Source organism: Dreissena polymorpha, chromosome 13 (assembly GCF_020536995.1).
Source record: "Dreissena polymorpha isolate Duluth1 chromosome 13, UMN_Dpol_1.0, whole genome shotgun sequence".
NCBI lineage: Eukaryota > Metazoa > Mollusca > Bivalvia > Myida > Dreissenidae > Dreissena > Dreissena polymorpha.
In genome coordinates, this window is record NC_068367.1 from 71,022,153 (window position 1) to 71,094,241 (window position 72,089).

The window sequence follows — 72,089 nt, forward strand, 5'->3', positions numbered from 1 at the left end:
CAGGTTGTCATGTATCTTTTAAACCTCTACTGATGTTCAATTTCAAACATGTTGTCGCGGTGTATTAAACTGAACGTTTCGTCCTAAATGGAAGTAAAAGGAGTGGCGACATGAGCAAGCCCAAGGAGAGAAAGGTAAAAGAAAAACATTCATTTATAACAAAATCAATATAGCATCTATGGGCCGTGCTTTGTGAAAAGGGGGTTTAATGCTTGTGGATAAAGTGTCGTCCCAGATTAGCCTGTGAAGTCCGCACAGGGTAATCAGGGACGACACTTTCCGCTTTTATGATATTTTATCGTTTAAAGAAAGTCTCTTCTTAGCAAAAATGCAGTTGAGGCGGAAAGTGACGTCCCTGATTAGCCTGCATTTAAACGCCTTTTCACAGAGCGCGGCCCATATGAATGCTCACATGTGATCGTACATATAACACTTATTACCTCAAGGTCATCCTTCAAGGTCAAAGGTCAAATATAGACATAGTGTGACATAAACACATCTTGTTGATTTTGAGATAATTAGCAAAGTACGATAATTATATACAATGGTATTAAAGGGATCTTTTCACGCTTTGGTAAATTGACAAAATTGAAAAAAGTTGTTTCAGATTCGCAAATTTTCGTTTTAGTTATGATATTTGTGAGGAAACAGTAATACTGAACATTTACCATGGTCTAATATAGCCATTATATGCATCTTTTGACGATTTTAAAACCTAAAAATTATAAAGCGTTGCAACGCGAAACGATTGAATAATTTGGAGAGTTCTGTTTTTGTCGTTAAATTTTGTGAAACTACGAAGATTGTTTATATAAGGTATAAAATACGTCAAGTAAGTGTACTCGGCGGAATAGCTCAGTAGGCTAAAGCGTTTTTACTTCAGGACTCTGGCAGGACTCCAGGGGTCACTGGTTCGCAACCTGGTCCGGGCAATGTTCTTTTCCTTTTTTTAATTTTATTCTTGATTTTTTACTGGAGCTTTTACGATCCAATGGTTACATTTATCGATATAAAGCATTTAATGAATAAGTTAAAAAATGCCAAAATCTGTGAAAAGGCACCTTTAACGAACATGCAATCACACTTGAGTATAGTACACTGCTTTGCGTATTGCTTTCCACTTAAAGCAATATTTGATTACTTAGATGGTCAATGCCACTGAACTGTTGAACTGATTTCTTCATTTTGATACACTGTATCATAATATTAACATCAGAAATGGATTCAGCATACCTAAAACCCCTAGAAAAGACACCATTCAAGCTATACTATTTGATAAATGTAGATGCGGAAAATTGACCTTTGCGTCTGGCGGCCATTTTGGATTTATACAAATTAGGCAAGATTCCCAAATTTGCTAAGGTGGCAAACCCTCTTAAATTAAAGATATACCTTTATATGTTGCATCCTAGAAATATTGCCTCATTGTACTCTTCATTTCTAGGTTCTCAAAAATCCGATTAGACTAACCCAGCAGTTCCTTGTGTGCTTGACGAACACTGTATTAAAGGGTTCTGATCCCTGTGTACCTTACATGGCATTGAAGCCTTAAATGTTAACATGGAACCTGGCAACTTCATTATGTCTTTTCGTTCATAGACTTCATGTCTTCACTACAAAGGTGTGTGGCGTTTAATGGAGTCGTTAAATTTCACGCATGTCATACAGCAACGATTTACTTTATCGTTCAAGTGTTTCTTTCTGAAAGAATCATAAGAATAGTCAGTAACATTTGAAACATTCGACAAAATGGAGGCCATTTAGATAACGCATTATGGAGGCGTTTTTGGGTCTTGATTAATAAAGTCATACAATTCTTCAGAAATATTTGCTAAACATAACTGGATCTTTCTTGATAAAGCCACTAACTTAATTGTTTTAGATTATGAAATTCGGTTCCATCTAACTCTGCATTCTTGAGGTGAACCTAGATTGGGTGTGGATTGTAAATAATGAAGAATAATCTAACGTCATGTTTGTTAATCCCATTTAGTTATCAGCAGATTTCGATTTTACCCAACTGTTTCTTTCCGATAACTTTCTGAACACGTTTATTTAAACAATATTATGCTAAAATAATAAAATTCTAACTGTTGACATTTTAATGTATTACTGCGTGTGTTTCAAATTATACTCGCATATATAAAGGCAAATTCCTGTTTCCGCCTGTGGTATTGAAAATATACATTTGTATTGTATATACTTTTATAATCGATATGATTCAGGACACATGTTTCACAGCATTCGAGTCGATCCTTATATTCTTTTTTAGCTTATAGGTAATTCGAACTCTAGAATCGTATGCATCAACTGTGACTCTTAAAACCTCAAATCATCTTTTCTACATTAATGCAACTTTGGCTGCGTAACCCACTTTCTTTAAGACATTAAGAAAGTTTTGATGGACAACAAGACAATAATTTGTTGGATCTTTATTTTCTTTCTAATTTATGAATGCCATGTTTTCATCATCAGCTAAGCAAGCCATGTTACAGGTTTGGACTGCAAATCCAGATTGCGTATTTTTCTCTATAACGTGTACATGCCTGTGAAACAATTAATAATAAATTTGATTATAATTCTCCATGACAAGACTATGATTTGCATTCAACTCTCGTGCTCCTCGATAAACAGTCAAGGCCACAATTTCAGGTCAAAAGTCATGTAATTTCCTATCCGCTCTGCAACTTCATCATGAATATGATATTCGAAATGAGTCGCATACAACTCATATGCTCCTCTGTTGAAGCTTTTGTGCTGAAATCTGCGTGTAGGTTGCCTATATAATCTTGTTTTAGATTGGACATTGATTTAAATTTAAATACATTAATTTCTAAAAACGATAAAAATCCAGTTTAATGGTATGTCCACGTTTCTTGTTGTTAACTTATTTGTAAGGTTTAATGTTGCAGATATATTTTTATACTATTACATATGTTAACCATCAAATATGTCTTCACATTCATAAAATTAGGTTCTTTTGCGTTTAATATAACTTTGAATAAGCATTTATTTGTATTTTTACACTTGAAATTCCATAAATTAAATGATAGCGATGTGTCTTTTAAATAAGCGTACTAAAAGGAAGACGGCGGCGTTAGTGACAACTGGTTAATATTTAAGCGTGTTTACTTGGGTAAAAAAATGACTAAATGATGTTACAACAAACATACTTCCTAAATTTACACTGACACAGAGAAATCGCAGACGACAAATTAGACACTGCCACACGAAATTTAAAACGCCGGCGAAATTCAAAATATGTAAAGTTCAATAAAAAATACAAGAAATTGTTGACCGTTAAATCTAAACCCCAAAATAGACTGTGTCGGCTGAATGCCTCGTGACAATCAGATTCGAGTAATATGGTTTAAATTATATTGTAGCTTCTATCGAAATCAAAGTGCAACTTGTTTTCGGATAATAATATATTAAGGTCACATACACAAAATGCTCATCGATATACGCCAAGATAAGTCGAGCGCGCATGTCTAAAAACAACTCTCTTTTATATGTGTGATTTATTTGAATAATATATATATATATATATATATAAATCGCGGTGTTTATGCAAGACTCTGGTTTAAGAATACCTCGCCAAAAAACACTAGTTTTTGTAACGCCGAAGCGCCCCTTTTTTGACTTAGTTTATTCTCTGGTCTATACTTTTTGATTGTACATATCTTTATACACGTAGTTGAAAATTGCAACTTTAACACTCTAAATGACCGAGTGACCTATGCAACTGCACCATATTATGGCTACGTGAGCTTAAAAGATGTTTACCTGTGTACTTAAAGTCTATCAGACGCATACTGTAAAACATTCAGAGCCTTGAATATTTGAGAACATCACGCGCACATCGAAGGCAATCACATGTGTGAAAAAATCAGCATCCTACATTCAAATCATAAACATTAGCTTAATACGCGCGCACTGAAAACTGTCGGAAAATGCAGAAACAATTAACACAGAATCTGAAAATTGCATGAAATAAACTATAGGAATAATATTGCACGATGTGAACATATTTACTTAAGCAGTACTCATTTTAGAAAGTTTTGCGTAAACGTAAACATAATTTAAAGACCTGATATTGTTCAACTTAATATATAACTTTTCAGTGTCGGTGTTGATTCTAGGATTGACAATCTACAAAGAAAAACATGGCAGACAGAGACACGGCTGCGAACCAACTGGAGGAGTTTAAACGGACTCAATGGGTGAGTGTTGCTGCAATTGACATTAAGGCTCAATTGGTCGTTGTCTGCTCAGGTACTAATTATAAGTATCCCGGTACTTTTAAATACACTACAATTAGCCGGGGCGCGGAAAGTAAGCTTAAAGGCACCCGGCCTTACTCCGGGGTACTTTAAAGTATATATTCCGCACCCCGGGTATTTAAAGGGGCCTTTTCACTTTTTGGTTAATTAAGAACACTTTAGAAAAGTTTCAGATTTGCAAATTTTCGTTTTAGTTATGGTATTTGTGAGGAAACAGTAATATCCTCTATTCCTATAACTTCGTGCAGCCCTATAAGATCGTGTACACTTTTATGACGTAAACTTCTAAGCAACATTCGAACGCACGTGCCCGTAAACTGTTCAGTTTTTAACGCGAGAATTTCCACAGCCGATAAGTTATTAATCATGATGAAAAAACAATAAATATGATATAATGTTCGTTTTTCTGACCTCGTTCCAAAGAAATAGCCTAAAAAGATGTTTAAAATCTGCACATTTCCTTCACCAGACGGCTATGTTTGTCAATGTTTTGATCGTAAAATGTTGTAAGAGTAGTTTCCCTTGGAGGCCCGTCTCGAATTTGTGTTGTGCACTCTGAACTTTGCATTACAATACGGTTAAAGTATGCTGTTTGCGGAAAACTTTACCCCCAAATGATGACACGAGACCATACGTTAAGATCGTGACCGGCCTATTGCGATAAAGATTCTCGCTGCGTCAATTTGAGATTTTGTCACAAAACAACTGCCATTAGAAGGGGTGACAGCCTTTTATGCCCCCATTGTGAATAGAATTTTATTAAGCTATTTTCCGTTAGTAAATACACTTTATCTAGACCTCTGAATACAGTTATCACAGTTCATATTTCGTTTTTATGAAGACCAGTTTTGTTTCATCCATTATTTTCAATACATTTTATTCACGAAATTCATCTAAAAAAACACATATTTAATACAAATAAACACATATTCACAAAAAACATATGTCGGTTATTATAAACACATCCCAGGGCCTCGCTGTGACGTCAACAAAATCGGTGCACGATCTTATAGGGTAATTCTGTGTGACGCAGACTACGATATACATGAATGTTTAAAGGTACGTAACTCCATTATTATTGTCTGTCAACCAACATATTTCACTCGTTATTTGTTAAACAAAAGATAAATCATAAAGTAAATATCAAGTTTAGTTATTGTCTAATGATTTTTCATGAAATATATGACTTTGAAGTTTAAGGTGCACGAACTTATAGGTTTAGAGGCTACTGAACATTTCCCGTGCTCTAAAATATCCATTATATGCATCTTTTGACGATTTAAACACCTGAAAATTATTTTAGCGTTGCAACGCGAAACGATAGAATAATTTGGAGAGTTTTGTTGTTGTCGTTATATTTTGGGATACAACGAAGATTGCTTATATAAAGTATAAAATACATCACTTATTGTATTAGCACGGATGGCCGAGTGGTCTAAGCGATAGACTTTTACTCCATGGGTCGGTGGTTCGAGCCAAGTTCAGGGTTACTTTTTTTTCAAATTTTATTCCTGTTTTAACTGGAGCTGTTTAAATCCATGTTTACAATTATCAATTTAAAGCATCTAATGACAAACTTCAATACATGCCAAAATTTGTGAAAAGGCCCCTTTAAAGTAGTACCAAAGCCAATAATGGCTTATCGAGCGCAACTGACTTATTGAGAGCGTGAATAATTGAAGACAAACTTGGCAATTTTCGTTCGCCAGTGGCACAAACAAATGATGCTTAATATTGAAACTTGGCAATTGTGTGTATATGATTATGCGTTTTACTTAAAATGTTATTTTTATCGAAACCAATTCCGAACCCATTATTCGTTAGGTTTTAAATATATTGTTTGAATATGCTAACAACATTAAGAAATAACATACATGTGTTTTTAGTTCTGTATTAGTTTGGTTTATGTCAGAAGGTGTTCCGCTTGTGTAACTCATCGTTGCCTTTAATATCATACACAATTTTGCAGACTGAATGTTGTGCATGCTTTTTTTGTTCTTAAAAATAAGTGAATCATTTTAAAAATATTGTATGTTCAGTTGTGTTTGACACACCCATCTTCTTATTAAGTCATAATGGATTGTGATTGAAACCACTTTCTGTCACCGCTTTGGAATATACGATGTTACTGTTAAAACATAATATTTTGTTTAAAAACGTTAACACTACAAATACCCATATTTTAAAGCTACACATACTTGAATTTAAATGTTTTAGGAATGATATGGACTATTTGCACTATCATGCGGAATAATCTGCACATGTAAATTTTACAATATCACAATTTTACAATATCAACGTAGGTGGTAAATACAAATGTTACTAGAAAGCTATTTTAACACATATTTTTTTGACAGACAGATAGTTTATTCAGACTTATACAGCAGTACATCGTCTTTAACTCAAATATATTTTAGAACAACTCGTGCCCAAAACCTTGATGATACTGTTTTTGCTTTTTCATGACAAGCGAACAATACAGTCGCGTGAGCGTCATTAATCTTATGATTGTTCGACTGGAAATGTGCGATGACTTATATAAACAATCCACAAAGCACAATTGAAAATGCAAAAATGACTGTTCATTTTTCTGTTTTCTTTCACAAAAAATACGTTTGGAAACAACAATTATAAACATGTGACAACGTGAGGGCTAATATTGAGGCAGATATTCTCAAACGATGCACGAAGTTGTCCTAGACAGGTATAAGTTGGAACAACAAAAGATGAACGAAAGCTGAAGCATTTAATTCTGTGAGATGCAAATGCAAAAACATTTTAGCCGCGTTCTGAGAAAACTGGGCTTAATGCATGTGCGTAAAGTGCCGTCCAAGATAAGCCTGTGCAGTCCGCACAGGCTAATTAGGGACGACACTTTCCGCTTTTATAGTATTTTTAGTTTCAAGGAAGTCCCTCCTTACCAAAAATAAAGTTTAGGCGGAAAGTGTCGTCCCTGATTAGCCTGTGCGGATTGCACAGGCTTATCTGTGATGACACATTACGCTCATGCTTTAAGCCCAGTTTTATCAGAACAAGGCTCATTTAGTTAAGCGTATGCACACATACAATATGGTTTTTTTTAATGAAATGTTTATGTTTATCATGTTTTTGTAAGCTCATGTGCAGACTTGGTAAGGACCAGTAATAGTTTGCAATCATTAACGGGAAATTAAAAATGATCCCATTTAGCCCATGAGTGGTCGATCATTAGTGACTGATTATTAAAGATTCTTAATATTTCCCGCTTATCATTTTAAGGTGCACCATTTACATAAATTCATCATTGATAACCAATATACTAGAGTTATAATTTGAATAAATGCAGTCTTATGAAACCATTTTTGAGTACGGTACTTTTTCTGTTACTCCGGTTATAGTAAAATGGATTTGTCAACAAATATATAGCACATAAGAGAACCAGTTTCAGGGATAAATGCACGTTCTTAGTATGAAAATAACCACACAGTAACAGTTTGAATCGACATTGAATTACGTATAACTTTATTTCCTAATTTTCAATTAACGTCATTTCTTTAAAAAGGGCTAACGACCTCTAGCCATATATGGTTGACATTGACAAACATGGGTATGACTATAAATACTAGAATTCCTATATATCTTCAGAGCCCAGACACATTGACGACCGGTATCGGCTCCCCGGTGGGTGACAAAAACGCCTCAATGACTGTGGGACCTCGTGGGACCCTTTTGATGCAGGATTTCGTATACACTGATGAGATGGCACATTTCAATAGGGAGAGGATCCCAGAGAGGGTGGTGCATGCGAAAGGGGGAGGTAATCAGGATTATTAATTTATTGTGCCGAATTATCCTAAGGGTGTGACTGTCATATTTTGAAAGTTGGACACTTAATATGGTTTTATGAAGACCCGAGCTATAAAAGACAAATCCCGTTATTGCAATGTATCAAATGTGTTCACTCGTTTTTTTTCAGTTCACCTGAGCACACAAAGCACATGGCGAGCTTTAAGGATACCATGAGTTCCTTAGCATAGATTTATGGAAATAAACTCAATTTTTCAAGAATTTTCCTGCTAACATAAAGTGTTTTTGAGTAAATTTATGCCATGGACTCAGTTCAACCGGTTCATGCATTAATGACAAAGGCGTTACTGATTAAAGGTGTGTTCTTATTTTTGCACGGCTGTTTATATCTTATAATTTTTGTCCTTTATTTTTTTCTGCACAAACGTAAACCCTTAATCAACTAGACTTTACTATACCATAGTATGTATGTCTATTTAACATGTTAAGAAGGTCGCTGGATAATTTGTCGTCATAAAGCTGCATACACGAATTTCATCTGCTACAACTGCTTGGAACAAATCTAGAATGATAAAAATGCAAGATTATAATTGGACTACTGGCAACACTTCTTACACACTAAGTTGATAACACTCACGCAAGTGCTTTATGGTTTATCCAACAGGTGACATACTAGTGTATGCCTACTGCATAACATGACAATGGATATCTGTAATTTCTGTTGACAGTTCGATTAAACAAGAGTATTACTTTTCAATGATGACACATAGTTATTCATGTAACATTTGTAACGTTTAAAGAATTCTTTGTTGCCAAATAGTTATATATTGCATTCTATTTTCATCACTTGTGCCTATTAAATTCCTATGTAACAGTATATTTACGCAATGCTAACACATTGATAACATAATATTATGTTGTTGTGATCATTACAGTTGTTCAACCATGCCATATGTGGTTTCATTTCAGGTGCTCATGGATACTTTGAGTGCACACACGATGTCACCAGGTACACAAAACTCAAGCCTTTTGAGTTTGTTGGCAAGAAGACGCCGTTGTTTGTTCGATTTTCGACTGTTGGTGAGTTGAGCAAAAACCTTGAAATATACGTGTAAGTGTAACAGATATACACCAATTGTGAACGGATATGTACGGAATCCGGAAAGTGCCATCTATATTCTCGCCCTTCTTTCATCAAGGGCGACACTAGACACGCGGCGACGCAAGATATTTTACGCGACAGTCGCGGCGACGCGCGATATATTTAACACGATATGTCGACTTTTGGGCTACCTACACAAGGTACGTCGCGACTGTCGCGCAAATATCGTGCGTCGCCGCGACTTTCGCGCAAAATATCGTGTATCGCTTCGTGTGTCGTGTCTCGCGTTTAAAGGGCGACGCACGAAACACGAAGCGACGCACGATATTTTATTATTCAAATATCGCCCTTATTATTTCAGACCGCGACACACGACACACGAAGTGATACTGGATATTTTGCGCGACAGTCGCGGCGACGTACGATATTTGTACTGTTCAAATATCGTTGTAATAATGTCGACTGTCGCGTTTTCAAACAATCAGGTGAGACAAAAAGGCATGTGCGTCATGTCGTATATATATCTTTTGATATAATATTATTTTATAATAATGTTTAAGTCTGATCAGCAATTAAAATGTATATGATTGATGTAGCAAGCTATTCGCTTCTTATACTTCAAGCGCGGGCTTCCGGTTAACATGGCGGACTTTTTTTTCTCTCTTACAAATAAATAAAATTAATAAATATTTCGAAGAAATCGTAAGACATAGCAATTTTTCTGCAATTAAAGTATTTGATGGAGTATATTGGATGCCCTTAGGAAGTGATGAACGTTAATCCGCAGTATATATTGACTAAAAATCGGTTTTCTTCACTGTGCAATACAACAATGGATAACGAAGAGAGATCGGAAACGGAATTTTCGCAGCGCAATCAGAATGCATGGGGAAATGGTACTTTCGAGACTGTCCGGAACAGCAAACGACAACGTGTGGTCACCGGAGACGAATCAAATTTCAAAAATTTGTGTGTTGATGATAAACTGTCACTACTACTTTCGAAAATGTCAACAAACGAATCGAACATGGTCGACATCGGGCGTAAAATCGACAGTGTGCTACAACTCGGCTGCAAAGTAAGTGAAATTGAAAAAACGCTAGAATATCAGGACAGTAGAATAACCTTACTTGAGTACAAGTCCGCAGATGCTGAAGCAAGATCCCGTAGAAACAATCTCATTTTCGGCGGGTTCCCCGAACTCATGGGTGAAGAGTGTTGCGATACAATCAAGACATTTCTACGTGACACTATGCGGATCCGCGATCACATTGTTATTGATAGGGCCCATAGACTCGGAATGTTCAAACGGAACCAACAGCGACGCATAATAGTCCGATTTCGTGATTATACCGACACTGAACAGATTCTGTCCAATGCAACACAACTGAAAAACACTCATTTTAGTGTCAACCGTGATTATCCACAAGAAATATCCAATGCACGCAAATCCCTGTGGCCCGAATATAAAACACTAAAAAGCCAGAACCCAGAAAGTAAAGTACGAATCGTCTATCCAGCCAAACTCATGATTGGGAACAGAGTTATCCGTGATTATTTCCCAAATTGGAACACTGTTATGAAAGGAAGCCGTCTAAATACTACAACTATACCTCAAAATCCACCCACACAAAATTTCAACAATACTACCGGATCAGTACCACGAGTTCCGCGTGCAAATATGAGTGACGCGACACAGATGGGCTGCACAGGGGGTGCTCCGAATCACGACAATGAACAAACGTGCCGACCTTCCCTCGTCAGCGTCACAGAGCAAAACTATTCCGGTGGTCCAATAAGCAGTGACCACTCGCGATTTCCAGATACGGTGATGTCCCCAAGACCTCCCATTGAGCCAGTTCGACGGAGCAGCCCGAGCCCTCGCCGCCTACGCAGAGGACGATCACACAGTCGATCGCGTGTCCCAATAGGCCGACGGGCTAACGCACCATCTCCACAGGATCGGACCCGCATTAAGGCAACTAATCAATCACCCGCACTGGCGCTTAGTCAGTTTACCAGGCCATGGGACGAGCGCGATCCAACCACGGCCGGAAATGACCGCACACCCAACTAGGAAAATGTGAGGAACGCTACTCCGGACATAATAGCAGATTGTGCCAGTAAGCTAAAAATCGCTTCCCTTAATGTTCGGGGCCTTAAACACAGACTCAAATTTCCAGAATTTATAGACTTTATTTATAGTTATGATATAATTTGTATTACTGAGACACACTTGGATAACACTGATATTATAGATGTTCCTAACTATACATTTATAGCCAAAAACAGAACTCAAACCTACCTGAGGAAATCTGGTGGAATAGGTGTTTTCGTAAAAAATGACATTCTACATGGGACAGAAACTAAAAAATCTAATAGTGAATATGTTTTATGGCTTAAAGGGATCTTTTCACGCTTTGGTAAATTGACAAAATTGAAAAAAGTTGTCTCAGATTCGTAATTTTTCGTTTTAGTTATGATATTTGTGAGGAAACAGTAATACTGAACATTAACCATGCTCTAATATAGCCATTATATGCAATTTTGACGATTTTAAAACCTAAAAATTATAAAGCGTTGCAACGCGAAACGATTGAATAATTTGGAGAGTTCTGTTTTTGTCGTTAAATTTTGTGCAACTACGAAGATTGCTTATATAAGGTATAAAATACGTCATAAATGTGTAGTCGGCGGAATAGCTCAGTAGGCAAGAGCGTTTTTACTTCAGGACTCTGGCAGGACTCCAGGGGTCACTGGTTCGAAACCTGCTCCGGGCAATGTTCTTTTCCTTTTTTTAATTTTTTTCTTGATTTTTTACTGGAGCTTTTACGATCCAATGTTTACATTTATCAATATAAAGCATTTAATGAATAAGTTAAAAAAAATGCCAAAATCTGTGAAAAGGCCCCTTTAAGATTTCCAAAATTTTAACTAACACAGACGATGACATTATGTTAGGTGTGCTTTATGTTCCACCAGAAAAAATCTAAATTCCTCAATGATGATGATTTTCTACAATTAGACCACGAAATAAGCATTACGTGTAGCGAATTTAAACACACAATTCTTTTAGGAGACATGAATGCCAGAACAGCCACCCTCCCCGATTTTACATGTATTGATGATTTCTGTGCAGATATACAGGGTATCGATCCCGACACCCTAAGTACACTTAACAAGTCCCATATCTTAACCAAATGTAATGTACCCCTGTCCAGAAAATCTGAGGATAAAAAAACCAATAGTAACGGATTATTAGCACTGGTCGATATTTGTCGTAATAACAATCTGTTTATCCTAAACGGTCGAATGGGCACGGATAAAGACACTGGTCAATTTACTTACCGGAATAGCTCAGTTATCGACTATGTCATTGCCACTGCTGAATGTTTTGTGTTTTTAACCGAGTTCGGGATAATCGAGACGGATTCGCTGTTTTCCGATGGTCACGCTATAATTAAATTTACCGTATCGAGCAATATTAAAGTAACACCGCCACACAAGCGGAGATTGCATAAAGATAACACAAGCGCAAAATGGAAACAAAATTTATCGAGCAGTTTTATTAATAATATTAACGAAGAGAATATTGACCACATTAAATATCTGTGTGATGTTTGCCCTTGTGCACCATCATCGATTGATAAAATAACTAACACTATTACCGTAATGTTCCAAAATGCCGCTGCCGAAACTTTCCCCAAACAATGTTCATACAATCATGCATTTAAAAGGCCATGGTTTGGTATTAAATGTAAACAAGCACAAACTTGCTATTATGAAGCCTAAAACATATATAAATGTGAGCGGTCGTTATCAAATAAGACTTTGTTACAAAATGCTAGTAAGAATTACAAGAGAACTATGAATTATTTTAATAACCAATACAAATTTAAAAATGCACAAACATTACGTACAATGCATTCGAAGAGCCCCAAAGAATATTGGAAATATATACATAGAATTGGCGCTAAAAAATCTAAGAAATCACCGAGTTTGGATTCGCTCTATAATCATTTTAAAAACATAAATTGTAATGATAGCACCGAAAACAATGAGTTAAACTTAGATAAAAGTGAACCGGTACCGTACAACACGCTGGAATTAAACAGGCCTTTTACCGAGACCGAAATTGAAGCGATTATTCAACGCCTTAAAAATTCAAAAGCAGCTGGGCCTAGTGATAACATACTAAATGAATATATAAAAAATAGTTAAATACTAAACACATGTTTCTTGCTATTTATGTAAAGTTGTTCAACATGATACTTGATACTGGTCATATGCCTAATACCTGGCTTGAAGGCACAATTTATGCTATCTACAAAAATAAAGGTGACCGCAGCGACCCTAATAACTATAGGCCCATAACATTATTAAGTTGTTTTGGAAAACTCTTCATGTCAATTTTAAATGAGAGACTTAACACATTTTAGGAATCGAATGAAATTTTAAACGAAAATCAGGCAGGTTTTAGAAAAAATCACTCTTGTTTGGACCACATATTTGTTCTTCAATCTTTAATTAAAACACTGCGCAAAAATAAAAAGAAGTTGTACTATGCCTTTATAGATTTCTCTCAGGCTTTCGACAAAGTGTGGAGAAATGGACTCTGGTTAAAGCTGCTATCAAGCTCCGTTACAGGAAAAATATTTAATGTTATTTAAAACATGTACCAAAATATCAAATCTTGTGTTTCCCTAGACCATAGCTCGTCTCCGTTCTTCCCATGCGAAAACGGCGTTCGGCAAGGTGAAAATCTTTCACCGATCCTTTTTTCTATATTTTTAAATGACCTTGAGAGCCATATTATTATACGCGAAAGTAAAAGTGTTGAAATACCTGATCCATCTAGTGCTTATCTCTGGCTGAAGCTACTTGTTTTGTTATACGCCGACGACACTATAATTCTGTCAGACGATGAAAAAGATTTTCAAAGAAGTTTAAATGCATTTGATGAATACTGCACGCAATGGAAACTCAATGCAAACACTAATAAAACAAAAATAATCATATTTGGGGCTAGAAACATCGCGCCCTATAAATTTTACATTGGCAGAAATGAAATCGAAATTGTTAAGCAATACAAATACCTTGGTGTCATATTTTCGGCTAACGGTTCATTTCTAAGCGCACGCCAACAAAATATCGAACAAGCTAAAAAGCAATGCATTTACTTTATATCCGTGCAAATAATTCAGATCTGCCACTAGATTTAACATTAAAACTTTTTGATCATACTATTGTACCAATACTGACATATGGCTGTGAAATATGGGGTTACGAAAATTTAGACATTATAGAACGAGTACATAGAGAATTCCTAAGAAAAATTACTATGTCACGTAAAAGTACTCCGTCATATATGCTATACGGTGAACTTGGTAGATATCCGCTATATGTCACTATTTACAGTAAAATGATAGGCTTTTGGAGTAGAACTCTTTTAGGAAATGACAATAAATATTCTAAAAAAATGTATATTAACCTTATCAACAACAACTCGCGTAACTTTAAATGGATATCTAAAATTAAACAAATATTGGATACGACAGGCAAATCGATCGTGTGGCATGAACAAAACTCGCCCAGTATGAAATCACTATCATTACAAGTTAAACGTGTACTCATTGATCAATACATTCAGCAGTGGCATGCAGACTTGTACCAATCGAACAAAGGAAAATTTTATCATTCATTTAAAAACAATTTTGAATTTGAGAATTACCTTAAGCTTCTTCCCAAATCTAAGTATGTACCTATATTAAAGCTACGCACCGCTATTCATCATTTCCCAATCGAAACTGGCAGATGAAACGGCACACCCGAACTAAATAGACTGTGCACTTTATGTAATGAAGGCTATATCGGCAATGAAGAACATTACATTTTAAACTGCACCCACTTTACTACCGCTAGAATCGATATAAATATGTTCTCAAAACCTGATCCTACTGTTAATAAACTCAAATATATAATGACCACAGAAAATGTTGATTACCTACATAGATTTAGTAAATTCGCTAACACCCTTTTAAGAAATATCAAATAATTCACCCTTTATCCTAGTTGTGTGTGTCCAAACAATATAAAATTGAAGTGTAAATTGTATTGTGAATTGTTTTGTGAATTGTATTGTGAATTGTATTGTGAATTGTGTTGTAAATTTTATAGATGTTTGTAATACTTCCCATCATTTATACGAGTAAGAAAATACAACGCTATTTTGTTCCTTGCATTATCCCACTAACCATTGTTTTTCTGTTTGTTTTTTGCTGTTGTAATTTTCTGCCTATTTGTTTTTGTCTCTTGTACCTGTATTTTGACGGTACGCCGTTAACCGCGAAGCACATGTGCATTGAAATATTGTATAACTTCACATATATTGTTCCTCTTACTGCATACTTGTATGCCTTAGATGTAAACAAAGTTGTGTTCTGTTCTGTTCCGTTCTGTTCAAGCTGGCCATAAATAAATATTTTAATATTACATAAATATTTTATATATACGTATATTTGATGAATATTCGCTTGGAATAACGATTTTGAATATAACGCTGAGTTCCCAAGGTTGAGTTATGAGCTGTTCGATTCTACGGTTCAACGTGCATTTCGTGCGTTTTGTTTAAATCATATTACACATGCTTAAAAGTAACAGTGTGAACTTTATCTGAATATAATTATATAACAGTCATTTATATTATATCTAGAACCCTGTTAAGCAATATGAAACAAACGTTTTGCGCCCTTCAAACGCGTTTTTGTAAGCCAATATAAAAATTATAAAATTGTTGTTTGCACTGTCTGCAGTTTGTTATGCCGATAATTTATTTGATAAAGCATTATAAAAGGTATTTAAAAGGCAAAACAATACCAGCAACGAAAAAACCTTCTAATTGATGTATCAATAGGCTGGACATTAATGTTGCTCGTAAATAATTTGGATAACCTATAAATGATGATTACATATGTACTGAAAAGAAATCTTATGCTTTCATATTGATGTCTTACTTGAAAGGGGCTATTTCACAGATTTTGGCATGTTTTGAAGTTTGTCATTAAATGCTTTATATTGATAAATGTAAACACTGGGTCTAAAAATCTCCAGTAAAAAACAATTATACAATTAAAGAATTAAAAAAAAGTAAGCCTCAACGGGGCTCGAACCACTGACCCCTGGAGCCATGGAGCAAAATTTTACCGCTCTATCCACTAGACCATCCGCTCTTATACCATTTCTAATGTATTTATAACGTCATATATGTAATCCTCGTAGTATCAAAAAATACAGCGACAACAACAGAATTTTCCAAATTATTCAATCGTTTCGCGTTGCAACGCTTTATAATTTTCAGGTTTTTAAATCGTCAAAAGATGCACATAATGAATATTTTAGAGCAAGGTAAATGTTCAGTATTACTATGTCATCACAAATATCATTACTTCAAGAAAAATTTGCGAATCTGAAACAATTTTTTTCAAAATTTTGTCAATTTACCAAAGCTTGAAAAGTCCCCTTTAAATTAAACGTTATCTACAAATCTGCAATCCTATAGGAAGTGATACAGATTATAATGATATATTATCTTAAAATTGATAGAATTTTTACTCAATTGTTCAAATTTCTGAATAGTTTTAAACATATATCCTTGTCAATATATATCAAAATTATTATGAAAATTAATTAATTTTTACTCGGTATACTTATGCTAGAATAATCTTTTATAAGTGTGTCGAAGGCAGCAATATTGATAATAAATGGTCAATAATTACTGTAACGCCGTTTAAAAAACGCGACAGTCGACAGGCGATATTATTACAGCGATATTTGAAAAGTACAAATATCGTGCGTCGCCGCGACTGTCGCGCAAAATATCGAGTATCGCTTCGTGTGTCTAGTTTCGCGGTCTGAAATTAGACCGCGATACACAAAATTCGGATAATATTGGCGATATTTGAACAATAAAATATCAAGCGTCGCCGCGACTGTCGCGCAAAATATCGTGCGTCGCTTCGTGTTTCGTGCGTCGCCCTTTGAACTCGAGATACGACACACGAAGCGATACACGATATTTTTCGCGACAGTCGCGGCGACGCACGATATTTTTCGCGACAGTGTCGGCAACGCACGATAGTTTGCGCGACAGTCGCGGCGACGCATGATATATTTAACACGATATATCGCCTTTTGGGCTACTTACATAATGGCGATATATCTTGTAAAATATATCGTGCGTCGCCGCGACTGTCGCGCAAAATATTGTGCGTCGCCGCGACTGTCGCACAAAATATCGTGCGTCGCCGCGACTGTTGCGCAAAATATCGTGTATCGCTTCGTGTGTCTTGTGTCGCCCTTGATGAAATAATGGCGAGCTAATAGATGGCACTATCCGGATTCCGAAGATATGTGTATTGATCATTTGAGATCAGCAGTTATTGTTGAATTCATGCGATAGCTATTCACTGAATTAATATCTTTGAATGACAAGTGTTTAATGATGGAATTTTATGAAACTATGATCATTACAATTACAATTATCATGCTAGTTGTTATAACTGTAACCATTATTATTATCATTTGCTATTTTCAATATAATTAAATTAATAATCTTACAATATGGTAACAATTCGGATAATTTTTAATTTTGAGGGCTTTAATGGACTACTACATTTACTGATTTTAAGATAACACAGCCATTCGTTATGTTAATACCGCTGTTGCCCACCATTGTTCTTCCAATACTTTTGTGTTCAGGATATGGTAGTTCTATTACAAAGTCTATGAGAGCACCACGCACTCAATAGGCCATGCGCGCCTGCTTATGTAAATACCAGTCATAGAAACACAGGATCAATAACACATGGTGTCATGGTAACAGGAGGCGAGTCAGGCTCCGCAGACACGGCACGCGACCCTCGAGGGTTCGCTGTGAAGATGTATACGGAGGATGGGAATTGGGACCTCGTCGGCAATAATACACCCATTTTCTTCATCCGAGACCCACTCTTGGTAAATTTCATGTTGTCCCTATAGTTGAGATACGGTTTCTGTGTTTTCCGGTCTGGATTTCGTCTACACGCTTGATAACTCTAAGTTTTCGGACACTTTAAAGTCTTAAATTTCTCCAATTTCTTTAAGTTCGGGTATAAGGACAGGATCGTCTCTGTTAACCAAATCCCCTGCGTATACACGTTACGTGTTTAAAGCTTTTTCGTCTTAATCTTTTCAACCATCAACACTGTTGTTGTTTCATTCATTTCAGTTCCCGAGCTTCATTCACACACAGAAAAGGAACCCGCAGACTCATCTAAAGGTCAGTGTGAACATCTCTGGTACATCTCTTGCATCTCTTAGTTAAGAGAAGCTGAAATCTAGTGAATCACAGACCCATCTTATTAAACCTAAACAGGCTGACTGGCGCCGTCGGTAGTGCACTTTTACAGTATTTGATCGTTGGTTTGATTTTCGGCCCGAGCACAATACCTGCCTGGAACTTTTTAATAGGATTACTACTACCGCCATGCTCCACCTGCCCCCGGTCGCCTAGGGTCATTGTCAATTACAGGAATAAACATACATGCACCAATGACTGTTAAACCAGCTTATCCATGAAAGATGGGGGTATGTTAATTGACCGCCGTTGCATGACTAAAATATTGTTGAGAACGGCAAAGAAATCCGTATAAATGCACGAATACAAACAAAGCAATAAGAAATATTACCGGGTATATACAATGTTTACACGGATTTATCCCGTTTTAGGTATGTGCCAATGAAATGGGTGTGACTTCAATATACAATGATTGCTGGCATTCCTCAACAAAGCAGTGCGAAAGTGTAAATCACCTCTTTGGCAAAGCTCTATAGTTGTTTTTTAAGATTTTCATTTCGTATCTATCTTTTTTTCAATTCAGGATCCGGACATGTTTTGGGACTTTATCAGTCTGCGACCGGAAACGACCCACCAAGTGTCAATCCTGTTCTCGGACCGTGGCACGCCAGACGGATTTCGCCACATGAACGGCTACGGAAGCCACACGTTCAAGCTCGTCAACAAGAACAATCAACCCGTGTATTGCAAGTTCCACTGGAAAGTGAGGCATTATTTGTTTTGAATTTAGCCCGTAAATTGAGGGGATGGGGTGGGGTGGAGTGGGAGAGATTAGGGATGGGGCGAGGGTGATAGTGTCAATTGAAAGTGTAAAACAATTTAGAACTTAAGCATTGAAATGCGAGTGTCATTAGAATGTGTGTCGTTCTGTTTGCTAACTTTTTTGTTTACATTCCTTGGGGATGTGCTATGTGTAAGAGCCAAATATAGGCAAAATATTTTGCATGGGAAAATCTAAGAATTCTGTGGAAAAATATTGTTTTCGAGTCTACATATTTTTCTTAACCGATTGGCTTCATGTATTTTGTATTTTGACTACCGGACCATATTTTTAAAAAGCATTTGTTTATCATATACACACACTATCGGTAATTTCTAAATCTATATTTATTGATACACATAATTGGTATAAATGTATAAGTATTTTAGAATGAATTTTATGAGTCAATAGACACCATGCCATGTTATAAAAAATGTGTACAAAAGTCATATATATTCGTAAGGGGCTTACTTAATGGGCCCTGGGTTGAATATGTCAGAGCCAAATATAAGAGAGAAAATCAACGTCAAAAGGGAAACAATTTAATTTTAGAAATATTTTAAGTATGCCACTGATATATCCTTTCAAATACAAGTTGGTGGCGAGGGGGGGGGGGGGCATATGCTTAACAAATACAATAGATGAGTTATTAAAATATTGTCGTCGACCAATATAGTTGCTTGACGGAAAGACCTAAACAGAGAGATAACAACAATTGTTACAAACAAAGCAAATCATGTGACATTTTGAAATATGAATGTAATAAATGTTAACTTAATGGACACACTTATAATTAAACAATACAAGTTTACATCAAAATGCACAATATTTTAACTCATTTTTCGGAATACAAGTCGACATCGTTTAATGGAATATCGCCCACTAGATGATCTTTGCAAATGCAAGCGTTTATCATTTAATTTGCAATCCCTTACAGTTTAGCACGATTATTAAGTGCATCCAGCATCGGAACAAATAATGACTTTGATAGGACAAATATTGCATCGGGTTGCATGTGTGAATGCATACTTAACGGAAGACATGATTCCCACCAACAGTACATGTTAATTATATAAAAAGGGAGATAATAAATTGAACTGTACTACAAATAGACCTTTGGTACTTGCATTTACCGGTAAGCTACTAACATGCCAAGCCTCGTTCTTTTTGCACAATGTTAATATAATTAACAATTACAGACAGACCAGGGCATACGGAACCTGTCTGCTGAGAAGGCTGCACAGCTGGCCGGAAGTGAACCCGACTATGCGATACGTGACCTATACAACGCCATTGCCGAGGGCAACTACCCCTCGTGGAGTCTCAAGATCCAGGTCATGACCTTTGAGGAGGCAGAGAAGTTCCGCTGGAACCCATTCGACCTTACAAAGGCAAGTAAATAATATCCTTATTTATAACCCCATACGTGGGTTTAGCAATTTAAGCTAATCATTAAGAAGCGCAGTAATGAAAAAATCATTTTCATTCAAAATAACAAAAAGATCTCAATAGACAAAGAACAAGTCATTTTCTTAAATTAATTTTGATAATTAAAGTTTGTGTGGAAAAAGAGACAACATTTGAATGTTCTCTATAAGTTTGAACATTTGTATTTGTCGTACGCATTTACATTTCAAAAATTGAAATACAATTTTCAACAATAAAGTGGTCACGGTGTTTTTTTGGTGTTGCAGTGTTCATGATTATCATGATAATGATATGTTTTCTTGTTATTCTTACATTATAATACTCATTCAAAACAATATACTAAGTATCTCATTTACCACTGAAGAATTACCATATGAACTATTTACGGTATTTATAGGTTTGGCCACATGTTGAGTTTCCGCTTATTCCTGTTGGCCGTATGGTGCTGAACCGCAACCCGAAGAACTACTTTGCCGAAGTGGAGCAGGTTGCCTTTAGCCCAGCTCACATGATCCCCGGGGTAGAGACAAGCCCCGACAAGATGCTGCAGGTAAGACCAGGTCCCACCTGATTCCTGGGGTAGAACCTAGCCCTGATAAGATGTTACAGGTAAGACTAGGTCACACCTGATTCATGTGGTAGAAGCTAGCCCTGATAAGATGTTACAGGTAAGACTAAGTCACACCTGATTCCTGGGGTAGAAGCTAGCCCTGATAAGATGTTACAGGTAAGACTAGGTAACACCTGATTCCTGTGGTAGAAGCTATCCCTGATAAGATGTTACAGGTTATACCAGGTTCCACCTGATTCCTGTGGTAGAAGCTAGCCCTGATAAGATGTTACAGGTAAGACTAGGTCACACCTGATTCCTGTGGTAGAAGCTAGCCCTGATAAGATGTTACAGGTAATACCAGGTTCCACCTGATTCCTGTGGTAGAAGCTAGCCCTGATAAAATGTTACAGGTAAGACTCGGTCACACCTGATTCCTGGGGTAGAGGTAAGCCATGACAAGATGTTACTGGTAAGACTAGGTCACACCTGATTCCTGTGGTAGAAGCTAGCCCTGATAAGATGTAACAGGTAAGACTAGGTCACACCTGATTCCTGGGGTAGAATCTAGCCCTGATAAGATGTTTCAGGTAAGACTAGGTCACACCTGATTCCTGGGGTAGAAGCTAGCCCTGATAAGATGTTACAGGTAAGACCAAGTCACACCTGATTCCTGTGGTAGAAGCTAGCCCTGATAAGATGTTACATGTAAGACTAGGTCACACCTGATTCCTGGGGTAGAAGCTAGCCCTGATATGATGTTACAGGTAAGACTAGGTCACACCTGATTCCTGTGGTAGAAGCTAGCCTTGATAAGATGTTACAGGTAATACCAGGTTCCACCTGATTCCTGTGGTAGAAGCTAGCCCTGATAAGATGTTACAGGTAAGACTAGGTCACACCTGATTCCTGGGGTAGAAGCTAGCCCTGATAAGATGTTACAGGTAATACCAGGTTCCACCTGATTCCTGTGGTAGAAGCTAGCCCTGATAAGATGTTACAGGTAAGACTAGATCACACCTGATTCCTGGGGTAGAGGTAAGCCATGACATGATGTTACAGGTAAGACTAGGTCACACCTGATTCCTGTGGTAGAAGCTAGCCCTGATAAGATGTTACAGGTAAGACTAGGTCACACCTGATTCCTGGGGTAGAAGCTAGCCCTGATAAGATGTTACAGGTAAGACTAGGTCACACCTGATTCCTGGGGTAGAAGCTAGCCCTGATAAGATGTTACAGGTAAGACTTGGTCACACCTGATTCCTGGGGTAGAAGCTAGCCCTGATAAGATGTTACAGGTAAGACTAGGTCACACCTGATTCCTGTGGTAGAAGCTAGCCCTGATAAGATGTTACAGGTAATACCAGAGTCCACCTGATTCCTGTGGTAGAAGCTAGCCCTGATAAAATGTTACAGGTATGACCGGGTCACACCTGATTCCTGTGGTAGACGCTAGCCCTGATAAGATGTTACAGGTAATACCAGGTTCCACCTGATTCCTGTGGTAGAAGCTAGCCCTGATAAGATGTTACAGGTAAGACTAGGTCACACCTGATTCCTGGGGTAGAGGTAAACCATGACAAGATGTTACAGGTTAGACTAGGTCACACCTGATTCCTGTGGTAGAAGCTAGCCATGATAAGATGTTACAGGTAAGACTAGGTCACACCTGATTCCTGTGGTAGAAGCAAGCCCTGATAAGATGTTACAGGTAATACCAGGTTCCACCTGATTCCTGTGGTAGAAGCTAGCCCTGATAAGATGTTACAGGTAAGACTAGGTCACACCTGATTCCTGGGGTAGAGGTAAGCAATGACAAGATGTTACAGGTAAGACTAGTTCACACCTGATTCCTGTGGTAGAAGCTAGCCCTGATAAGATGTTATTGATAAGACTAGGTCACACCTGATTCCTGGGGTAGAGGTAAGCCATGACAAGATGCTGCAGGTATGACTAGGTCCCACCTGATTCCTGTGGAAGACGCTAGCCCTGACGAGATGTTGCAGGTAAGACTAGGTCCCACTTGATTCCTGGGGTACAGGCAAGCCCTGACAAAATGTTGCAAGTAATACCAGGTCCCACCTGATTCCTGGGGTAGAAGCTTGCCCTGACAAGATGCCGCATGTTATACCAGGTCCTACCTGATATCTTTTGTTGGAGGAAAGCCCTGACAAGATGTTTCAAGTAATACCTGGTCCCACCTGATATCTGGGTTAGAGGCAAGCCCTGACAAGATGCCGCAGGTAAGTCCAGGGATCAGAGTGTCTTCATCTCCCTCCATACCGGGGTTGGAGGCCAGCACTGCCATGATGTTGAAGATAAATCAACGGCCAAGAGTGCCATTTGCCCCGCCAACTTGATCCCAGGGCCCAGGTTGCCTTCAGTTCTGCCCACTCGATGCCTTGGGTGGGAGCCAGTCGTTACAGTATGCCACAGGTGACACAAGGGCATACACTTGATCCCCGGAGGGAGGCTAACGTTTACAAAAAATGCAAGCGAGGATGTCTTCAGAACCGCCCACATGATCCTCGGATTGAAGACAGGCGTCTGTAAGATGCTATTGGTAAGTCATCGACCAAGAGTGCCTATGTCCATGCCATCTTGATCCATAGACGGCCAGCCCATGCAAGATGCTGCAGGTATTTATACGGCAACCAGTACCTTCCGCCCGTCTCATTTGATCCCCGGGGTGCAGGATCCAGTTTTTACAAAAAGCTTTGCGAATGCTGGCCAGGGTATGTCTAGTAATGGTTTTTGCATAGCATATTCAGTTCCATATAACCCTTGTTCTAAACTCGAAACGTTTCTGAGGTGTCGATATTCTACATGTGTTAACAGTGAGGCAGAACAGCAATCTTTAAGAAAACATATTTATACAATGATGGGAATGGAGGGCGGGTGGCATTAATTTTGATTCAGATCGCATTGACCAATAAAGATGAAACCAAATTTGAATAAGTCAAGCTTGCATGAGTCCCTTTTTCGACTTATATATCGGGCCAGTCTATTCAATGTCAATGCCTGTGAAAAAAAAAAACATAGACAAAATGCGCTTGCTCAGAAACTGAAATTTGGTTGCAGAAATTGATCTGAAATTGTGTATGCGCCAGTAGTAAGCTAACACTTAGATCTCCATGGAAATTGCATTTTTGAAAAGTCAGTTAGAAGATAGGGCTATTGATAGAAATAGAAAAAAGGATTCTTCAAGGTGTTTAGTTTGGAAGGGGCACTGTGCTGAAAATATGTGTGTATAGCTTACATGCATATCTAGCTCGGGATTCCAATTTGGACCAGTCAAGTACGGTGAATGAATCTGATACTTAGAATTGAAACTCAGTTTAAAACAATTTTAACCTGTTATGTTTACTGCTTTTCAGGGTCGTCTGTTTTCGTACACGGGAACTCATCACCATCGCCTGGGTACTAACTACCTGCAGATTCCTGTCAACTGTCCGTACGCTCGAGTGAGGAACTACCAGCGAGATGGAGAAATGTGTGTCACCGATAACCAAGGTATGTGCACTTGTCTGTGTTACGGTTGGTACAAACCCACCGGTAGACTTAAAAAGACTTCGTCTCGAGATGACATAATTATGAGATTGAATATAATATGTACAAGATGCTGCAAATAAAACTTATAAATTTAGCGGATCAAATGAAGCAATAAGAAATGCTACGTTAGACTATAAATACTATAATATTGAATCACATACAAAGCATAACTATTTTACGAAGTTTTCATTCTTATCAAATACTGACACAAAAAAGTGTCACATCATGTAATTATATCATGCATTTATCAATCTTATTGTAATATTGCCCATCTGTACTCTCAATTAATTTTAAAAAGCATCGTCATTTTAGGAGGAGCACCCAACTACTTCCCAAACAGTTTCAGTGGACCAAGTGACGACAAGAAATGGTTGGAGAATATGGATAAGTATTCAAACGGGCAGGTCGGTCGCTATAATACCGCAGACGATGACAACTTCACGCAAGTGGGCACATTCTTTAACAAGGTCAGCATACTAGCTGATTGTCTGACATTTATAGACATGCTATGTATGCCCTATATATCACTGTGACGATTATTCTTTGCTTTTTTGGAAAATTTGGAAAATTTTTAACTTTAAAACAAGATAACTTTTGGCACATCTAAACAGCAACATTTGCAACTCAATATTTATTGTAAACGATGGGAATCAGATTTTCCTGAAAGCTTCACACACTGTCGAGTATCAATGAGGCTATAAAGCTTGTTAACAGGAGGAACAAATATCTTTGGAGGTAAAATTTAAAAACAAATGTGAAAGATTAAGTAATCGAGCCGTGATTATCCTGTATTAAGAGTATTAGAACGAATTCAAAATGAAATTGAGACCTACAGTTTTATCAATTTTCTTAATAAAAGATAAATATGAGTAATGAAAGGTCGAATATATATACACGCTACAACAACTTTGCGTATTTGTTTCTGTCAATTTGATAAATCTTGGAATTTTACATCAGAGTGAAAGGGTACACCACTTTTAACTTTCTTAAATAAAGTCTGCCTACTTTTACCGGCCTTCTCTTCTCCAGACCCTCTCCCCAGCCGACCGCGACAACCTAACCGCCAACATTGCCGGTCACCTAGTCCGTGCACAGGACTTCATTCAAAAACGAGCAATCGCCAATTTTGCGCGCGCCGACCCGGTTTACGGACAAATGATTCAGGAGAAAATGGACAAGATGAAGGCAAATACTCAGGTATCTAGATACTTATGTTCGTTTGTTTGTGTTCTCATCGTTCTAAATGTGATTCATGCAGCTGTAGATGTTTAGTGCTATTTGGTAGTAGGGATCTTCCAAATGGTAAAGTCTGTGGCAAGAAATAATGATACTTAAGAAATAAAAGATCACACAACTTTCTGTATTATTTATTTCATTTTAAGTTATATATTTTTCCAATTATCCAAAAATTTGTGTTTCAGTTATAAATTAAAAATACTCAATTGTTTCCCTTTAGTTGTATTGATATTCAATATTTATGTCTTGTGTCCCTAGCTCAAAGTTCAGAGTTACTCTTAGGAACAAAATGTTAAAGATGATTTGATAGAGCTTGTGCAGACGGGAACCTCATATTTCAGCATGCAGTTTTAAATAACTACACATATTTTGAAAATAATTGGAAATAAAGTGTCGTGCGTGTCCAATGCTCATAAGACATAGGTTAATATCTCACTATTATTCCAAAGCATCAAAGGTCCGATAAAAGCATATGGAAGCTAAATGCAATGAATTAGAACATTGAACATTTGTCACCCTGATGAGACGACATATTGCTCGCAAGACTTGTATCCCTGTTTCAAACGTCAAGGTCACACTTAAATATAAACAAATGGGCCTAAATGGATACCGCTTGATCAGACTGTCACTCATCATTTATCTGGTAATTTTAACATAGCAAGCCTCACATTTTCACCCAGTGCAAAAAATGTACATACAATACCGTACCAGCGGCTCGATGGTCAATGTAAGATTGTATTTTTGTTGATCTTCCGAGCCGATTGTTTGATGTAGCAGTAACTATGGTCATTTACATGTGCGTGTGCGCAGGCATGTGTGCAATCTTGTGCGAACAGTAACTGTGTATAGTATCATGCGATTTGAGGTGACTTGCAACTTATGATCACCATTCTATGACTACGCGTCTCCTTCCTTCAAAGATCAATGTGACACAAAAACATGAACATTTGTATCTGTTCAGACCTACATTTCAGATGGCCATCTACAGCGTATCCAAGATGATGCTTAACCCATCCATGGAAGGTATGAAGGCTCAGGTAAATTAACACTGTGTCTTGTCTGATATACATTACCTTATGGGTCATCGGAACGCAGGTAAAGTTAGTAAAGCCAAAAAAATAAAAACAACTTTAAAAAAAATAATTTTCTAAAGTGTAAAAATTAAGAAATGTTATAGTATATATTTCTGTTTTCTTTTCATAGAAATGTTTACTTTTTCAGTTAAACATGAGCAAATATGTTTACAAAATGTATACATGTGACATGATTTAATGTAAAACTCGAGTGCATTTAATACAGAGGTAAACAGATTGTTCATGTTGGCTAATAAGTTTTATTCTTCAAAAATTCGTATTTTAAAGATATTTTTCTGATATGAGCACTACATGCTCATGGCAAGCTTGTGTGATCGCCCTTTTTCGTTCGGCAACGTGAGTCGTCCATCATGGGTCGTCAACATTTGCCTTGTTAACAGTATAATTACAACTTCTGTCACTTCAAGATTATACTCTTCATCGTACTTTCTCAGTAAATTTGCTTTCACAGTTAATGATATCTCTGACGAGTTTGATCACGGCCCGTTCACAAAAATGTCCGCCAGCTGGCGGAGCAGTGTTTCTTTTGATATATATGACGATAGTTAAGCCTTCTAAACAATGTTTTATTCACATTTTATGCCAAAACATCATGCAATTTACTCAGGCCATTTGTTCTCATCATTTCTTGGCCAAATGTAAAAAAGATTACGGTCCGTTGAAAAAAATATGGCCAAAAAACCGGCGGGTAGTGTTCTATAAACGGCTAGGCATTAGTTAAACCATCTTTAAACCTAAAAAAAACATTGTTTTTGCTCAAACTTCATAGATCTTGATTTCTCAGCCGAGTGCACAAATAATGATAGTCCGTAAAAAAAACACCGTCGCCAGTTTTAATATTGTGGCTAAAGTTAAACATTGTGTGCTCTCTGGAAGTCACATTGTTTTGCCCAATCTTTATGAAACTTGCTCGGTATATTTAGTTTGATGATATATCACACATGTTTTTTAAATGGCTATAGCGAAATCTGGTTAACACTCTAGAAGTCTTATTTACTGCTTAATTTTCATGAACTTTTATCAGAACATCTTTCTAACGATATCTCGGCAGAGTTCAAAAATGGTTCCAGTCGCTTGAAAAATATGGCCAACAAAGGGTGTTGCACTTTCCCTTATATGGCTTAAGTGGAATCTTGTTAACATTTCACATTATACATTTTTAAAAGATCGTCATTAAACATGCTGAATTCATGTGTTCTCATCATATGTCGGTTGTTCAAAAATAAGTCTAGACGCATCTCTTAAGCTGCCGAGTACAGTTTGGTTCTTCGAGGTTACAGTTTAGTTCTTCGAGGTTACGGGTTAGTTCTTCGAGGTTACAGTTTAGTTCTTCGAGGTTACAGGTTAGTTCTTTGAGGTTACAGGTTAGCTTTTCGAGGTTACAGTTTAGTTCTTCGATGTTACATGTTAGTTCTTCGAGGTTACAGTTGAGTTCTTCGAAGTTACAGGTTTGTTCTTCGAGGTTACAGTTTAGTTCGTCGAGGTTCCAGGTTAGTTCTTCGAGGTAACAGTTTAGTTCCTCGAGTTTACAGGTTAGTTCTTCGAGGTTACAGGTTAGTTCTTCCAGGTCTCAGAAGAGCGACCGCATTCGTCGCCTGGTTGCTAGTATTGTGGCACGGTTGACATTAAGAGCATTAAACTCTATGTGAGGCAAACTTGATGTGCATTTGTTTATAAGGAAATACCTACATTTCAGATTGCCAATCTCAATGCATCGAAGAATACGCTTTACCCATCTATTGAAGATATGAAGGCTGCCCAGATGGCTCAGGTAAAAACACCTGTTCTCCGGTAGAATTTGAATTTCTGATGTATACGTGTTACATGAGATATGTAAAAGGACTGGTTCAAGAGAAGTACCCGTACACTTGCTTCAACCCATATTTGTATAAAATATGGCGTAAAAGCTCTTATACATTCAATGCAGGAGATAATAATAAATACAGATTACTAAGCAACTGTGCCTGATATTGAATAAGTTTAAGTCTCCAAATTCTTGCTTTTATTCACATATTTTTTTAATTATGCTGATATTGAGCATTTGTGATCGCCTTTTGTCCTTTGTTCGTCGTGCTTAGTCCCTGTCATAATGTCATGTCATAATGTTGGTCATTATAATTATGTGTTAATGATTAATCAACCCACAATAATAAATATGAGCACTTGTCCTCCTCTGACTTATCCTTGAGGGGACCCTTGAAAATTAGATCTACGTGATCTTTGAAGTGAAGCCATGCCTCTGGAAGGTTACTCGAGCCCCAGTCCATTTTGGGTTCTGGAATTCCCGATAAATCCATCGTGCACAATGATTGCAGTAAATCCAAGAATGTTGAAAATATTTCTATGTTCAAATTCTATCTGACGTTCACAGTAGTATCTGACACCATTTCATAATGTCATGTCATAATGTTGGTCATTATAATTATGTGTTAATCAATCATAAGAACTCCATAAGTTTGTATATAATTTTATTGCGTGTTACTGGGTCGATGGCTTCATGTGAAGTGAAGCAAACATACATTATTACACTCAGTATCAAATATTTCAAGGGAAGTAAATACTACATGGTAGATATATAACATCAGCAAATGGATCAAGAGTTAATCATCTTAATATCATGACAGTCCCTTTTGCGTAATTAACATTTGCCATTTGAACAATCGAGAGGCCACGTGTATCGCCAAGGCATCATAATAATCATATTGGCCAAGGTTTGAAAATAAATAACATGGGGTCAAAAACTAGATACATCGGTCAAATTAGATATAATCTTGTGAACATTCCACATACTACAATTATTAACAAATCTTCAGGAAATTTGTTGGGATAACTTGTCACAATGATATTTCAGAATTGTTAGAAACTGGGTCATGTATGGTTAAAGGCTGGATCACTGGTCAAATTAAATGATACAATTTGTTAAGTCACATTTGAATGTGCAATCTTCATGAAACTTGCTCGGACTATTTATTCTTATGATTTCTCCGCCAAGCGAGATATGTTTTTTGTCGATTGAAAAAGGGTTATTATCTGTATGTGGCTATAATAAAACAATTTGAACACTCTAGAAGCCACACACCGTTTATGGCTGAAACTTGCTCAAATCATGTAAACACTGTGTTCTAATGCTCTGCTAAGATCGGAAATAATTGTGTATTGTTTAAAACACATGGCACACACATGTTGATGCAGTTTATAAATCTATTGTGAAACTATATTTACATGACCGCTTAGAACACTTTAATTCCCTGTGGCATTAGATGAGCGCCTTATGCGGACTGCAGAGGCTCAATCGATGCGCATGCACTAAGCCTGTTTTCCCATTTTTATTTTTCAATCCATTATTAAGTCAGTTATAGTGAACTTATAGTACAGTGGTGGGGGCTGTTCACATGCAACTTTGACCAACATCATATTATTTCTGTATGCATATTATGATACATTTATACTGCTGATACAAAAGACGTTCATAATTTATTTAATTGAAATTTTATTAACTGAGATATGATTTGAATTAGGTGTTTATGAAATTAATTTATAAAATTTAATTTTAAATTTAAATCGCAAAACCTTCTGGGAAATACAAGCTTTTACTTCCCAATGGTCCATAAATACTTAAAACATTATATACCGATATTTTATGTCTATTTCACACATGTAATTGACGGATGAGTGGATTTATATCAATATACATTTGTATGCATTTTCAGTTGGCAGCAGTATAATTTTCTGTTAAGTAATTAAGTGACGATCAATACTATTGTACAGTTTAACTTAATTTTCAAAACTATTTTGAAGTGTGATTTATTTTTTCAGGGTACAAGAATGCCCAGCGGTAACACGGATGTGAAGAGACTTTAAACTGATTCTGATAGAGACTGTTTGCATGAAAGGCATTATAATCGAATGGGTGGAACATGTATGATGAACATTGAGTAGTTTGGTATGGATGTTAAAAGTAATAGTTTAGTATCATAGCAACAACATAAAATTACACATTAATAAATGTATGTTCAGCTATGAAACTATAATGTAATGCAATAAATAATGTTTATATGCGTCACAGTGTAATGCATAAGTATTTAAATACTGGGTTAGTCTTTATGTTAATATAATGTACTTGCATGCTGAACACGTGTTCAGTTTTCTAAATAGCCATTATAACGACAAAAAATACAATTAAAATCGTAACACATGATACGACAAATACATTATATACAACGCATATGTGTGTAAGGTTAACAATAATATAAACATGATTTAGTGTTCATAAGTATTACTGAGGTATGCAGTTTATCGTCAGTTCGTAGTTCCATTTAAATATAATTACCAAATTTTGTCAAAGTTCTCATATAATGTTAAGTTATTTATTATTTTGTGCTAAAATGTGAACAAGAATGAAATAGCTATAAGAGGTCAAGTGAATTTAAACACTTTTATGTATGTCAGAGCGGCAGTTGACGTGGATTTATTTGACAAGGGGGCATTCATAAAGACTCATAATTGTAAGTGAAATTGGGTCGATTTAAACACAACTAATTATTATAATTGATATTTTATTGAACATTTATCATAATGATCATAAATCAAACGTTGAATTATTATGCGATGCAATATGAATAACTCGCATTAGTAAGAGGTACCAAGAAGAAGTATACCGGTACATTATTATTAAGCTGAATCAAATAAAATTGAAGCATACACATTTTTACTTGACATTTGCTTAAACAATACTATCATGAACATTATTTTATCAATGGAATGTGAAGCAACTTTATTCGGTCTATGTTTTATCCCTTTTTCCGCCAAATACACGATCAAGAAATGTAGCGTACACTAAACGCTAAAGACATTATAATAAGCCCATGACTGAATTATTCGCAATAGTTTTACGGTCTGCAGGAATGAACAAACGTATCGTTTACATGTTCATACTTGGTTATTTCACATCTATTGTAAGTCAGACATATTATTATAATTACTTTTTAACGGGGAGCGGTCAACAAAAGATTAATCAAATAAATGTTATCAATAAAAGTGTGTGGCAAACACAGGCAGCGGCATAAAATCCTGCCAGATGAGCCCTAAATTATATTTGAGAACTGCTCTGATGTTGTACATACTAAGTATATATAGTGAAACTAAACGTGCTTTGGTTGTGCCTAGAACATTCTCATTTCGTCAGTTCAATCAATCATCAAGCGCATCATCGTCGTTGTCATAATTCAATATCGTTATCAAAATTACCATCATCGTTATTATAAACATCATCAAAGTCACCATCATTGTTATCTTCATCGTCAACATCAAAAATAACTTTAATTTGTGTATACTTTTTTTTAAGTTGGTGACAGTGTTTTACTTCTTGTGTTACTACTCCTTTACTTGCAAATAGATGTGAATTCTTTGTATCTTCAACCATGTATGTACTGACAATACTAAAATACTAGTGGCAAAGCCGAGAGAGTAGATTGTTTACAGATAAATAGGCTCGTATGATTACCGATATATGTATGTTTCTTGTATGTGTTATTGTAATGCATAAATATAAAATATGGATGATATATCTGTACGTTTGTTTGTATTCAACGGATTAGCCTACAGCAACAAATTACGTGTTTACATAGTATATTATGATTACAAATGGATACACACATTTTGTTTTGTAAAGAGGTAATAATATTGTTTTACTGACGACATACGGTGGTAAAATAAAATGTTTACCAAGCGAAATACCTGTATTATTTCAATTGCGAACAAGCATGTGTTACTTTCACTATATTATACATTGGTTATCATTTCAAAGAAAATTGGTTAAACCCATTATGTTTTATGTTAAATCAGTAAACATATCAGTGCTATAATCAACAGCCTTAGTCACCTTTGAATTCCTGAGTCTGAAGACAAACAACGAAAATACACACAATTTTTTATAGTCTCTTAAAGCTCACAAGATGTAAAAAGTATTGTGTTTCATAAAGAAACTTCATTTAATTGTTTAGCTAAAAGTACATGGTAATTGAACAACCTTTTCCTATAAATTCAGAAACACCTATATCAAATAACACGCGTGATGATGAATTTCATCAAAATGTAAACTTTTATTAAATTTCGAATAATTTACACCAAACAGCATAATATTCTCAATCTTACCTGACAAGACATATGGCGTCACATCGATTATTCACACATTGTGGATGCACGAAGCTTTTGCCATCTTGAATTGTTTTGGCGAAATTCCTATATAGTGTCCTTAAAACTACACGAGCTTAAATGCGCGATCAATCAATCTTTGACAAAAAACTATCATTTTTTTTTTTGCAGCGCAGTAAACAAGATAATTTGTGCATTTGAATTAAAGTCTACACAAAATTAATTTGGCATTTATTTTTATTAATAAGAATAGTACCGCCTAAAGCCCGCCACTCAAAAAGTTATTAATGTTTTGTTTTGCTGAATTATACTGACTACAATGATAATTATGCTTAAATGTGTTAGTAGTTACTCACCAAAAGATAATAATTGTACTTGGGGTGTTTTGATAAATAAATTATTCGCCTATATACCTAAAGCAGACTCACTTAATAGAAAATTCTCGTATTAAACAAGATTAGACGATTAATCGTATTAAACTGGATTAGACGAGTTCTTGTATTAAACTAAAACTAATTCGATAATGTCTGCATTTCTTATTGCTTTGTGATATGCACAAGTGTTTACATAATTTGCATATTATCGAACACATTGAAAACAAGTAATTTTGAATGTCAGCGACCCATCTGTGAACGCCTCCTTGGTGCCGATTTCCTTCGGTTAACGCTTTTCCCGGTTTCTGGCATTTGGATTGGTAACGATTGGAATTATTCCAGAGATTTTTTAAAAAAGAAACTAGAAACTGCTTTGTTTGATGGTATCGCGAGAAAAAAACACGAAAATAGGCAAAAGGTATTCGAATAAATGACTATGGCGTATAATTGACATCTCGCCACATGTCAAATTCTTATCTAAATACCGATCGACCAATCAGCGATCGAGAAATCGGGTGCAACGGTTGCTATCGAGCTGTCCGCCATATACTAGACTAGCCAATGTCTAGGTTCTCATTGTTCAACGAGTTTCGTGTATTTTCTTCGAAAAAAAAGTTAACGAAGTATGGTTAAACGGGGTCAATGGTCATAATGAACTCGGACGTCAGTATCAAGAAAAATAAATTGAAGGCATTCAATGTATACCATTTCCAAAATCGAAACGCGGTATTGACAAGTGCGAGTGGAAGCTTCAAAACGCAGAATAAGCGAACTCCCCGCAATAGAACCTTACCGTAATTTATTACAGGAATTGACCAAATTATTTGGCTAGCTAGCACTTTTCATTATAAAGATTGATAAGTTCATATTTGCAAAATTAAATATGAATAATATCACGTTTATATTAAAAATAATGATGACTTTCGGTTCCAGCTGTGCGTAACTTAACTAAATAGCCGTTACAATTCTCTATTTTGTAACAGAAACAAGTCAAAACATTTTTAAGGTAATATTTATAAAAAATATACATGAAGACCATCGAAGAAGTGTTATTTATTACTTATATAACCAATACACATTGTAATTTAGGGACATCGGTACCAGCGCGAAACGTCTTATTCTAGCAGTGAAAATATGTAGCTTAATCCAGGGACCTATTCAAACAAAACGGATGCGAAACTTCAATGATCCGGAGAACAAGCTAACGCGTTGTCACGCAAAACAGAAACGAGACTTGCGACCCAACGAGACTTCGCGCGGCGAGGCAAAATTTCACAGCCGCCATTTTGACAGACCGAGACCGTGACAAAGCGATTCAGTCAGATTACGATTGCCAACAAAGGAGTATTCATTCCAAAGGTTTGTTGAATTTGAGACATCTTAATGTTTTATGTTTCATTGACAATGCTTTGTATAAACTAATAAAAACAACGGTGGGTAGTTACAAAAACTTAATAAAAACGTTGTGAGACAAACTGTGATAAACATTTTGACCGCAAAAGACATCTGCTGGCTCCAGTCATTATTTCTAAAATATGAAGCCATTGAAATGAGTCTTGAAATAAACTTGGTAAAACAAGCTCCACGTTTAATTTATAATTTTGACGTTTGTCAAAATTTTACACTTACCGTCTATGTGTTTATTTACTTTTTTATGTTTTGCTTTTGAAAACAATGCTTGTTTGATATATCAGATATGATGAAATGTCAATACACTTGTTTAAACTTCCATAATCCGATTAACGTATGTCATGTATTTTTTAAAGGCTTGGTCAAATCAAGCTCTACACTTTTCATGTAGGTCTTCTTACACACGTAATATTTCAGTGCTTTGCGTGGTGACAATTTTATCTACATGATTTGCAATTATATAATTTTGTATTAGCTCAAAGACAATACAATATTTGTCATTTTTTTTATTTTGTAACCAAACGATTTCATCAACATATATCACAGCTTTTTTCGAAAGGCTCGATCAATACAAGCCCTATATTAATCATGTAGGTATCTTTGTAAACGTTACATTTCAATCCATTGTGTACGCGCTTATTTAATTTGCATTATTTGCAAATTCATAATTTTGTATAAGCTCGAAAACAATACAATTTTTAGTCCTTTTTTATATTTTGTAATCACTAACAATTTGATCAACATATGTCGCAGCATTTGTCGAAAGGCTCAGTCAATACTAGCCGTATATTAATCATGTTGGTATCTTTACATCCGTTACATATCAATCCATTGTGTGGTGCAAATTTAATTTGCATTATTTGCATAATCATAATTTTGTATAAGCTCAGAACAATACAAATTTAGTCCTTTTTCTATTTTGTAACCACTATCAATTTGAACAACATATGTCGCTGCATTTTTCAAAAGGCTCAGTCAATACTAGCCCTATATTAATCATGTTGGTATCATTACAAACTTACATTTCAATCCATTGTGTGGTTCAAATTTAATTTGCATTATTTGCAAAATCATAATTTTGTATTAGCTCAAAAACGATACAATTTTAGTCATTTTTGTATTTTGAAACCACTGTCAATTTGATCAGCATATGTCACAGTTTTTTTTCGAATGGCTCCGTCAATACTAGCCCTATATTAATCATGTTGTTATTTTTTCAAATGTTACACTTCAATGCATTGTGCGGTACACATTTAATTTGCATGTAATGCACAGGCATTATTTTTTATTAGCTCAAAGATAATACAATTTTAGTCATTTTGTATTGTTTAACCACTATCAGCTGAACAAAGAGGGGCAATTTTACCCCTTGTTTGCATATGTCAGTGGTCTTTTTAGCTCACCTGAGCACAACGTGCTCATGGTGAGCTTTTGTGATCGCCTTTGTCCGTCGTCCGTCGTACGTTGTCCGTCGTCCGTTGTGCGACGTCAACATTTGCCTTGTTTACTCTCTAGAGGCCACATTAATTGTCCAATCTTCATGAAATTTGGTCAGAAGATTGGTTTCAATGATATTTTGGATGAGTTCGAAAATGGTTACGTTTGCTGAAAAAAAATGGCTGCCAAGGGGCGGGGCATTTGTCCTTATATGGCTATATATGGCCCTAGCAAACTCTTGTTAACACTCTAGAGGCCACATTTATTGTCCGATCCTCAAAAAACTTGGTCAGAAGATTCATCTTAATAATATCTTGGACTAGTTTGAAAATGAAGTCTGTTGGTGCAAAAACATGGCCGTCAGGGGGCGGGGCATTTTTCCTTATATGGCTATGTCAAAACCTTGTTTACACTCTAGAGGCCACATTTATTTTCCGATCTTCAGGAAACTTGCTCTGAACATTTGTCCCACTGATATCTTGGATGAGTTCAGAAATGGTAACCTATGCTTGAAAAACATGAAAAACATGGCTGCCAAGTGGCGGGGCATTTTTCCTTATATGGCTATATATGGCTCTAGAGGCCACATTTATTGTCCAATCTTCATGAAACTGGGTAAGAAGCTTCGTCCCAATAATATCTTGGACGAGTTCGAAAATGATGCCGGTTGGTTGAAAAACATGGCTGCCAGGGGGCGGGGCATTTTTCCATATATGGCTTTATTAAAACCTTGTTAACACTCTAGAGGCCACATTTATTGTTCAATCTTGATGAAATATGGTCAGAAGATTTGTCTTAATGATATCTTGGATGAGTTCGAAAATGGTTACGTTTGCTTGAAGAACATGACCGCCAAGGCCATCATGAAACTTGGTCAGAAGATTTGTCCCAATGATATCTTGGATGAGTTCGAAAATTGTTTTGATTGCTTTGAAAACATGACCAACAGGGGCAGAGCATTTTTCCTTATACATGTTTGGCTATATATGGCTATAGTAAAACCTTGTTAACACTCTAGAGGCCACATTTATTGACCAATCTTCATGAAATTTGGTCAGAAGATTGGTCTCAATGATATCTTGGATGAGTTCTAAAATAATTATGTTTGCTTGAAAAAAATGGCTTCCAAGGAGCGGGGCATCTTTCCTTATATGGCTATAGTAAAATCTTGTTAACACTCTAGAGGCCACATTTACTATCCGATCTTCATGAAACTTGGTCAGAAGATTCATCCCGATAATTTCTTGGAAGAGTCCAAAAATGATGCCGGTTGGTTGAAAAACATGGTTGCCAGGGGCATGTCATTTTTGCTTATATGGCTATAGTAAAACCTTGTTAACACTCTAGAGGCCACATTTATTATCAGATCTTCGTGAAACTTGGTCAGAAGATTTGTCCCAATAATATCTTGTTATCTCAGGTGAGCGACTTTGGGCCTTTCAGGCCCTCTTGTGTTACATCATATTACATAAAGAGCAATTATTCTTACCGCTATGTCAAACAGAAGGAAATTAAGTTGGAAAAATACTTGTTAAATAAGACCTTAACTACAATTTAATTGGAGAAAAAAGATTGTTAGTGATTGAACTCAAGATTGTCATAATAATGATTAGGAACACACGTACTGCCCACCCCACCGAATGACACCTGTCATAATAATGATTAGGAACACATGTACTGCCCACCCCACCGAATGACACCTGTCATAATACATGTATGTAGCAAGTTTATTTAAAATATTACCACTTGGGCATGATTTAATATTTAACAAAAAAGGTGTTAAAGACTGCATGTACTTAAAAAGGTTATATACCAAAATAGTACAATGTGGTTTTAGATAAAACGATTGTTATTTTTTAACATTGTGTGCTATATAAGTCTAAACGTATCATACCCTTGTTACCCTCGGGTTGTAGCAAGCATTTACACCAAAGCCATAGTTTAAGAAAACTTTGTAAAGCACTTATAAACAATGTTGAATAACAAATATAACACCTGTGGATCTTATGATTTAAGAAAAGTAATTTTAACAAGAGCTTGTCACAGTAGTGCCAAATCCCCACCGAAATGTGTTTGCTTGTATGGCAACAATGATTTTTAGGGGGTAGAATATATTTGTAAAACATGGCACCTGTGTCAACTATTTATATTTGAAGGATCGATTAGTTATATAGTGTTGGAGTTATGCTGTAGAGAATAAAATATATGGAAATGAAAGAAAGGGATGTAATTAAACAAGAGGGCCAAGATGGCCCTAGTTCGCTCACCCGAGAGGAGTCGGTTAATTCAATCTTTATCAAATGTCAAACTTGACCAAGATTTTGTCCAGACAAACATCCTGGTCAAGTTTCATCATTATTTCATCTGCGAGTCATGATCAATGTACCTATGAAGTTTCATGATCCTAGGCGTAAGCATTCTTGAGTTGTCATCCGGAAACAATTTCACTAAGTTGAGTCACCGTGACCTTGACAGCCATTGTGTGAATACGTGTTTTGGCACTGTGGCCTAGACCTTTGACCTTGTGACCTGATAATCAATAGGGGTCATTTGCGAGTCATGATCAATATACCTATGAAGTTTCATGAACCTAGGCATAAGCGTTCTTGAGTTATCATCCAGAAACCATTTTACTATTTCAGGTCACCGTGACCTTGACCTTTGACCTAGTGACCTGATAATCTTTAGGGGTCATCTGCGAGTCATGATCGTTGTACCTATGAAGTTTCATGATCCTAGGCATAAGCGTTCTTGAGTTATCATCCGGAAACCATTTACCAATTCAGGTCACCGTGAACTTGACCTTTGACCTAGTGACCTGAAAATTTATAGAGGTCATCTTCGAGTCATGATCAATGTTCCTATGAATTTCATGATCCTAGGCATAAGCGTTCTCGAGTTATCATCTGGAAACCATTTTACTATTTCGGGTCACCTCGACCATGACCTTTTACCTAGTGACCAGAAAATCAATAGGGGTCATCTACGAGTCATGATCAATGTACCTATGAAGTTTCATGATCCTATGCCTAAGCGTTCTTGAGTTATCATCCGGAAACCATTTTACTATTTCGGGTCATCGTGACCTTGACCTTTGACCTAGTGACCTGAAAATCAATATGGGTTATCTGCGAGTCATGATCAATGTATCTATGAAGTTTTATGATCCTAGGCCTAAGCGTTCTTGAGTTATCACCCGGAAACCATTTCAATGCTTTGGGTCACCGTGACCTTGACCTTTGACGTAGTGACCTGAAAATCAATAGGGGTCATCTGCAAGTCATGATCAATGTATCTATGAAGTTTCATGATCCTAGGCATAAGTGTTCTTGAGTTATCATCCGGAAACCATTTTACTATTTCGGGTCATCGTGACCTTGACCTTTGACCTAGTGACCTGAAAATCAATAGGGGTCATCTGCGAGTCATGATTTATGTACCTTTGAAGTTTCATGATCCTTGGCATAAGCGCTCTTGAGTTATCATCCGAAAACCATCTGGTGGACGGACGGACCGACATGAGCAAAACAATATACCCCCTCTTCTTCGAAAGGGGTGGGGGGCATAATGAGAAAACTGCCCCCCTCCCAGCAGCCATGTTATTTAACTGACCGGAACCATGTTTGCACTCAACTCTCGTATCAAGGAAACAAATGTTCTGAGCAAATTTCATGAAAATTGGGCAAACAATGTGACTTCTAATGTGTTCACATGTTATCACTATATACATATAGAGAAAAATGCCCCGCTTACTGGCGGCCATGCTTTTTCACCGATCCCGACCATTTTCAAACTCGTCCGAGATATCAATAAAACCAATGTTTTGACCAATTTTCATGATGATTTGGCAAAAATTGTGACTTCTAGAGTGTTTACAAGGTTTCTCTATAGCCAAATAGGAAAAACTGCCACTATATACATATAGAGAGAAATGCCCCGCCCACTGGCGGCCAAGTTTTTTCACCGATCTCTACCATTTTCAAACTCTTCTGGGACATCAATCGAACCAATGTTTTGACCAACTTTCATGATGATTGGGCAAAAATTGTGACTTCTAGAAATTATATATACTTTGAAATTAAATAAAGAAAGAAACATGTAATTGAAAAACTAAGGTAGATAGAGTTATAGTTCTTATTGACTGCACTTCTCCTACTTGCCATATATTTATATTTTAAAAATTTACTTTGAAACTATATAGAGGGAGACAATTCAAAAGCTAAGGTAGATAGTTATGGTTCTTGGTCACTGCACCTCTCATAGTTGCCATCTGTTTATATTCTAAGTTTTAAGTAAATCCATTGAATAAATTTGGAGTTATGCTCTGGACAAAGTTTCGGACGGAAGGACGGACAAACAGAGACTATTGCTATTTGCCCTCCCAAACTTTTTTGAGTGGGGAAAAAAATAATAAAAGGAGATCATTAAAAAAAAACGGCCAAAAGAGTTATGGTTCAAGTTCACTGCCCTTCTCCTACTTGCTATCTATTTATATTTCAAGTTTCAAGATAATCCCTTCAGTAGATTTAGAGTTATGCTCCGGGCAAAAAATTACTTTGAAATTAATTACAGGGAGATAATTCAAAAACTAAGGTAGATAGAGTTATGGTTCTTAGTCACTGCACTTCTCCAACTTGCCATCTGTTATATTTCAAGTTAATCCTTTCAGTAGATTAAGAGTTATGCTCCAGACAAAAATATACTTTGAAATTATGTAAAGGGAGATAATGCAAAAACTAATAGATAGAGTAATGGTTCTTAGTCACTGCACTTCTCCTATTTGCCATCTGTTTATATTCTTAGTTTAAAGTAAATCCATTAAATTGATTTGGAATCAGGCTCTGGACAAAGTTTCGGATGGAAGGACGGACAGACGGACAGACGGACGGACGGAGACTATTACTATATCCTCTCCGAATTTTTTTCAGCGGGGTTAATAATAGTGTGTAATACAAATGATAACACTTCAGAATGTCTAAGTTGAAAGCGGGCATAACTTTTGATGAATGATTTTAAAATATGTACACAAAACATTCAGACCAAATGGAACAACGTCGCAGGTTTGAATTCTGTACGTTGAAATGCATGGTGTGTGTTTTTGGACAAATTGGGTTTTCGGGAATGGTGCCGGATCTTTTTAGATTGGGAAAATTCACTGAGTGTTGACTGAAATTGGGAAATAAGTGTTGTTGTTTTACTAAAAATTGAGAATACATGTGTTTTCAGTATTATATTTACTTAGGTTGAACTTATATGGATGGGAGATGAACACAATTAATTTTTGAGATTTTTTTGTGTGGAAACCTTCCCTTGCAAATGTGTAGCTCCCATATGTGATAAATATATACTTTTTTTTCATTCGGTATGGGGCCGATAACATGACCCAATTTTGAATGAAAAAAAAACACACACTGTAAAGTCCATGTGGAACAAAAAGGGCATTTTTGCATTTTGTTGTGTACAAAATGAAAATAACTCTAAACTGTTGGGATAAGATTCATAGACACTCCAAACCAGGTTGTTATGGTAATACATAAATTATGCAAGTTTTTTAACAATCAGATAAAAAAATGAGATGAAAACGGTCCCAAGTGTCACAAGGTATAACAAATGGACATTAGACAATGTCATAGAGGTCCTCTTTGCAATTACCAATAGCTCACCAAGCACTTTGTTCACAGTGGACATACCCTTGTCAAAAAAGTGATCAAAATACGATTATAACCCAGTTTAAAACCCTGTTAAACCCTGCGGTATTGGCACCGGGCTAAAAGCGAGTTTTTTAGACACGCTTTTAGCTTACCGACTTGGTTTTTTAGCTTACCGACTTGGTTTTTTAGCTTACCAACTTGTTTTTTTCTAAGTTTAATCTTGGTTTAACTCGCGTAAAACCAACTTATTGGGTTTTTTAATCATCTTAAGTGGGTTTAAAGTTAGTTTTCTTAAACTGTGTTAATCACTGCCGTATTGGCACAGTGCTAAAAGCAAGTTTTTCAGACACTCTTTTAGCTTACCGACTGGGTTTTTCAGCTTACCGACTTGTTTTTTTCTATGTTTAATCTTGGTTTAACTCGATTAAAACCAACATAGTGGGGTTTTTAACCAACTTTAGTGGGTTTAAAGTGAACATTATTTTCTACAAGTTGGTTTTTTGAGGGTTTTTTAACATGCTTAGACCAACTCCTGTCGGAAGAGTTGGTTTTAAGTGGTTAAAAAGTGTGTTTTTATGTGAGCTAAAAGCGGGCTTTCCTCGTTTTTTTAGTGGGAGAAAAGTGGGCTAAAAGCAAGCCTTTTTAATTTTTGCACAGTAAAAACATGCTTTAAACTCGCTTTAAACATAGTCTAAACAGTATTGTATCTGTGAAAAAATATTAGCATATGTTTAGTCACTGAAAGCGTAATTTTCATTCAATGAACATTATATAATCAAACAGAACAGTAACAAACGAATTAAAAATTTACTGTCTGAATGCGAAAATTCATATATTCATTTTACAGCATGAAAGACATGGCAATTATACATCATTCATATTACAGAACAAAGTACACAATTGCACATATATATTTCTTGAGTTAACAGGTTATTAATAAAAATTGATGCCATACTTAATAAAAAGATTAATACCAACAACAAAAAATTGACATAAAAACACAAAAAAGTGCATTGTCCCATTTCAAATTAGCGTTATATTGAACATATTAAACAAAACATTAAGTAATAATTAAAGCAAAATAAATTAGTTGAAGCATCAAAAGGTGAATAAATGTCAAACAAAAAAAATAGTATTATTACATAACATCCTAGCATTATACATTAAATATCTTTGTACATCGCCAGCGCGCCTCAATGCACCCCATACATCTTCTCCTCCACTTCCACTAGAGGCAAATGGAATTTGTTAATAAAAGCATCTGATAATATTAAATCCACAAACTATGTTTTTCAACATAACAAAAAAATGATATGATGAGAAAGACACAAATCAACATAAACGTTCAAGTACAACGACCACATTTATTCATAGTTTGTTAGATTTAAATTAACATATGTAATGGAATGATGTCTACACTTTTTTAGTAATCTTTTGATTGACAGATTATTGCCAGTACAAAAAGTAGATAAACATTTAATTCAAAGCTAATTAGCATCATAAATATACAATGCTATTTTTTAAATTGGGTACATCAAAATATAACTTTTTAAAGTCAGAGGCAAAGAGATTCTTACTAGTCCTCTCTACAATATTTACCAATGATCGCATTCCGCTCTGTACAAGGAAGCTATGGTCCCGGCGTTCCAGTTGTTGTTGGGGGAGCATGTGGCCAGTTGCTCAGGTGTAAACATGAGGGCCGTGCAGCAGGTAATGCCCTCAGCAGCCATGTCTCGTAGAGGAATGGATCACAGCTGTTTAAGGTTACTGAACAGCAGGCTAGCGGACAGAAGAACCTGGAATTCAAAGTATGGAGGGACTTTGACCGCATAAGGTGGTGGGACCTGTATAGCAGCAATTGGCAGGACCTTGGCCACTTGGGGAACCTGGATGGCAGCAAGTGGCTTAACCTGATCTTGGAGGCTGGAAGGACCTGGAAAGCAGTGTGTGGAAAGACCAGGAAAGCAGGCGCTGAAGGGACACTGACTCTGCTTGTGTCTTTCTGTTCTCGAGGATCTCTTAATGCCGGTTGATCTGCAAAAGATAAACACTAAAACACTTTCAAAAGGGCAAGGCATTCCTCAAACTTGTTAATTTGAATGTAATCTTTTCGTTCCACCTTTATGTGAAAATATTGCTGTTAAATGCTCTTTGTTAAAATAAGTAAGGTTGCTTGTTGTTTTGTTTGTTTATTTTTTGCAAGTTTAATCCCGTGATCACATGTGACTTAACTTTTTTTATAAATAATTAACAGATTTAGTGTTTGACAGAAAATACAGTTTAAAAATGTACCAAGATGATTGGTCTCATATGGCGGTGTCTGTGGGCTGGTCGGAAGTGACGCCTTTTCTGTTTCACATGAGAAGCAGCTGGTGCAGAGTAGTCGTTTGGTGGGTTATTGGCGCCATCTGAGTCGAGCATTCAATCAACAGGTTTAAACTTTCCTTTGTTAAATAACATAAACTTGATCATGTGTAATTCACATCTAAACAAAGACAAGTGAATAAGATAAAAAATGTTTACTAAATTTACGCAAGTTGTATCTTGTTCAATCATTATTGTTATGGTCTTTGCTTCCTTGAAATATTTTCAAGCAACTTTATTATTATTTAGAACAAAGACATGTACTTACTTGAAAGTTCACCCTGCAATCTGTCATTATGGTTTCTGATCAGGGCCCAACGGTCACTTGCAATTTATATAAAATAATATAAATGGCGAAAAACAAACATTTAAATTAGATCTGAAGCAGGACAGGCTGTGGGAAACATGGTTTAGAGCAAGGTCTTCAATCACCAGCAATTTTTCGCATGATTTTTAACATGTTATATATGTACATGTACAGTACAAGGCAATTAATTTATATTGCATATTTTTCCTGCTTCTTTAAATGAACGTTGACGGTACTGTAACTTAGTGTATATGAGATACCAAAGGTAAGAAAGAAAAGATCGTAATTTTGAATGAAGATACGCTTACCGCTTTTCCTTGAAATTTTGCCGTAACGAAATCACCAATAACGTATTAGTACACTTCATTTATCGAAGAAAGAATGGCCCTCAGTCGTACCACCGAATAGGCGCGATTTCCCCTTTAATAATTGGCAAAATAGGAAAGAGTACATTACAATTATTGTTTGTAAACAGATGAAATCAAGCAGTACGACGAATTTGGCGCGTTGAAAATCGACCAATCAAAATAACGTTTCGGCATATCGTAAACTTACGTTGATAACGGAACTTTACTAGTGTCTTTTCCTATTACTTTTTACAATTTACGAACTTAACCGAGCGTCCCAATTACTCGGCGTTATTTAACGAGTAACTACGATTGCGATTCATTTTAATGTATTTCTTTTCGATGTTTTTAAAATATTCATTTTTGTTATATACTTGACGACGTAAACATATTTTTGTTGTTTTTAAGAAAAAAAAACGTTTCACATGAGTCAAATGAATTTCCCTATGAGTCTCCAGCCGAGCGACCATCTGATTAACTATTGGATTGCGAATGTAGTCGGAAAAACACGATTTACTGACTACTCTTTTTGTCAAGATGGCGGATATTCGGGAAACGAATAATGTTATTTGCGTTAATGATAAATAACAATCAAATAAGCGACGAATATAATAATCTTGGCGTAGATTAATACAATGTGTGTGTCGATGAACGATTAAGAATACGTTTTAGAGACGAGCAGCATGTGAATTATAAATTTACACAGTGAACATTTGTCGATGGAACAAATCGTTTTTAAATGGATGACCAGCCGAGTTGCTGATACAAACATGCTATCGGGTTTTCGTTTAAAAACGAAAAGACAAACATGGTTGGATTTATACGTGAGTGGATCTGTGTATAATCAGATTCATTCGAATATTTTTGCTTTATCATGTTTGTCACCCGTCATTAATGGCACGAATGTGAGATGGACTAAAAGTTTTAGTTGGACTTAGATGTTAAGAACTTCAATATCACTTCATCAAGAATAGCTAAAGAAACTTCAGCGTACAGTTTATATAGTATTGACAGACCTGTACGCTGAAGCCAACCCCGTATCGAAAGTCAACCAGAGTCATAACATATTTATGTCACGCTATAAATCAAAGAAAGCTCATTTTCTTGTATACATTTCTACATATATTGGTGAATGAATATAAATAACTGCATCGGGGATTATTTTAAGGCTCAAATGTTTCAAATGAATCTTACAATATATGAAAATAACTCTCATCAGTCTGAAATTCACAATTTTGACGCCATTGTCGCTTTGTCACGTGACGATTTTTCATTTGGATACTTTCGGATCGACCTTGAAATTTTTTGCTGAAATTGTAAACATTACTTTCGTTTTCTGAAATATATTATTTGTGATAAACAACTTACGTCTGGTGGCTTATAAGACTGATTTCAGTGTGAATCAGGTAGTTTTAAATAATATTTACTTTGAGTTTGTATTTACACTACAATTTGTTTAGAAAACAAGCCAGAAAAATCTAAAATACTGGGAAATGTCATTTTAAATTTCAAAACACTTGAGCACATGGTATTTTACTAAAAAAAAGAAATGACGTCATATGACCGTGAAATCTCGGGAGATTCGCATTTCAAGTAAGTCTGTCACATCGCTGTTTTTCCTCGATATGTAAAAGCAAAATAGATAAATTTTAAATGTTTAAGATTGTATTTTGTGAAAAAATATATCAGTAAAATGTGAAAAATGTCAATCTTTCCGATCAAGTGGTTGATTTGGGCACATAACTGCATTTAAAAGCTGTTTTGGACCGGTCTTTGTTAACTGTCAACATTTCGGGAATTTCTGGTTGACTTTCCTAATGCGGTTGGTCCATAACTATAAAGTCGCGCCAGTCAAAAATCATAAAAAGCGACATTTAAAGTTATGGTAGCCAGAACTACATCAAGCTTATGTTTTATAGCTTGTATTATTTTCCCCATGATTGCCAATTCAGCGTTTAAAAAAACCTCCAATCCATCTGATAATATAAGGCAAGACCCCCCCCCCTTCCAACAAAAAAAAACCCAACATAAATCCAAAGTATAGATTCTAGATTGTACTAAGAATTTATTTAATATTGTATTATTGGTGCAAATTTAAACACAAACACTTTAATATCAGCTCATAATTATACTTGCACCAGTTCTAAATAGGAAGGCATTTATGTATCCACAATTATTTTTTTTTTACTTATTTTGGATTTGCATTTAAAACACTGAGTGTTTATAATAAATAAAACTAGTTTCAGTGAGAAAATAATGATTAATTAATTAATGGAAACTAAAATACAACTTTCTTGATAATAATGTGATGGTATAAAAACAAGGGCATGGTGTTGGCCCTAGTAGATGTAGCACTTATCGGGATTAATGATATTATGCAAAGGTTATCTAAGGACATAATCTACTTCAGATGTACCCACTGATAAGGCTCATTACAATACCCAAATAGCCATAATACACAGCACTGGTAACTTCTTTTATTATGAATATTTTAATATTACATACTGAATGGTGTTATCAGATAATAATAAAATAATAAATATTATTCTAATTGCCTTTTAAAATGTCTGTTAATATTTTGTGTAGTAGACAATAATTTATTTGGGTTAAATATTAGTGAAAGAAAGTTCACACTCTTATTTGTTTGATGTTGAGGAAATATAATAGATACTGGCAAGCCCACATAATATTATTATTGTTTATAGTATCAAAAGGTGATTTAAATCGTTTAAGGATATATTTATTTATAAAATAACATTGTTGTTGATAAAATGACCTTTCTCGTTTAAAATTGACTGTTATTATAAAGGGCTATTAACATAAAAAATACCCAGTTGAAGAATAATTGTTTCATTTTTTAATTACATTAATGAACGAAAGACCAAAATTATAAAAAAAAGTGTGTTAAAGTGAGTCTTTTAGCCTCATTGCAACTCTCAAATTATTTTTAACAAAACCAACTTAAACTCGCTTATACCCACTTCTGTTTAAAAAAAAAGACCAATTTCTGTTGAGAAAGACCCGCTTCTGAATCAAAAAGACACACTTAAACACACATTAACCAAATCATTACTAAAAAGACTCACTTTTCAAACACAAATAACCAACTCCTGTCAGGGAAAAACTCGCTTAAACACACATCTTAAAATAAACAACTTTAAACTCAGTTAAACGCACATAAAACTCGCTTTAACTAACAAAAGCCCACTTCCACTCAGAAAACCCCAGAATAAACACAGTTTTATGTTGGTTTAAGTGGGTTTTGGTATGAAAGTGGGTTATTTTTTTACAAGGATACAACCCAGCAACAACAAAAACTAAACCAGAAAAACACACACAATTTAAAAGCAGAAACAATATTTCTTTACTTTTAAACATTTATAGAAAAAGTTTCAATTTGTGCTGCCAAACAATACACCTTTTGTATTTTCATAAGAATTAAAAAAAAATCAAACAATTTTAAACAATTTTATGATTTGATAAAAAACGTTCTCTTTGCTTTTAATTATTTTTTTTTACTTTTTTACCATTTATGATCCGTTTATACTTTTTTAACTTTTTCCATTTTTAACTTTTTTGTGTGTGTACACACCACACTAAAATACATTATAAATATGTTTTTTAACAAAATGCACGTACAAGGAGGGTTGTCACTTTAGTGTTTTCACTCTCCCATAGCTTAAGCAATTTACAATATAGGAATGTTTGTTAACATATCAATACCTCTTATTCTGCTATAAGCATTATTTTGTTAACAAGAAACTGCTTTGAAAAATGGTATTAACACATATAAAAAATTGAAGCAAGCAACTTGGGTATGCTGGATAGAAGAGTTTAAAACAAATGATATATTGTATTTCCAACTAGAAAGTCTTTTGTCAGCCGTTTCTGTCTTAATTTTTATTTTGTGCCATCATACAATGCTGAATTACGCAAGCACATCATCGGTTGCCATTAGATGTGAAGTAAACACACCATTGAACAGAGAGGTACAATTAGCTTCATTATTTAGTTTTTCACAAATCTTGGTAAATCGCAGAATCTGACATTGCAAGTCAACAAAAATCTGCAAACAGACAACATGGTGTTATCTTGATTAAGAACTATATGAGCCTTGTTATGATAACACTGGGCTCAAGCTTGTGACTTATGAACAAAATCTGGTCTAAGCGGAAAGTGTTTCCCTGGAGTGCAGTCTGCACAGGCTAATCTGGGATGACACTTTACGCACTTGCACTAAGCCCAGTTTTCACAGAACAAGAACCAAATGATCAGTTTACTGCCAAAGAGAATACTGTGTTAAACTGAACATGAATAATTAAGCGCAGAATCTGACTTTCCAAATTAAATCTGAATTAAAAGAAAAAGGTGTATTAAACCTTGAATCAGAACCAAATGATCCTGGTTATGAGAACACTGGGCTTAATGCTTTTGACTTGTGAACAAAATCTGGTTTAAGCGGAAAGTGTTTCCCTGAGTGCAGTCCGCACAAACTAATCTGGAAAGACACTTTAAGCACTTGCATCAAGCCCAGTTTTCACAAACAAGAACCCAATGATCAGTTTACTGCCACTGAGAACATTGTGACAAACTTAATGTTAAAAACCAATCCTAGAATCTGACATTCCAAGTTTAAAAAAATCTGCATGAAGACAACAAGATGTTTTAAACCTTGATTCAGAACCAAGTGATCCTATTTATGAGAAAACTGGACTTATTGCTTGTGACTTATGAACAAAATCTGGTCTAAGCGGAAAGTGTTTCACTGGAGTGCAGTATGCACAGGCTAATTTGGGATGACACTTAACGCACTTGCATTAAACCCAGTTTTCCCAGAACAAGATCCGAATGATCAGTTTACTGCCACTGAGCACACTGTGTCAAATTAAATGTTTAGAATAAATGTTTGACAAGAAGTACGCTAGACATAAGAAATGCTATGTGAGAACTGCATCATGGAAAATTGTTAATGTTTTCCATGTTCTAATTACAACCCACTTACTGCACATCTTTGCGCATTAATTTACTGTTTTATTTGATATGTAACACAAATACTTTTCCATCAGTCATTATGAAACGTTTGTGCACAGAAAAAAATTAAACAATATGATGTACTGCATTTGCATAAATAAAAAATACTCTTGTTAATAAGAAAAGTCCAAACATTTCTGTGACAACCCTCTCACTTTATATGATCAACTATAAAAATCTAAATTCTTAAATGGTTTTATGAAAAAAAGCATTCAGGTTTTATATTTGTTCTTTTTTTCCCCAACATTATGTTTTGCTATTGTTTTTTGTAAATTTAACTGTGGTATGTACTTTATTTATTTTTTATGTAAAAAAAATCATATGCACAGCTTTAGACGTTAGAACACCTACACATTTTGTTTATTTAGAAAAAAAATTAGGAATCATATCTATTTTCTATAAAAAAAAGATATATTTTATATTTTGCAGTAATTTTGTTTTCCAAAAAAGCATGAAAGCAAACCACTGGTAAACAATGGCTTTTGGTGTGAACAAATTCTGGCTGCTGACAGCTAATGGCAAGTTACTGTTAAAACTCATGTGTAACATTATGACTGATTTTTGTCAGGGAGTTATGTAGACTAGCTGGCACCAGGTGACTGCTAAACTAAGGTGACCTCTACGCTAGGTTTGACTGTATCTCATTTTTTTAATTGAACATGTGATTACATATCTGACAGCTAGGACTATAGTTAGACTAACATGTCTTATGAAAACAACATTTGTTTGCATACCAGTGTGCAGTGGTTGTTGTTGTTCTTGGCTGAGCGTGTTGTATCTACTGTGCTGACCAAGGTTAGGTCAGTGACGAGCTCGATGGTGAAGGAGCCTGAATTCTTTATAAACGAAAAATAATTTTGTATATGAACATGATAAAAAAAGGAAATTGTGTGAACAATAAACATAAAGTATGATTTGTTAATACAGGGTTAATGCAATAATGCAAAATAAGACGAAGTGCATGCACAAACAATCTAGAATGGTTCAAAACTGAACATAAAATATAGATGAATTGTTAATGTGAATTACTTCTGTTCATCCTATACACATCTGCAAACAAAAAGATTATTAAATGTTTAACCAGCAGGCCCTCATACCAGGGAACTTTAATACCAGTGGTATATATTCTTTTTAGATGTGTCACTTAATTTCCCATGAATTGCAATCACTGGATGCGTTTACGTCCTGGTTGTGCTATGATATTTTGACTTGCAAACTTATTACAGCGGAATTGATCGTTCAAAAATTAAACTGTCCATATCAGATCATGAAACAGACGCAAAATATATATGGCTATACTGTGAATTCTACCTTGCTTGCTCTTGTTATATTAATCAATGATAATCAAATATGAACACTGTTGATTTATTTCAGTGCAGAGCTTGTTTTACTGTTATTCTTAAAAAGTATAGGCATTACATTGTGAACAAGAAACCGTCGGAGACGGGTGATGCTCCCCAAAGTTTTTTTTGTCACAATATTGGACTATATATTCAGATAAAAGGAAACGTCTTGAGGGGCATAATTTGGACAAAATAATACGATAGATGGTTTAGCAACTTAAAAAATTCAAATGGGCCATAACTCTCTAAACAAGAAACCGTCGGAGACGGGTGATGCTCCCCAAAGTTTTTTTTGTCACAATATTGCACTATATATTCAGATAAAAGGAAACGTTATGAGGGGCATAAATTTGGACAAAATATTACGATGGATGGTTAAGGAACTTAAAAATTTCAAAGGGCCATATATACTCTCTAAACAAGAAACCGTCTGAGACGGGTGATGCTCCCCAAAGGTTTTTTTTGTCACAATATTGCACTATATATTCAGATAAAAGGAAACGTCTTTAGGGCACAGTAGTTGGGTGGATAAGATATATTTTATAGAAAAAATGGAAAATTTCAAAGGACCATAAATCTGTGAAAAATCATCCGACCAGATTCCGCTGATAATATGCACATCTTCTCTTGGAAGAGAAGCTTTCCATAAAGTTTCATTGAATTCCGGTCATTAGTTGCTGAGAAATAGCCCGGACAAAAATTGTGCACGGACAGACACACGGACGGACAGACGAAGCGGCGACTATATGCTCCCCTCAAAATAAATTTTCGGGGAGCATAATAAATAATCTTCCCAGAACCCACAAATAACATGCGCATCTCCTCAAGGTAGTTAAGCTTCCCATAAAGCTTCATTGAATTCCAGTCAGTAGTTTGGGAAAATAGCCTGGACAAGAATTGCACTATATGTACAGTTTATAGAAAATTTCAAAGAGCCATAACTCTGTGAAAAATTATCCGACCAGAACCGGCTGATAATATGCACATCTCCTGTTGGTAGTGAAGCTTCCCATAAAGTTTCATTGAATTCTCGTAATAAGTTGCTGAGAAATAGCTAGGAAAAGAATTGCACTATATGTACAATGGAAAATTTCAAAGGGCCATTACTCTGTGAAAAATCTGACGATAACCGACTGATTATATAAACATCTCCTCTTGGTAGTGAAGCTTCTCATAAAGTTTAATTGAATTCCAGTCATTAGTTGCTGAGAGATTGCCCGTACAAGAATTGCACTATATGTACAGTTAATGGAAAATTTCAAAGGGCCATAAGTCTGTGAAAAATCATCGGACCATAACTGGCTGATTATATGCACATCTCTTTTTGGTAGTGAAGCTTCTCATAAAGTTTCATTGAATTCCGGTCATTAGTTGCTGAGAAATAGCCCGGACAAGAATTGCACTATATGTACAGTTAATGGAAAATTTCAAAGGGTAATAACTCTGTGAAAAAAATCATCTGACTAGAACCCGCTGATAATTTGCACATGTCCTCTTGGTAGTAAAGCTTCCCATAAAGTTTCATTGAATTGCGGTCATAAGTTGCTGAGAAATAGCCCGGACAAGAATTGCACTATATGTACAGTTACTAAAAAATTCAAAGGGTCATAACTCTGTGAATAAAATCATCTGACTAAATCCGCTGATAATTTGCACATGTCCTCTTGGTAGTGAAGCTTCCCATAAAGTTTCATTGAATTTCGGTCATTAGTTGCTGAAAAATAGCCCGAACAAGAATTGCACGTTATGTACAGTTATTGGAAAATTTCAAAGGGTCATAACTCTGTGCAAAATCATACGACCAGAACCGGCTAATAATATGCACATCTCCTCTTAGTAGTGAAGCTTCCCATAAAGATTAATTGAATTCCGGTCATTAATTGTTGAGAAATAGCCCGGACAAAAATTGTGCACGGATGGACACACGCAGGGACAGACGAAGCGGCGACTACTCAGTATATGCTCCCCACAAAAATTTTGGGGCAGCATAAAAAAGTGATGATTTTCTTTCAATGCCTAAATTTAAGCACTTGACTTAAAATTACTACTGACATTAAAACTTTCTCATTTTTCCCGACAGAATGTGAAGTTACTTTCACCACTGGTCACTCTAAGCAAAATAAGGGCAAACAATTGAACATAATTACATAGAAATGGGAAGATGGGGCTTAATGCATGTGAATGAAATGTTGTTCCAGATTAACTTGTGCACTGTGGCATAACCCTTTATTAGTTGCAATAATTCAACTCACAGCTTTATAGCCCAATGGGCTGCTGAGAGTTGCAATGCGCTCTCTCTTGTCCATGGGGGCAAAATGTTATCAACAATGCAAGGGTTAAGGAACACTGAAACTGCAAGAACTTATTAAAGTTTACCTGTCTAAACCACAAACTCATCCAAATGGTACCATTAAAGCAAGAAATAATTGTTTTTTATTGACTTAGTTTTTCTTTCGTACGCTGTATCCGCCATATTGGAAAATTGACCCAATATTGGTTAGGTCGCAGTACACCAATATTTTGCACGTCGGGTTATTTGTTGGAGCCTATTAGGGTCGATAACGATGTGGTATTCGATACAGAATACACTGATTAAAATTAAACATAAACATGTCAGCGAGAAAAGTGTGTTGAAACATCGTCGTGTTTTTATAGGGGGCATGCAAAGGACAACATCCGTAGGTTGTCATTCAGGTAAATTAAACATGTTTCTGAAGTTTATTCATTATTTTCCTCAATTTGTCTCGAACGACGTCTGTTTAGTTATGCGCACGAAATCTGTGCGCGGATTTGCTCTTGTCTTTATGAACGAGTGAATATGGACTCCCAGAGCCGCCATAGCAAAAATTATCAAAGGCTCTGGGAGTCCGTTTATATGGACTAAACATTTTATGCACATACATTAAGCCACATTCTCCCAGAGTGAGGTTCACATGTATGTTACAAAATAGATTTCAATAAATTGATTAAGAATTTAAGCACTAAATACAGTTTGTAAAGTACCAATGTAGCGCCGCTCGTGTAGCTGTCAACCTTTTGCAGCGTATATGCTTCTGAAATTGAGAGGCTGTCTTCATCCATATAGGTAAAGGTGCTAGTATTGTGGCGCACTGAAGGTAAAAGATCATTCTTAAAACTGATATTACATTGTTGATTGCATTTAAATGGTCACTTACTGTTCTTGAAATGACATTTTTCATCTAAAGCAGAAGAAGTAAACCATTTTAATAGACTCACACAGATTGAATAGTTATTGTTTTTATCAATATGACAACAACCATTTGACATTAACATTATTTCAAACACAAATTTTCAACATTCTTTACACATTGAAAAAATATGTGTATGTTGTTAATACATTTGTAATTTGAAATTATGTTAATAGACAAAATATCACATTCAAACTTGTTTAGAGTAACAGAAAAAAACCTTGATATATAAACCTGAAAAGGCTATTAGATCCCAAAGTTTTTTTAAATAAATGGACTGGTTTCATCTGTAAATCTATCAATTTTCATTCTTGAAGTTTCCCAATCGGAATATTTGACAGCTATATATTCCCAATATGTATCCGAATAAGATATGAACCAGAAAAAAATATTGTTCACTTACTGAGATAAATGTGAATACAGAGCAGTCGTAATACAGCTAGGGCTGCAAGGGAGCCCAGTGTGAAGGTGAAGGCAACCACGGTGAGCCACACTTCGTGGGGCACAGTCTGGTAGAGGACTTTGAAGTTTGCATCCTTGAATGCTTGCTGAGGTTTCAAATCTGCAATTATACAAGAGGGAAGGAGGCTTGTGTGGGAATTACTTTCAATGAAATATCACCATAAAAAGAACCTTGTTCTGTGAAAACTGGGCTTAATGTTTGTGCGTAAAGTGTCGTTTCAGATTACTCTGTCTAGTCTGCAATTAGAGACTTCTTTTACACAAAAAATACCATAAAGAAAGTAAGTGTATTCCCATACTAGCCTGTGCGGACTGCACATGCCCATCTGAGACTACACTTAATGCACATGCATTAAGGCCCGTTTTCCCATAGCAGGGCTCAAATGTAGGACAACATGGCTGAAATTTAGTTCCAGTTTAAAATATAGATTCGTGGGCTCCACGCAAGACTATCGTAACTCACTTTTTGAAATTTTTACAGGAGAAGCAAAAAATATTTTATTTTTCTTAATACTTTTGTTGAAGACAGGATTTCCTGATTGTGAGAACAAAATAACAATCTATTACATATGGAATAGTAAAATCAAAATTAACTTTCATCATATTTTATATTTTGAACTTTTTTTGAGTTACAATACTTTTGCAGGGAAAATGCTAAATTTTTGGGTGGGCTCGAGTTACGATACTTTTCCGTGCAAAATACCATCAAAATGGAAGGAGTATTCAGTTGCAAAACAATTTTTTTTTTGTTGATGACGTTTTCAGCTGCTATAAATTAAAAAGATTTGTCTGCTTTAATTTTGGCTACTTATATAATAAGTTCTTATTGCCAGACTTACAGTATATTCAAGAAAATCTAAACAGAAACTATTAGTATTTTGACACTTATATTTAATAACTATTGAACAGTATGAAACATTTATTCCAACAATATTGATTGTTTTAGACATTGTTTTAACTAAACAATTGATACAAATCAAGAAATAATGGAAATATTTTGGAAATTTATCAGTAATTAAATATTCAGCTCTATTTTAGTTGGTATTGTTCTACAATACTTGTTATACTATTAATTTATTTTGCATAAGTATTTCTTAAAGATAATAATCTTTATATATTCACAGAAATCTTAATAAAAAATGGTATGAATTAAAATATATAGTGATTTAAACTAAAATCCAGAATCATTATTCAATAATGTACAATTCATGTATTGTCAAGGCTATTATCATAATTATTGTATGACTTATTTTAGAATGATATGGAAAAAGTATCCTTTTTAAATCCTTAAGTAAAAATGTATGCCCATGCTATTCGACCACTAACGATTATAGTTTACAAATATCAACAGTACTGCACTATTTCCAGTATGAAAAAACAATCTTACATTTCTTATTGTTCTAACTTGCTTACAAGTTTTGATATAAATTGAACTAAGTTTTTGATGGATTGGAATAAGAGAAATCCAAAGTGACAGCATTATAATAAATTACCAGAGACAGTAATTTAATCAATTACAAATATCAAAATTATCAAATGTCCAGTTAACACCTGCATGTATATGAAGAGACTGTTATCCTACTCATGAGGCAGAAGTAGAAAAAATCAATGGCGCACCCTTTCAAGAAGGTTGTCTGCACACAGACCCTATGATGTCTCTAATGTTTACTTGCTTATAGAAATCAAATCATCCCTCAATAAGAATATTGTGCTTGGTCTTGGTATGTCTCTATATTGGGTAAAGCCACATAGATTTACAGTAAATTCCCCACCGTAATAACACAATTGATACTTAAATTGATTTGGATAACTGATATCCATTTTTATGGTTTTAAATTAAAATATATCTACCTTTTTCCGCTCTGTATCTCCATTGAAATACAAATGTATTCTATAAACATGCCTTACAGTCATAGAAGTTATCTAAGGACGTCTATTCAACTTTTCTATTCCCTAGAAAACATGCCACACCATTTCCTAGACTATCAAACTATTTTGTCTTCTTATCTCACCATTCCTTAGACTACTGATCTCAACTGGACTATTCCCTACAAAAATGACTTCAACGTCACTATTCTCTTGACAAGCTGCCTCACTATTCCCTACTCAACTGAACTCAAATTCACTATTCCCTATACAACTGACCTCAACTACACTATTCCATAGACAACTGACCTAAACTTCACTATACCCTCGACAACTACCTCAACTTCACTATTCCCTAGATAACTGACCTCAACTTCACTATTCTAAAAACTAGTTGCCTCATTTTCGCTTAACTTTTGACCTCAACTTCACTACTCTGTAGACAATTTGCCTTACCATTCCATTGACTATCAACCTCAACTTCACTATTCTTTTGAATAGCTGCCTCAATATTCCTTATTCTAATGACCTCAACTTCACTTTCCCTTTATTTATCAAACTACCGACATCCACTTTAATATTTCATTGACTGTCTACCTCAAATTAACTATGCCCTGTTTTACTGACTTCATGTTCACTGTTCCTTGACTAACGACCCCAACTTCATTTTCCTTGGACTATCAATGTCCACTTCACTATCCCCTTGTATGCTTACCTAAACTGCTCTAATATTTAGTCAGCCCTTGCATTTGAATGTCAGATTTATCAAAGTAATATCAACATCAATCACCATTACCGATGTCAATATATTCTCTGGATCTTTTAAATGATTGTAATCAAAACAATCGTCTTGTTCAATCTTCTAATCATCATAATTTTCATTATCAACATTATAAGCATTATCATTATTTTTTTATTTAAGAGTAATTGGTATCAACAACTCTATATTCCTTGGCATTATCAGAAAATTAAAAGTTAATTAATGAAAGTAAGTGTTTCTTCAAGGCCCTATATTTCACCCGAAACACCTGAAATGTCCGGTACAAAGTAACATGCATTTGTGTCAAACAATGTGTGCGGGTATATTCACCCTTGCTGATGTCAAAGTTATTGCTTTGTCAATGGCAACCGTTAATGGCATGAAAATCAAGAAAGAAAGAAAACAAACTGTGTACTCTGTAAATCAATAAAGCTTATGGGCCCAAAAGGGATAATTGATTAATCTAAAGTCTGATAGTCCAGTTAAAACATAATGACCTTTCATACATGTTCAGTACTATTATGCATTTGGTTTACACACCAGGCACCTTTTGTCAGAAATCACAAGTTGATTTCAATCTAGAAAAGTGAGAATTTTCAATGTAGAAAGGCTTAGATAGAATAATTACATGATTCACCAATATGTTAATACTAATTTTAATTCATACATATATTTTTTATTGATAACATGTTATTAATGTTATAGTATTGAAATAGTGACTTTTTTAATCGCCATACATTTCAATGAGTACGAACCTAGTTAACAATCTTGTCGGAGACGTATGACAGTGTTGGCCAACATAATACATCGCTTTTAAGAGTGTTTTCGTCGCATTTGCGTTGTCTTTTAATGCGCATTTTAATTTGCATATGAATATTTTTTTATTGAATGCCTTTCTTTAAAGACCTAAAAACATTTGTTTTGTAAACTGACAATAAAACAAAGTTATACTTCGATGTTGACATTTCTACAATATAACCATATTTTCCACAAAGATCAAAACCCATACAGACACATTTACTTGTATGAGTTGCAAAACTATAAATGTGTCTATATGTATGTGTTGAATAAACAAATATACAGAAAAAGTAGGGATTTCCCAATTGCTATATCCTTTATTCTATACTACACAACAAAGATTGTCAAACAGTTTTTTTATTATAATTAAACTCTTGTTGAAGGCAATACAGAAAAGTTTTTTTTATTTTGCATACGAAGTTTAGGTATTTGTTAAAAATGGGAAAATTTCAGTTACGGTACTGGGTTAAAATCTGTCCAACATTGTAATGGCTGTTCAATTAAGGAGAAAACCTGAGTATAAAAGCCATCTAGGCCAACAAAAATACATATTACCAACAATAATGATGAATGTAGAATCTAAATTGCAATGATCGTTCTGAACAGAAAACAGAAAAAAATCTACAGAAGGATATAAAATGCACTTTGTTGACTTATGTGGAAAATCTTTACTATAACCATGCTGAAACTACAATAAAAACATTCCAAGTAGTAAGTTTAACGTATTACAATTTAAAATGCGCCCCTGAAAACTCAACTTACGATAGTTTTGCATCAAATAATGATCATAATGTAATGCATTTTTGTATGCAAGACTATCGTAACTCAAGATTAGATAGTCTTGCACGGAAAAAAAGCTATTTTTATGTTACAATATTTCTGCGCTATCATCATTTCAACTATAAAGATTGGAAATACAGTGCTTGTAATTTTAAAGTATATGTATATCATTAAAATACTATGGAAAATGCCAAAAAGTCATTTTCTGAAAAAAGTGGAGTAACAATAGTTTTGCGTGGAGCCCACGGATTGCTGATTTTTTACTTTTTTTATTTATAGTATCAAATTAAGTAATTCATATCAAATCTGGTGAACAGGCCCCTCCTATGAGAAAACAGATCATAATATTTGAATTCCATGAAAGAAACTTATACAGTGATTTTCTGAAAAACTTGCACAATACATTTGAAGGAATATTTGGTTTATGATTAAGATAAAGTGTAAATATTGAGGAAGGTTAACAAGAAGTACCCAGAACTAGACAATTATGTAATCGTGCAAATTTAGAACATTTGATAGATCAATCATGTCAAAATGCACAAAGTACCAAAGAATGTACACAAATCTAATAAGCAATAAAAGTTGTACCACGATATGGCTGTAGAATGTTCCTGTCAGTGTGATTGGTGAAGTATGATGCGAACTCTGCCACAGCCAGGCCACTGACCAAATTTAGGACCACAACAGCCGAGATAAGTGTTGCTATATACCACCTGAAAAACAGGTCACATTTATGTGGTCAGCAATTGTTTTCTTGTATACAAATGTTGTATACAACTTATGATCAAGGCATTAGGACAGACAACAAGAAGATAATGATGGTCGTTTGACACGCATGTGAGTTTGGGTGGTAGACATTTTTCAGAATATGTCTGCTATATATTTATATTTTATTGAGAACATGTGCATTAAATATGATTACCACCCTAAAGGAAATGTACACTTACATAATGCAAAAATAATCATGATAGAAGACAGATTAAGATATATACAATTCTAATGTACTTTAATCCCAGTGATCGGGGGGATGGGGGCGGTTAATGTCGAAGTCAGCTGCAGAAGATGCGTTATCGAAGCAGACTATAAACCGCACCTTTAACCTTTATCACTGTCAGAGAAATGAAAGGTTGAAAGGTATGTGCATAAGGTCTTAACCCTTTATTATAGACATACACTTTAGATACATGTACCATTGGGCTTATTAGTAGTGATTTCCATAGATAAATTTTACTTTAAATTTATTATTAAAAATGTTCAGATAGCTGCTTTATTCTCAATATAATCCTATGTTGTAGAGTCGGCTGTTGTTTTTCAATTGAATTCAATACTTCTTCATTCATTTTCCCATTTCTTGCGATTTCATATTTAAAAAAAGGTTGGATGCAACATACATAGCTTAAGTATCATCAGGAATCATCCAATCAGCATTACACATAAAAAAACTATTTTGAAATTAACAGTCAACAATTATTTGAAAAATGTGTTGAATTGAATAGAAATTTAAAACAAGAGCTGTCAGAGGACAGCGCGCTCGACTATTCGAGTGCTTGACAGTATAACGCAAGCCATCATGGGGAAATTGTCATATTCAGTAATTTATTAGACGGGGGTATTATGTGGGGTGTGGTCATTTATTAGATGATGTTTAAAAAAAATGGGGGGTAGGGGGACGGGGGTGAGAGGAGGGTATAATGTGGGTTGTGGTAATTTATCAGATGATGTTTAAAAAAAATGGGGGGGGGGGGGGGGGGGGAAGGGATTCTGGGTAGGGGCGTGGGGTATTGTTGGGTGGAATCCATTGTGGTATTCAGGTAAGTGTTGTTTTGTCAAAGTAACAATAAAATGTGATCATAAATAAAGATGTTATGGCAATTTAAGCAAAATGTTCAATTATCTAAGTGTAAAAGGGGCCATTATTATGTCAAAATGCTTGATACAGTGGTCTGCTCTTGTTTATAGGTTGGGGTCATGTTGTAAAACAAGTATGCAACATATAAAAGCAATATGTCAAAGGATATAGGAAATATTTGGGGTAGTACGCAGACTTTAACATAGATTTATCAATAATATGAATATTCTAAGTATAAAAGGGGCAATAATTCTGTCGAAATGCTTGATAGAGTTATCTGCTCCTGTTTATAGGTTGGGGCCATGAAGGTAAACAAGTATGCAACATATGAAAGCAATATGTCAAGGGACATTGAAAATATTTGGGGTAGTACAAAAACTTTAACATTTGCACGCTAGCCCAGACGCTTACGCTATCGCAGACGCTCACGCCGACGCCAGGGTGAGTAGGATAGCTCCACTATATATATATTTTATATATAATAGTCGAGCTAAAAATGTGATCATAAATAAAGAATTTATGGCAATTTAAGCAAAATGTTCAATTATCTAAGTGTAAAAGGGCCCATAATTATGTCAAAATGCTTGATACAGTGGTCTGCTCTTGTTTATAGGTTGGGGTCATGTTGGTAAACAAGTTTGCAACAGATAAAAGCAAATGTCAAAGGATATAGGAAATATTTGGGGTAGTACGCAAACTTTAACATAGATTTATCAATAATATGCATATTCTAAGTATAAAAGGGGCAATAATTATGACAAAATGCTTGATAGAGTTGTCTGCTCTAGTTTATAGGTTGGGGTCATGTTGGTTAACAAGTATGCAAAATATAAAAGCAATATGTCAAGGGACAATGAAAATAATTGGGGTAGTACGAACACTTTAACATTTGCACGCTAACGCTAACGGTAACGCAGACGGTCACGCCGACGCCGGGGTGAGTAGGATAGCTCCACTATATATATTTCATAACTAATAGTCGAGCTAATAAATCTTTAAAATAATAACATAGAAATCGACTGGAATGTTGCTCAGAAACCCATAGGTATTTACAAGAATAGTAGGTTTGGCTACAACATCATTGTGCTAATGGCATGTGCACTTGATATAAACACTTACTTTGAGTTTAATACAAAGGATGATTTTAAAAGAATAAAAATATCCCCATTTAAAAGTGGCATTTCATATATGTCAATTCATTATAAGATGTTTTTTAAAACAAATGTAACCAAAAAACAAAATTAATATGGGAGTTACTATTATGATGCCCTAATCATTATTGTGTACAAGTTTACGTATGTAGAAGATAAAAAAATACAACTTATAATAACTAGTTACACAGTGACTTGGCATATATTACAGCGCTGATTTTCGATTACGTGCTGATGTTTCATCTCGTCGAACTTAATTTTAGGTTTCTTTTTCCTGAGTACTCTAGGATCACTGGGATCTATAGATATTGTGATGATGTGCACAATGATGTGCGCAAGCATCACAACTCCTGTTCCTATGTATACTGGAAGCTGCCAGGAGTTGTGTAGGGCCGGCACTAGTGAGGTGAAATAGATGACACCCAAAACCGCCAGCACCAGCCAGGTAATTGCCTGGCGGGCAGAAGGCGGGGGCGTCCACCCATTTCTACAGCAAGGCTCTATCTCTAACCCTGCTTCTCAATCCGGCATCTGAAGTAGAAATAACCACTGACTCTAACATACATTGTCCATTTTCCAATAGACCATAATGCCGTTGTAGACTGATGACTTTCGGTTTCAACGTAATTCGGATATTCCGTTACTGCCGTTGTAAAAGCAAATTGTCAATACATCGTTTTAGGTAAGAAAATCAATTATCATTTAAAATAATATTGGAAATAATCGTTGGATGTGTTTGATAACTATTTTTAATATGTATAATATTGATTTTGATGTGTTGTTAGCCGTATGAATAACTTTTTTAATACACAATAATCAATGTTTATGGTGGGTGGGGTAAAGTATATTAATGTTCATTTATTGAATAAAAGAACTGTGTGGAAAATTTAACCACTATAACCACTATAGCAATACGGCTGTAAAACTCAGTAATATGTATCTGATGATTTTTTTTAATAACATTTAACATTCTTGGTTATAATATATTGTATGGTAAACAACAGTTGACATATAGCTACTGGAAATGAAATGTAATTTTTGTCACTGTGCAGCTTAACATGTTATTTCTATTTTCTTAAGGACACTTGTGTTGTAAAATTATAATACCAAATATTAAAATTCATATGACTAAACTATAATACTTCATTTTTATTTATATAGTATATTGTCTATTTTAAGATATCGGATGCCACATGGACCATGGATGTGTGCAAACTACTAGTACACCTAAGAAGATTCAACATATCAGACAGAAATTCTCTTGCGCACCACAATATAGAACAGCGAATTTACATTTACTACGAAGAGATGCGTAGCCTAGTAAACATCTTTTGCTGGACATAATTTTATATGATGTGATATGCAAGCTTAGCATGACTGCGCCTTTCCTTCCAAAGCTGAGTTCGCGAGGCTACTCAGCATATTTTGTTTGAGGTACTTGCTCATATTTTCTATTTGTTTGTATACACATGTTCATCTATATCATAAATTCATTATCATATATTTTCTTACAAATTCTATTTTAATATATATGTGATCATGCAAATTATCTGTGCAACAAGCAAAACCATTTAAATCCAGACATAGTATTCAAGTCATTCAAATTCAAAATGAGTTAGTCTGCTCAATTTTTCATCAAATAATTTTATGGTTGTAACTTTGTACATGAACTTTCAATTAAAAAATGATTTACTTGGTTGTCAGTATTAATGTGGTGTGTGTTATGTGTATTTACTTATTAATATTATTTAAATGTTTTGCCTGCATATAATTTACTATCTATATTTTGTTCTTTTCAGGGAGGAGATGAAAGTATCTGAAAGCAGACTTGAAGTGATACCTTGATATAAACTGAACAGTTTACAGAAATAGAAAATGTTAAAGTGTCACGGAGTAAGGTTCTTTAAACTCTTTTTAATGGACCAGCCTTGACGAACAACATAACTGTTCTGTGGAATTACATGATCGTTCAAGTATTGCAGTGAAAGAAAAAAATCAAAGTAAAGATTGAATAAAAAAATAAAAGTATCATCAAACATTTTGACAATTCAACAAATCGAACAACATTTCATGTTTATTACTTGGTGCAGTGGTAATAAGATCTTGCAGGGCTCCCCCTTTTATGACTGAGGCTGTTGAGTATTTTCATTAAGCATCTTTAAGTATTTTCAGATATTCAGGTTTCATTTGAAATTTATTCAAGTATTACCGGTAGTACAATTTAATAAGTTTTTTTGGTAAAGTAAACCCCAAATTAAAGACATTTGTATGATAACTTGTTAAGTGTTAATTGATGCTTTTATATGTTTGTATAGCAAGATTTGCAAATTCAAAAATTGACAAGTTAAACTTACTTTGTGAATACTGTTGTACTTCTTTATGAAGTTGATACTGAATTACTATTGTATTTTACATGTGAAATTTGTATGCTTACTATTATGTAATGAAATTATTTATGTAGTGTTTATTTTGATATATTAAAGAAACCCATGTGAGCATGTTATTGGAAACTATAGAAACTTAAATTAAAAGACCACAAACAAGCATCATTGGGTTTATATTTTATCCTCCGCCATAGGAGGAGGGATATAGAATTGACATCGTCTGTCCATCCGTATGTCACAAACTTTTCAATGAGGAAAATTGTAGTGCACAAGAACCATAACCCTACACTTTCTTAAATCAGAGTTATTGCCCGTTGTTGTTTGTTTATGATGTAACTTTTCAGGACTCTATCTCAGATACTATAGAAGATTTCTACATGAAACTCCGTGTTTTTTGAGGATTACATCAAGGAATTTGCACCCATCCATATACAATTTTTTTATTGCGGGTGATACAAATTCAAAAACAATTCTTGTTTGTTATGAAACAACTGTTTTATTAAAGCCACACACCTTGAAATAAAGTAGATGTTAATCAATACATATAGGTGCAATTTGAACGTGTTTTCAAAATTGTTTTTAAATCTAGAGCCTTGTTAGCTAGTAATTTATTATTTATTTTTAATTTAAAACCGTAAGTAGGATTTCTATACGTATACGTACATTTCGACAAACGCGATTATTTTTAAGTTTTAAGCGTAAAAATGACGGATTTCTACCTTGTAACCACCATATATATTCTAATTGAGATAGATACAATTAAATAAATAGCCTAGTTAGCAAGTCATTCTTTTTTATTCAAACATTACCGCTTTAAAACCGAAAGTAGGATTTATAGACGTATACGTCCGTTTCGACAAACGCGATTATTGTTAGGTTTTAAAGCGCAAAAGAGACGGATTTCTACCTTGTTACCACCAGATATATTCTTATTGGCATAGATAAAATATGTTTCTTATTTATACTTAAATTTACTATACCATGAATTTCATTTCAAGGTGTGTGGCTTTAACATGCATAATCAGATTGCATAATTATGTATCTCATCAATAACAGTAATAACAAAGAAGCAAAAAACATAAATACATGTTTACACTTATGTTAATACATACACTTTGTTTTGATTATGCAAAAATAAATATAAAATGGTTTGTTTTTATAGTTCTTTGAGATAAAAAGCTTTCCATTAACACCAGAGACACTGTCTGTCACTGCGGTTGTAATATTTGACTGGCTGCATAACGACACCTTCCGTGATGTTTGATGGTGTTCATTTACCTCTTACAAAGCTTCGAACCTTATAGCAAGTAACAAATCGTTAGACTTATCCTTGTAAAGTCTGAAAACAACAAAAGAATAGCACATTTTAACTGGAGTGCTTTTACTTTTTTGTCGTATATTTATACAAAAATTGTGTACAAATAACAAAGCAATAATATGATTTATGATATTTAAAAATGTACAATACCGGGTAAGTGAATATGAAGTAAATATTATATTTTAACATAACATATGTTTGTTAAAAAAGAAAATATATAAAACTTCAACAGGTTGGTATATGTATACCTATGTTCAGTCAGGGACATATACAACATAATAATTATGTCCCTGGTTCAGTTCAAAATAAATTATTTTGAACAATGCACACGTAATTCAGTATTCCAACATGTAGTATTTGGTTAATTTGATATATTATCAGTATAGAGCTATACGTTCTAGAATCTTATAATAAGGTGTTCAGATTAATTGCTGGATTTAGTTTAAGTATACACTTGCCTTGGACATTTATAACTTTCAGGCACACACAAAGTCTTGGTTAACAGGACCATCATGCTATTCATCCATGACAATTAGGCATATTTGAAGGATGCCAAAATGGAATCTGAAACAGAACATTTGTGCATCAATCGTTGTTCTGAAATTTAAAACGAATACTGAAAATGTGTTATTTCACACCCACCCACTACTGCACACTTAAAAAATCAAATTCGTCTGAAAACCCATCGAAAGACAATTACTTGAGTGCATATACACCAAATTCAATATAATTTAGGTAACATATCCTACATTATCTGACAAAAAGACATTTTGATACATACTGTATTCACCGAAGTTTATTATTTTCGTTATTGCGCAAGAAGAATAAATGTTTACGTTTAACCGGAAGTCATCAGTTGGTTATGCCGAAATGAATTATGGGTAACTGGAATATAGCGAATTTATTTGTGTTTCTCTCATATTTTGTTTTGTAATTCCTCTTCAATTATATTGTGTGAGTCAGTTAGTCAGTTGATATAAGATGCCTATAACAACCAATGCAGTAACAAGTGTTTCTTAGCCATCAAACAGAATGAATGTAGTATAAGGATCAAGACAGAATATGCTGTTATTGTGTACTGACTTTCCATTCAAATCACATCAAAACATCAAATAGTGTACAGATGCTTCATTATTTTGTCCAAGTACCTGGTCAAGTTTCTAACTCGCCAGAGCTTTTTATTTTTGTGCTTTCTCATTTATATTGAGCTTTTTTTTATAATAATTCTTTATGTATGAGATGACACTCATTATAACACATTTAAATTATATGCTCAATTATCAAAAACACATAACGAATAACAGACAGCTCTTTTTTCCCTCCATTTTGACTAAACGCAAAATTGCACAACTAATTGATTTTTTTTTCTCACGAAACTGCCCTTTGGTAAAAAATTAAATCACAAAAATTCTTTATTATGCATTATTTGTATTTGTATTTACCATAAAACTTTAAATATCTAGAATGACTTGCATCCATCATTTAAACAACTAGGGTGCTCTACTTTGATTTGCAAGCTGACTTATCCTTAAAAAATAGTAAATGCAATTCACAGAGTCGCAAAATGATTAGGATTAATTTAGAAATATGCTACATGTATCATTTTGTGAATTAAAATAAAATTATGTACATCAGCTTTCAACTAAAAATAAAACTAATTAAACCGCCTATTTATGGAAAATCTATTTATGTGTGCAAGTTCATTATTAATCCATGTGTATCAGTGTTTAAAAATGGTTTTATTAATTTGTTTAATTGACCAAAGTATTATTTCCTTTAATCATACATTTAAATTAATGAAACAATATACGTTTCACCTATAAAAAAAAAACATTTGTGAAAGTTACCCACCACTCAACAAGCATACAGTTTATTATAACTTGATAGCAAAACTAAACTTGTGTTAATATTTTGATATTCATTGTAAAAAAGATTTTCTATACATTTGTAGCAACATTGTCTAAAATATTTTTCGCATATAGAAATTACAATTTATATTGTTTGAGCCTTTGAGGCAATAAACAGTATTCACATAGTAACTATATCTAGCTACATAGACATGATTGATAAATGTCCATTTTTTAAAGCAATAAACAGTATGAATTCACATGGTATAATATCTTAACACAATGCGGTTAATAAGTCCTACCTTAAAGGGTTATGTCGCCCCATAATGCACGCCATAATGCACGAGCCTTCAATCTTTTCAGCGCACATACAATCAAAATTTTAAATAAAACACACTGACAAGGCGTCTGCTACGTTTTCAAGCACGGGAAAATGCAATGAATCCTGGGAGATAATAGTTCCGTATCATTCCGCCGCTTAACCATCTCTTGCACACACGTATAGATAACGCAATAAAACTGATCATATTTCTTTTCACTCTATCATCGTTTGTCTTTCCTAAACAAGAACCATGATATTATTTTAAGAATACAACCCATGTATGTTTTACCCTTTGCACTATTTTAATGCGTTATTCCATGGCAAAGGAAATTAACGTGCATTTACCACACAGTCAGAATCACCTCCCCTGTTTACATGTGTGCCGGCGACAGCACACACGTTCCAACTGCTCCAAATTTTCTGAAACATCAAAGATAAGTGATTTTTGTATTGATGGCAATAAGAACACGGGGTGGGGTAAAGTCCTTGAGGTTAGGATATCTGATTTTTCTCAAGAATTTTCCCAGAATAGTAAACAATATTAATATTTGTATCGAATAGCATTCCCCGATTTTTAAATTAAGGTCTGTATGTCTTCCGGAAGGGTAAACAAATCATACTCACTGTTTGCATCCATTTTTACCTCTCCTGAGCACAACGTGCTCATGGTGAGCTTTTGTGATCGCCTTTTGTCCGTCGTGCGGCGTCAACATTTTGCTCTAGAGGCCACATTTATTGTCCGATCTTCATGAAACTTGGTTAGAACATTTGTCCCATTGATACCTCGATTGAGTTCGAAACTGGGTCATGCTGGGTCAAAAACTAGGTCACTAGGTAAAACAAAAGAAAATCCTTGTGAACACTGTAGAAGTCACATTTGATGCCAAATCTTCATGTAACTTTGTTAACATGTTTGTCTAAATGATATGTTGGTTGAGTTAAAAAATGGTTGTGATCTGTTGAAAAACATGGCCACCAGGGGGCGGGGCAATATTCCTTATGGCTATAGAGAAACCTTGTAAACACTCTAGAAGTCACATTTTTTGCCCAATCATCATGAAACTTAGTCAAATTATTGGTTGCATTGATATCTCGGACGAGTTCGGAAATGGTCCAGATCGGTGAAAAATCATGGCCGCCAGGGGGCGGTGCAGTTTTCTCTATATGTATATAGTGAAAACATTTGAACACTCTAGAAGTCACATTTTTTGGTCTAATCTTCATGAAATTTGGTCAGAACATTTGTTTCCTGGATACAACAGTTGAGTTTGAAAATGGTTTGGATCGTTAAACAAGAGGGCCATGGTGGCCCTTATCGCTCCACTGTTTTTTTTTGCGAAAAAAAACGTGCAATGCGCATGGGTTGAAATGTACTCAAGCATGTGACTTTCTCTTTCTATCCCTCGTCCCACTGGGCGCTTAAAGTTGGAAGGGTGAGCATTTTTATATATGATAAAAGTTACTACCGTGTTAACTAAACAGACTAAAAGCCCAGGAATTGTTGCACAGGTCCTTTGCTTATAACGTTGGTACATTTATCTCTCCAAAAGATATTGTCGTTCTTTCTTGTTCACATATTTTTAGATGCTGAAGATCAAATCTACGCATTTGATTTGAAACAGATTCACAAGACCCATGTGAATCAAAATGCCTTAACCCTTTACCAAACGACACATTTTGGACATTCCCAATTTAAAGAGGTTGCAGACGACAATTAAATTGTAATAGAATCTGAAGGAAATGATCAGGTAGGGAAGAAATAATTGTGATAAAAGGAGAAATTGATCATCTTGAGCAATTTCTCCTTTTATCACAATTATTTATAAAGTCGTCAGCTACAAACCTGTAAAATCCTGTTAGTGTTTGGTAAAAGGTTAATAATCTCTGGTTCCTTCTTAAGAGCCTTTCACATTTATAACAAATACAATAGTAGCATCTTTCTTTGTAAAGAATCATCTCAAAATATAACAAGGGCTGTTTGTGAAACATGCATGCCCCCCATATGGGCTTTCAGCTGTAGTGGCAGCCATTGTGTGAATACGTTATTTGGCACTGTGGCCTTGACCTTTGACCTAGTGACCTAAAAATCAATGGGATCATTTGCGAGTCATGATCAATGTACCTATGCAGTTTCATGATCTTAGGCGTATTAGCTTTCTTTAGTTATCATCCGGAAACCATTTTACTGTGTAATGTCAACGTGACCTTGAACTTTAACCTAGTGACCTGAACGTCAATAGGGGTCATCTGCGAGTCATGATCAATGTACCTATTCAGTTTCATGATCCTAGGTGTAAGCCTTCTTGAGTTATCATCCGGAAAAGATTTTTCTAAGTTGAGTCACCGTGACATTGACCTTTGACCTAGTGACCTGAAAATCAATAGGGGTCATCTGCGAGTCATGATCAATGTACCTATGAAGTTTTATGATCCTAGGCATAAGCATTCTTGAGTTATCATCCGGAAACCATTTTACTATTTCGGGTCACTTTGACATTGACCTTTGACCTAGTGACCTGAAAATCAATAGGGGTCATCTGCGAGTCATCATCAATGTACCTTTAAAGTTTCATGATCCAAGGCATAAGCGTTCTTGAGGTATCATCCGGAAACCATTTTACTATTTCGGGTCACCGTGACCATGACCTTTGACCTAGTGACCTGAAAATCAATAAGGGTCATCTGCGAGTCATGAACAAATTTGGTAGAGGACTATTAGATATCACTACATACCAAATTTAGTAGCTCTAGGCTCTATAATAATGAACAAGAAGATTTTAAAAGATGACACAAAAAAGGCCTTATTTAAGCATATGTTCATTTTTGTGACCCCCGGGGCAGGGTCAAATTTGTCCCCATGGGCATAATTTGAACAAACTAAGTAGAGACCTATTAGATGTCACTACATACCGAATTTGGTAGAAATAGGCCCAATAATTACGGACAAGAAGATTTTTAAAGTTTGCACAAAATAGGCCCTATATAAGCATATGTTCACTTTTGTGACCCCTGGGGAACGGTCAAATTTGATCTCAGGGGCTTAATTTCAACAAACTTGGTAGAGGACTATTAGATGTGATTACATACCAAATTTGGTAGCCCTAGGCCATACCGTTATGGACAAGAAGATTTTTAAATTTTGTACAAAACAGGCCTTATATAAGCAAATTTTCAATTTTTTGACCCCCTGGTGTAGGATCAAATTTGATCCCAGGGGCATAATTTGAAGAAACTTGGTAGAAGACCATAAGATGTCACTACATACCAAATTTGGTAGCCCTAGGCCCTATGGTTATGGACTAGAAGATTTTTAAAGTTTGCACAAAATAGGCTTTATATAAGCAAATTTTCAATTTTTTGACCCCCTAAGGGCAGGGTCAAATTTGACCTCAGGGGCATAATTTGAAGAAACTTGTTAGAGGACTATAAGATGTCACAACATACCAAATTTTGTAGCCCTAGGCCCAATGGTTATGGACAAAAAGATTTTTTAAAGTTTTCACAAAATAGGCCTTATATAAGCAAATTTTCAATTTTTGACCCCCTAGGGCAGGGTCAAATTTGACCCCAGGGGCATAATTTGAAGAAACTTGGTAGAGGCCGATAAGATGTTACTACATACCAAATTTGGTAGCCCTGGGCACAATGGTTATGGACGAGAAGATTTTTAAAGTTTTCACAAAATAGGCCTTATATAAGCAAATTTTCAATTTTTGACCCCCAGGGCAGGGTCAAATTTGA

At 35.1% G+C, this 72,089-nt stretch overlaps 1 protein-coding gene across 1 annotated transcript; it reads left to right on the plus strand.

Annotated features, from left to right (window-relative positions):
• The first annotated feature begins 4,166 nt into the window (after positions 1–4,166).
• Positions 4,167–44,243, plus strand: LOC127854756 (catalase-like). The gene is made up of 14 exons (XM_052389812.1): positions 4,167–4,223; positions 7,908–8,079; positions 9,039–9,149; positions 18,053–18,183; positions 18,437–18,487; positions 19,089–19,268; positions 20,525–20,716; positions 21,151–21,303; positions 24,681–24,816; positions 25,168–25,322; positions 25,885–26,076; positions 27,066–27,128; positions 28,882–28,956; positions 43,950–44,243. The coding sequence occupies exons 1-14, from the start codon at positions 4,167–4,169 to the stop codon at positions 44,241–44,243; spliced, it is 1,962 nt and encodes a 653-aa protein (XP_052245772.1).
• Positions 44,244–72,089: the final 27,846 nt, after the last annotated feature.

Coding starts and splice junctions, on each gene's coding strand:
- LOC127854756 (XM_052389812.1), top strand. CDS start 4,167: ATGGCAGACAGAGACACGGCTGCGAACCAACTGGAGGAGTTTAAACGG. Junction 21,304..24,680: donor GCCCCGACAAGATGCTGCAG/GTAAGACCAGGT, acceptor ACTGCTTTTCAG/GGTCGTCTGTTTTCGTACAC. Junction 28,957..43,949: donor AGGCTGCCCAGATGGCTCAG/GTAAAAACACCT, acceptor CATGTCTCGTAG/AGGAATGGATCACAGCTGTT.